General features: G+C 44.5%; 1 protein-coding gene across 2 annotated transcripts; it reads left to right on the forward strand.

Moving 5' to 3' along the window:
* The first annotated feature begins 31,507 nt into the window (after positions 1-31,507).
* Positions 31,508-41,693, forward strand: LOC123407259 (SPX and EXS domain-containing protein 1-like). 2 transcript variants are annotated; one of them, XM_045100355.1, is made up of 14 exons: positions 31,508-31,872; positions 32,026-32,152; positions 32,894-32,932; positions 33,018-33,110; positions 33,225-33,341; positions 33,959-34,054; positions 34,616-34,729; positions 39,887-39,940; positions 40,248-40,295; positions 40,449-40,599; positions 40,752-40,917; positions 41,004-41,073; positions 41,156-41,404; positions 41,516-41,693. In XM_045100355.1, the coding sequence occupies exons 2-14, from the start codon at positions 32,087-32,089 to the stop codon at positions 41,552-41,554; spliced, it is 1,302 nt and encodes a 433-aa protein (XP_044956290.1). In that variant the 5' UTR covers positions 31,508-31,872; positions 32,026-32,086; the 3' UTR covers positions 41,555-41,693. The 2 variants fall into 2 exon arrangements, with proteins under 2 accessions (XP_044956290.1, XP_044956291.1); XM_045100356.1 differs by having other exon boundaries at positions 31,509-31,872; positions 41,156-41,693.
* The last annotated feature ends 30,396 nt before the right edge of the window (positions 41,694-72,089 follow it).

Genomic DNA, 72,089 nt, shown 5'->3' on the forward strand with positions numbered 1-72,089 from the left:
GGATGTGATGCTTATGTCAAAAAGCTTCAGCCTAAAAAGCTGGAACCCAAAGAGGAAAAGTGCATCTTCATAGGTTACCCAAAAGAGACAGTTGGGTACACCTTCTATCTCAAATCCGAGGGCAAAGTGTTTGTTGCTAAAAACAGAGTTTTCTCGAGAAGGAGTTTCTCTCGAGAGAATTGAGTGGGAGGAAGATAGAACTTGATGAGGTTGTCGAACCTATCATCCCTCTGGATGGTGGCGCAGGGCAACGGGAAACCCCTGTAGTTGCGACGCCGATTGAGGAGGAAGTTAATGATGATGATCATGAAACTCCGGTTCAAGTTCCTATCGAACCATGCAGGTCGACGAGACCACGTGCTGCTCCAGAGTGGTACGGTAATCCCGTTTTGTCAATCATGTTGTTAGACAACAATGAACCTGCAAATTATGAAGAAGCAATGGTGGGCCCAGATTCCAACAAATGGTTGGAGGCCATGAAGTCCGAGATAGGATCCATGTATGAAAACAAAGTGTGGACTTTGGAAGTACTACCTGAGGGCCGCAAGGCTATTCAGAACAAATGGATCTTTAAGAAGAAGACGGACACTGATGGCAATGTGACCGTTTATAAAGCTCGACTTGTGGCAAAGGGTTTTTCACAAGTTCAAGGAGTTGACTACGATGAGACATTCTCACCCGTAGCGATGCTTAAGTCCGTCAGAATCATGTTAGCAATAGCTGCATTTTTCGATTATGAAATCTGGCAGATGGATGTCAAAACGGCGTTCCTTAACGGTTTCCTTAAGGAAGAGTTGTATATGATGCAACCCGAAGGTTTTGTCGATCCTAAAAATGCTAACAAGGTATGCAAGCTCCAGCGATCCATTTATGGACTGGTGCAAGCATCTCGGAGTTGGAACAAACGCTTTGATGAGGTGATCAAAGCATTTGGGTTTATACAAGTGGTTGGAGAATCTTGTATTTACAAGAAAGTGAGTGGGAGCTCTGTAGCGTTTCTAATATTATATGTGGATGACATATTGCTGATTGGAAACAACGTAGAGTTTTTGGAGAGCATAAAGTATTACTTGAATAAAAGTTTCTCTATGAAGGACCTAGTAGAAGCTTCTTACATTCTAGGCATTAAGATCTACAGGGATAGATCGAAACGCCTGATAGGACTTTCACAAAGCACATACCTTGATTAAGTTTTGAAGAGGTTCAAAATGGAACAGTCCAAGAAAGGGTTCTTGCCAGTTTTACAAGGTACGAGATTGAGTAAGACTCAGTGCCCAGCAACTGATAAAGATAGAGAGCATATGAGCACCGTCCCCTATGCTTCAGCCATAGGATCTATCATGTATGCAATGTTGTGCACTAGACTGGACGTTAGCCTCGCCATAAGTATGGCAGGCAGGTTCCAGAGTAATCCAGGAGTGGATCACTGGACGGCGATCAAGAATATCCTGAAGTACCTGAAAAGGACTAAGGAGATGTTTCTCGTGTATGGAGGTGATGAAGAACTCGCCGTAAAGGGTTACGTCGATGCAAGCTTTGACACAGATCCGGACGACTCTAAGTCGCAGACCGAATATGTATTTATTCTTAATGGGGGTGCGATAAGCTAGTGCAGTTCCAAGCAAAGCGTCGTAGCTGATTCTACATGTGAAGCGGAGTACATGGCTGCCTTGGAGGCGGCTAAGGAGGGTGTCTGGATGAAGCAGTTCATGACGGATCTTGGAGTGGTGCCAAGCACACTGAATCCAATAACCTTGTTCTGTGACAACACGGGTGCCATTGCCTCAGCAAAGGAACCACGGTTTCACAAGAAGACCAGACACATCAAACGATGCTTCAACCTCATCCGCGACTACGTCGAAGGGGAGGACGTAAATATATGCAAAGTGCACACGGATCTGAATGTAGCAGACCCACTGACTAAACCTCTTCCACGGGCAAAGCATGATCAACACCAGAACTGTATGGGTGTTAGATTTATTACAATGTAATTCGCATGGTAATGTGAGCGCTAGATTATTGACTCTAGTGCAAGTGGGAGACTGTTGGAATTATGCCCTAGAGGCAATAATAAATGTAGTTATTATTATAATTCTTGTATCAATATAGTCGTTTATTATCCATGCTATAATTGTATTGAATGAAGACTTATATAAATGTGTGAATACATAGACAAAACATTGTCCCTAGCAAGCCTCTAGTTGGCTAGCCAGTTGATCAAAGATAGTCAAGGTCTTTTGACTATGTACAAGGTGTTGTTGCTTGATAACTGGATCACGTCATTAGGAGAATCACGTGATGGACTAGACCCAAACTAATAGACATAGCATGTTGATCATGTCATTTTGTTCCTACTGTTTTTCTGCGTGTCAAGTATTTGTTACTATGACCATGAGATCATATAACTCACTAACACCAGAGGAATGCTTTGTGTGTATCAAACGTTGCAACGTAACTGGGTGACTATAAAGATGCTCTACAGGTATCTCCGAAGGTGTTCGTTGAGTTAGTATGGATCGAGACTGGGATTTGTCACTCCATGTGACGGAGAGGTATCTTGGGGCCCACTCGGTAATACAACATCACACACAAGCCTTGCAAGCAATGTAACTTAGTGTAAGTTGCGGGATCTTGTATTGCGGGACGAGTGAAGAGACTTTCCGGTAAACGAGATTGAAATAGGTATGCGGATACTGACGATCGAATCTCGGGCAAGTAACATACCGAAGGACAAAGGGAATGACATACGGGATTATATGAATCCTTGGCACTGAGGTTCAAACGATAAGATCTTCGTAGAATATGTGGGATCCAATATGGGCATCCAGGTCCCGCTATTGGATATTGACCGAGGAGTCACTCGGGTCATGTCTACATAGTTCTCGAACCCGCAGGGTCTGCACACTTAAGGTTCGACATTGTTTTATGCGTATTTGAGTTATATGGTTGGTTACCGAATGTTGTTTGGAGTCCCGTATGAGATCACGGACGTCACGAGGGTTTCCGGAATGGTCCGGAAACGAAGATTGATATATAGGACGACCTCATTTGATTACCGGAAGGTTTTCAGAGTTACCGGGAATGTACCGGGAATGACGAATGGGTTCCGGATGTTCACCGGGGGGGCAGCCCACCCTGGGGAAGCCCATAGGCCTTGGGGTGGCGCACCAGCCCTTGGTGTGCTGGTGGGACAGCCCAAGAAGGCCCTATGCGCCATAGATAGAAAATCAAAGAGAAAAGAAAAAAAAGAGGTGGGAAGGAAGAGAAGGACTCCACCATCTAATCCTAGTTGGACTAGGATTGGAGGAGGACTCCTCCTCCCCTTGGTGCGCAGCCCTTGGGGCTCCTTGAGCCTCAAGGCAAGCCTCCCCTCCCTCCTCCTATATATGGAGCTATTAGGGCTGATTTGAGACAACTTTTTCAAGGCAGCCCGACCACATACCTCCACGGTTTTACCTCTAGATCGCGTTTCTGCGGAGCTCGGGCGGAGCCTTGCTGAGATTAGATCACCACCAACCTCCGGGGTGTCGTCACGCTGCTGGAGAACTCATCTACCTCTCTGTCTCTCTTGCTGGATCAAGAAGGCCGAGATCATCGTCGAGCTATACGTGTGCTGAACGCGGAGGTGCCGTCCGTTCGGCACTAGATCGTGGGACGGATCGCAGGACGGTTCATGGGACGGTTCGCGGGGCGGATCGAGGGACGTGAGGATGTTCCACTACATCAACCGCGTTCACTAACGCTTCTGTTGTGCGATCTACAAGGGTACATAGATCAGAAATCCCCTCTCGTAGATGGACATCACCATGATAGGTCTTTGTGCGCGTAGGAAAATTTTTGTTTCCCATGCGACGTTCTCCAATAGTATTGCAATCAGGTTTCTATTGGCCCACTCTCTTCAAGGATGCCCGTAAGTTTGTCTTGTCTTGTGACGAATGTCAAAGAATAGGTAATATTAGCAAACGTCAGGAAATGCCTATGAACTATTCACTTGGCATTGAACCATTTGATGTCTGGGGCTTTGATTGTATGGGACCTTTTCCAAAATCCAATGGGTATACTCACATCTTAGTTGTTGTTGATTACGTCACTAAGTGGGTAGAAGCTATCCCCACTAGTAGTGTTGATCACAACACCTCTATCAAGATGCTGAAAGAAGTTATCTTCACTAGATTTGGAGTCCCTAGATATCTAATGACCGACGGTGGTTCACACTTCATTCATGGTGCTTTCCGTAAAATGCTTGCCAAGTACGATGTCAACCATAGAATTGCGTCTCCCTACCACCCTCAGTCCAGTGGTCAAGTAGAGCTAAGTAATAGAGAGATTAAACTGATTCTGCAAAAGACTGTCAACAGGTCTAGAAAGAATTGGTCTAAGAAGCTCGATGATGCAGTGTGGGCTTATAAAACTGCCTATAAGAATCCCATGGGCATGTCTCCGTACAAAATGGTGTATGGGAAAGCATGTCACTTACCTCTTGAGCTAGAGCATAAATCTTATTGGGCAATCAAAGAGCTCAACTTTGATTTCAAACTTGCCGGTGAGAAGAGGTTATTTGACATTAGCTCGCTTGATGAGTGGATAACTCAAGCATACGACAATGCCAAGCTCTTCAAAGAGAAGGTTAAGAGGTGGCATGATAAGAGGATACAAAAGCGTGAGTTCAACGTAGGTGATTATGTCTTGTTATATAACTCTCGTTTAAGATTCTTTGCAGGCAAGCTTCTCTCTAAATGGGAAGGTCCCTATGTTGTTGAGGAAGTATATCGTTCCGGTGCTATCAAAATCAACAACAAGGAAGGTAATTGTCCCAGAGTGGTAAATGGACAAAGAATCAAGCATTATATCTCAGGTACTCCCATAAATGTTGAAAGCAATATCATCAATACCATAACTCCGGAAGAATACCTAAGGGACATTTTTCAGCCTGTTTCAGACTCCGAAAACGAAGAGGTATGAGATTCGTAAGAAAACAGAGTCCAAAACTTTTCCAATAGGAAATTTTCTCCGTTTTGGAATATTTGAAAAAATACAAAAATTGAAAGTAGTCCGGAAAGTGCGCGAGGAGGCGACAAGCCTGCACGGCACGGGCCCACCCCCTGGCCGCGCCGTGAGGGCTTGTGGCCACCTCGTGCGCCTCCCGGACTCCGTTTTCATGCAGGGTACTCCTTCTGGTCTGGAAAAATCATTATATATACTTCCGTTTGGTCTGACCCCTGCATCACGCAGATTTTCTCTGTTTTTCGTTTCGAGCCTGTTTTCTGCCGCATATCTAGGTCAAGATGTCTTCTCAAGAGTCTATGGGGGAGAACAACCTCCGTCAAATCTATGGAGAAGTTCATGCTGATATGAAAAGGATGGAGGTCATGGAGGCTAAGGAGAGGCTACCTAAAGAAACCAAGGGCAAAGCTAAGGAGAAGGATCAGGCATGGGACGAAGTGCGATCTGTGCTCAACAAGGAAGAAGTTGAAGAAGTGGATTTCCTCCAACCTTACCTCCACCTACTGTCTCCATCTTTGATTGAACTCTTGAGGTTTTGTGAAACAACTCGTGCTCGTAATACTTGTCTCACTCGTGAGTTGATTTGCTGGAGAAACATATCACGGATCTCCAAGGCATAAATCAAAGACTGATGGCCCTCTTGGAGTCAAAGATTGCAACAACTCCACCATCACCACCAAAGGAAGACAACTGAGCATTGGTATGGGCAATCCCCTTGGCTTGTGCCAAGCTTGGGGGAATTGCCCCGGTATCGTATCACCATCACATCTTTTGCCTTTACCTTTGTTTTAGTTTTCCTTTTCAGTTTTCTTTTTTTTCTAGTAGAGTAAAGTCTTAGTGTTTTAGTCTTGAGTTTTGCTTTGTGTCACCCCCGATGTATTCTTGCTCGTGAGCCATATAATAAAGAGTGTCTTAGTTGAAGGGCTTTGCCTCTGGCCATGATCAAAGTGTGAGAATAGAACAAAAGCATGAAAGGTCATGTAGTGATCTTATGGGAAGTGATGGCTTCACATATAAAAGGGATGATGATTGAAACTTGTTGAGGGTAGGCAAACGTAGACCTTGGTCATTGTTGCAATTAATAGGAAGTCATAAGGAAGGAGAAGTTCACATATAAATATATCATCTCTGACACCATCTACGATTGTGAACACTCACCAAACTATTGCATGCCTAGAAGTAGATGTTGGACAAGGAAGACAATGTAATGAATTGTGTTTGCTTGGCTGTGAACAATGTTATATGATTAGAGATCCCTTAGCATGTGACTATTGCTTCCACCTCACATTAGCCAAAACTCCCGCACTAAGTAGAGATACTACTGGTGCATCCATAAACCTTCAAACCAGTTTTGCCATGAGTGTCCACCATACCTACCTATGGATTGAATAAGATCCCTCAAGTAAGTTGTCATCGGTGCAAGCAATAAAAATTTCTCTCTAATATGTATGATCTATTAGTGTGTGGAAAATAAGCTTTATACGAACATGTGATGAGGAAGACATAAAAGCGACAGACTCTATAATAAAGTTCATTATCACAGAGGGCAATATAAAGTGACGTTCCTCCGCACTAAGAGGACACGCATCCAAACCTCAAAAGCGCATGACAACCTCTGTTTCCCTCTACGAAGGGCCTATCTTGTACCTTTACTTTTTTCACTTGAAAGAGTCATGGTGATCTTCACCAATTCCCTATTTTGCCTTTGTCTTGGCTACCGTCACATGCTTGGGAAAGATCTATATTCATATGTCAACTTGGAGGTAAGTATTCATGAATTGTTATTGTTGACATTACCCTTGAGGTAAGCAGTTGGGAGGCAAGTATAAGCCCCTATCTTTCTCTGTGTCCAGCTGAAACTTTGATCTCATGAGTACCACGTGAGTTGTAGCAATTGTAGAGAACAAAAGAATGATTGAGTATGTGGATTTGCTTTACAAGTTCTTATTTGACTCTTTCTGATGTTGTCATAAATTGCAATTGCTTCAATGACTAAAGGCTATCGGTTCTTACTTCTCGGTAAGGTTCTTGATCCATGCTTTACATTGTGAAGGAATTATCACTTTAGCATGAGAGATTATATGTTGGTATTGTTGTTCTGATCATGATCATGTTGCATGCATGTTCGTATCTTGTTTTGTCGACACCTCTCTCCCTAAACATGTGGACATATTTAGTGAGCTAGTCTTTCGCTTGAGGACAAGCGAGGTCTAAGCTTGCGGGAGTTGATACGTCCATTTTGCATCATGTTTTCATGTTGATATTTATCGCTTTTTGGGCTGTTATTTCACTTCACGGTACTATTCTTATGCCTTTTCTCTCTTATTTTGCAAGGTTTACATGAAGAGGGAGAATACCGGCAACTGGAATTCTGGCCTGAAAGTGGAGCAAAGTTAAGATACCTATTCTGCGCAACTCCAAATGTCGTGAAAATCAACGGGGATTTTTTTCCCAATATATAAAAAAATATTGGGCCGAAGAAGTACCGGAGGAGGGCCAGGGGGTGGCCACAAGCCTGCATGGCGCGGCCACCCCCCCAGGTCGCGCCATGGGGGCTTGTGGGCACCCTGCTGGCCCACTTGCCCCCCTCTTTTGCTATATGTAGGGTTTGGTCCAGGAAAAAAATCAGAAGGGGGCTTTTTCGTGGTTTCGCCGCCACCACGAGGCGGAACTTGAACAAAACCAATCTAGATCTCCGGCAGGACGATCCTGCCGGGGAAACTTCCCTCCCGAAGGGGGAAATCGTCGCCATCGTCATCACCAACACTCCTCTCATCGGAGGGGACTCGTCACCATCAACATCTTCATCAGCACCATCTCATCTCCAAACCCTAGTTCATCTCTTGTAACCAATCTCCATCTCGTGACTCCGATTGGTACTTGTAAGGTTGCTAGTAGTGTTGATTACTCTTTGTAGTTGAAGCTAGTTGGATTACTTGGTGGAAGAGTTTATGTTCAGATCCATGATGCTACTCATTACACCTCTGATCATGATTATGATTATGCTTTGTGAGTAGTTACTTTTTTTCCTGAGGACATGGACAAGTCATGCTATAAGTAGTCATGTGAATTTGGTATTTGTTCGGTATTTTGATATGTTGTATGCTGTTTTTCCTCTAGTGGTGTTATGTGAACGTCGACTACATAACACTTCACCATTATTTGGGCCTAGAGGAAGGCATTGGGAAGTAGTAAGTAGATGATGGGTTGCTAGAGTGACAGAAGCTTAAACCCTAGTTTATGCGTTACTTCGTAAGGGGCTGATTTGGATCCACTAGTTTAATGCTATCGTTAGACTTTGTCTTAATTCTTCTTTCATAGTTGCGGATGCTTGCGAGAGGCGGTAATCATAAGTGGGAGGTTTTTCCAAGTAAGGGTAGCACCCAAGCACCGGTCCACACACATATCAAACTATCAAAGTAGCGAACGTGAATCATATGAACATGATGAAAACTAGCTTGACAGAAATTCCCATGTGTCCTCGGGGGCGCTTTACCTCCTATAAGAGTTTGTCAAGGCTTGTCCCTTGCTACAAAAGGGATTGGGCCACTTTGCTGCACCATTGCTACTTTTGTTACTTGTTGCTTGCTACGAATCATCTCACCACACAATCACTTGTTACCGACAATTTCAGTGCTTGCAGATTTTTCCTTGCTGAAAACCACTTGTCAGATCCTTCCGCTCCTCGTTGGGTTTGACACTCTTACTTATCAAAAGGACTACGATTTATCCCCTATACTTGTGGGTCATCAGATGGCAGCAACATGATGTGTGCCTTGCTACCCTTCTGTCACTAGGTGGGGACACCGGACGGTATGAACCCAAAACCAAGCACTTCTCCCATTGCAAGAATTATATATCAAGTTGGCCAAACGAAACCCACAACTCGAAGAGAATTACAAGGATACGAAATCATGCATATAAGAGATCAGAGGAGACTCAAATAATATTCATAGATAATCTGATCATAAATCCACAATTCATCGGATCTCGACAAACACACCGCAAAAGAAAGTTACATCGGATAGATCTCCATGAAGATCATGGAGAACTTTGTATTGAAGATCCAAGAGAGAGAAGAAGCCATCTAGCTACTACTTATGGACCCGAAGGTCTACGGTGAACTACTCACGCATCATCGGAGAGGCAATGGTGTTGATGAACAAGCCCTCCGTGTCCGAATCCCCCCACCGGCAGGGCACCACAATGGTCCCCAGATGGGATCTTGCGGAGACAGAAGCTTGCGGCGGCAAAAAAGTATTTTCGTGGATCTCTCTGGTGGTTTTGGATTTTTAGAGAATTTATAGGCGGAAGAGGTAGTGCAGAGGAGTCACGGGGGCCCACAAGCCTGCTAGGCCCCCCAGGCCGCGGCTAGGAGGCTTGTGACCTCCCCCAAGGTCCCCTGCCTTGGTTCTCAAGTCTCGTGCGTATCTTCTGTTATGGAAAAAATCATTCCGCAGGTTTTATTCCGTTTGGACTCCGTTTAATATTCTCCTCTAAAAAAGGTCAAAAGCACGGAAAAAACAGATACTGGCACTTGGCACTGAGTTAATAGGTTAGTCCCAAAAAAGATATAAAATAGCATATTCATGCATACGAAACATCCAAAGTTGACAAGATAATAGCATGGAACCATAAAAAAATATAGATACGTTGGAGACGTATCAAGCATCCCCAAGCTTAACTCCTGCTCGTCCTCGAGTAGGGAAGTGATAAAGACTGATTTTTGATGTGGAATGCTACCTAACATATTTGTCCTTTGTAACTTCTTTCTTGTTGCGTGAATGTTCATATCCGTAAGATTCAAAACAATAGTTTACTATTGACATGAAAACAATATTATTTCATGCAAACTAGCAAATTAATCATGAACTTTTAAAATAACAAGGCCAAAGAAAGTTATCCCTACAAAATCATATAGTCTGGCTATGCTCCATCATCCCCACACAACGAATTTAAATCATGCACAACCCCGGTATTGGCCAAGTAATTGTTTTCGCACTCTTACTTTCTCAAACTTTTTCAACTCTCACGCAATACATGAGCGTGAGCCATGGATATAGCACTATAGGTGGAATAGAGTGTGGTGGAGGTTGTGAGGCAAAAAGGAGGAGATGGTCGCATTGACTTGGCGTATTAATGGGCTATGGAGATGCCCATCAATAGATATCAATGTGAATGAGTAGGGATTGCCATGCAATGGATGCACGAGAGTTGTAAGTGTGTGAAAGCTCAAAAGGAAAACTAGTGGGTGTGCACCCAACTTGCTTGTTCACGAAGACCTAGAGCAATTTTGGGGAATCCCATCATTGGAATATACAAGCCAAGTTATATAATGAAAATTCCCACTCGTATATGGAAGTGTGAAAACAAGAGACTTACAACTCTCGTCATGAAGAACATGGTGCTATTTTGAAGCACAAGTGTGGAAAAACATAGTAGCATTGTCCCTTCTCTCTTTTTCTCCTTTTTTGTTTGGGCTCTTTGGCCTCTTTTCATATATATTTTTTGGTGGGCATCTTTGGCCTCTTTTTTTATTTCCTCACATGGGACAATGCTCTAATAATGATGATCATCACACTTTTATTTACTCGCAACTCAATACTTAGAACAATGATGACTCTATAGGAAATGCCTCCGGCAGTGTACCGAGATGTGTGATATCTCTTGAGCTTGCGTTGGTTTTTCCCTTGAAGAGGAAAGGGTGATGCAGCACAGTTGCAGTAAGTATTTCCCTAAGTTTGAGAACCAAGGTATCAATCCAGTAGGAGTATCAAGGCAAGTCACCAAAGTACCTGCGCAAAAACAAACAAACTTGCACCCAATGCTATAAAGGGGTTGCCAATCCCTTCACGATTAATTGCAATGTGAGATATGAAGGTGGAAAGTGCAACAAAGTAAAAGTATAGAGCTGAAAATATGATGTGAAGTAGACCCGGGGGCCATAGTGTTCACTAGAGGCTTCTCTCATGATAGCAAGTATTATGGTGGGTGAACGAATTACTATTGAGAAATTGAAAGAACCACGCAAAGTCATGATGATATCTAAGGCAATGATCATACATATAGGCATCACGTCCGAGACAAGTAGACCGATACTGTTTGCATCTACTACTATTACTCCACACATCGACCACTATCCAGCATGCATCTAGTGTATTGAGTTCATAATGAACAGAGTAATGATACGTCCATTTTGCATCATGCTTTCATGTTGATATTTATCGCTTTTTGGGCTGTTATTACACTTCACTGTACAATACTTATGCCTTTTCTCTCTTATTTTATAAGGTTTACATGAAGAGGGAGAATGCCGGCAGCTGGAATTTTGGTCTGAAAAGGGAGCAAGTTTGAGACACCTATTTTGCGCAACTCCAAAAGTTGTAAAAACAACGAGGAATTATTTTGGATTTTATGAAAAATATTGGGCGGAAGAAGTACCGGAGGGGAGCCACCAGGAGGCCACAAGCCTGGCAGGCCCGGCCTACCCCCTGGCCGGGCCTGGGTGGCTTGTGGGCCCCCTATTGCCCCTCCGACGCTCATCTTTTGCTATATGGAGGGTTACGTCCCAGAAAAAATCATAAGGAATCTTTCGGGAGGAGCCGCCGCTGCCACGAGGCGGAACTTGAGCAGAACTAATCTAGAGTTCCGGCAGAGCCGTCCTGCCGGGGAAATTTCCCTCCCGGAGGGGAAATCGCCGCCATCGTCATCCCAACACTCCTCTCATCGGAGGGGAATCATCTCCATCAACATCTTCATTAGCACCATCTCCTCTCCAAACCCTAGTTCATCTCTTGTAACCAATCTCCATCTCACGACTCCGATTGGTACTTGTAAGGTTGCTAGTAGTGTTAATTACTCTTTGTAGTTGATGCTAGTTGGATTACTCGGTGGAAGATGATATGTTCAGATCTTTGATGCTATTCATTACCTCTCTAGTCATGAATACAATTATTCTTTGTGAGTAGTCACTTTTGTTCCCGAGGACATGGGATAAGTCTTGCTATAAGTAGTCATGTGAATTTGGTATTCGTTTGATATTTTGATGTGTTGTATGTTGTTTTTCCTCTAGTGGTGTTATGTGAACATCGACTACATAACACTTCACCATTATTTGGGCCTAGAGGAAGGCATTGGGAAGTAATAAGTATATGATGGGTTGCTAGAGTGACAGAATCTTAAACCCTAGTTTATGCGTTGCTTCGTAAGGGGCTGATTTGGATCCACTCGTTTAATGCTATGGTTAGACTTGTCTTAATTCTTCTTTCGTAGTTGTGGATGCTTGCGAGAGGGGTTAATCATAAGTGGGATGTTTGTCCAAGTAAGGGCAGCACCCAAGCACTGGCCCACCCACATATCAAACTATCAAAGTAGCGAATGCGAATCATATGAGCATGATGAAAACTAGCTTGACAGAAATTCCCATGTGTCCTCGGGAGCGCTTTACCTCCTATAAGAGTTTGTCCAGGCTTGTACCTTGCTGCAAAAGGGATTGGGCCATCTTTCTGCACCTTGTTACTATTGTTACTTGCTACTCGCTACGAATCATCTTATCACACTACTATCTCTTACCGATAATTTCAGTGCTTGCAGAGAATACCTTGCTAAAAACCACTTGTTAGTTCCTTCTCCTCCTCGTTGGGTTCGACACTCTTAATCATCGAAAGGACTACGATAGATCCCCTGCACTTGTGGGTCATCAAGACTCTTTTCTGGCATCGTTGCCGGGGAGTGAAGCGCCTTTGGTAAGTGGAATTTGGTAAGGAAACATCTAGATAGTGTGCAGAAATTTATTGTCACTTGTCACTATGGAAACTAATCCTTTGAGGAGCTTGTTCGGGGTATCTTCACCTCGAACAGAAGCACAAGGAGTTGCTCCTCAACCTGCTGCACCTACTGAAAATATTTGTTATGAAATTCCTTCGGGTATGCTAGAGAAACTGTTGGCTAATCCTTTTACAGGAGATGGAACATCACATCTCGACTTGAATCTAATCTATGTAGATGAAGTTTGTGGTTTATTTAAGCTTGCAGGTTTTCCCGAGGATGACGTCAAGAAGAAGATCTTTCCCTTATCTTTGGGGGATAAGGCATTGACATGGTATAGGCTATGTGATGATACTGGATCATGGAACTACAACCGGTTGAAATTGGAATTTCATCAAAAGTTTTATCCTATGCATCTAGTACATCGTAATCGGAATTATATTTACAATTTTTGGCCTCGTGACAGAGAAAGCATCGCTCAAGCTTGGTGGAGGCTTAAGTTAATGTTATATTCATGCCCCAACCATGAGCTCTCGAGAGAAATTATTATTCAAAACTTCTATGCTCGACTTTCTCATGATAATCGCACCATGCTGGACACTTCTTGTACCGGTTCTTTTATGAAGAGAGATATTGACTTCAAATGGAATTTATTGGAAAGAATTAAACGCAACTCTGAAGATTGGGAGTTTCATGAAGGTAAGGATTCAGGTATGAATCTCAAGTTTGATTGCGTTAAATCCTTTGTTGAAACAAATACTTTTTGTGATTTTAGCGCCAAATACGGACTTGACTCTGAGATAGTAGCTTCATTTTGTGAATCATTTGCTGCTCATATTGATCTCCCTAAAGAGAAGTGGTTCAAATATCATCGTCCCTTAGAAGTCAATGTAGTTAAACCCAATCCAGTTGAAGAGAAAGTCATTGCTTATAATGATCCTATTGTTCCTAGTGCTTACATTGAGAGAACACCTTTCCCTGTTAGAATAAAGGATCATTCTAAAGCTTCAACTATGATACGTAGGGGCTACATTAGAACACCTACACCCCCTGAGAAAATTAGAGTTGAACCTAGCATTGCTATTATCAAAGATCTCCTGTCCGACAATGTTGATGGGCATGATATTCACTTCTGTGAAGATGCTGCTAGAATTGCTAAACCTCGTACTAGAGACAAACATATGCATGTTGTTGGCATCCATGTTGTTTCTGTTAAGATAGAAGATAATTGTTATCATGGTTTATGTGATGTGGGTGCTAGTGTTAGTGCAATACCTCAATATTTATATGAAGAAATTAAAGACGAGATTGCACCTGTCGAGATGGAACCTATTGATGTCACTATTCAGCTGGCCAATAGAGATACTATCTGCCCTGTGGGAATTGTTAGAGACGTTGAAGTCTTGTGTGGTAAAACTAAGTATCCTGCTGATTTCCTCGTCCTTGCTACCACACAAGATAGCTTTTGTCCCATCATATTTGGCAGACCTTTCCTCAACACTGTCAATGCTCATATTGACTGTGAGAAGCAAACTGTCACTGTTGGCTTTGAAGGTGTGTCATATGAGTTCAACTTCTCCAAGTTTGGTAGACAACCTCATGAAAAATAATCGTCTAGTAAGGATGAAACTATTACCTTAGCTTCTATTGATGTGCCTCCTATTGATCCTTTAGGGCAATACTTGCTTGAGCATCAAAATGATATGCATATGGATGAAAGGAATGGGATAGATAGAGTTATCTCTGAACAACATCCTATCCTTAAGAATAATTTGCCTGTTGAACTGCTTGGATATCCACCCCCACCAAAGGATGATCATGTGTTCGAGCTTAAACAGTTAACTGATACTCTTAAGTATGCTTATCTCGATGAAAAAGAGATATATCATGTTATTATTAGTGCTAGCCTTTCAGAGCATGAAGAAAAGAAATTATTGAAAACTCTGAGGACGCACCGTGCTGCTATTGGATATACTCTTGACGACCTTAAGGGCATTAGTCCCACTCTATGCCAGCACAAAATTAAAACAGATCCTGATTCCAAACTAGTTGTTGATCATCAACGGAGATTAAATCCTAAGATGAGAGAGGTAGTAAGAAAAGAGATACTAAATCTCCTGGTAGCAGGTATTATCTATCCAGTTGCTCATAGTGATTGGGTAAGTCCGGTGCATTATGTCCCTAAGAAGGGAGGTATTACCGTTGTCCCTAATGATAAAGATGAATTGATCCCACACAGGATTATGACTAGCCACAGGATGGTAATTGATTTTAGGAAATTGAATAAGGCCACTAGGAAAGATCATTACCCTTTGCCTTTTATTAACCAAATGCTAGAAAGATTGTCCAAACACACACACTTCTGCTTTCTAGACAGTTATTCTAGTTTCTCCCAAATACCTGTTGCACAATCTGATCAGGAGAAAACCACTTTTACCTGCCCTTTCGGTACCTTTGCTTACAAATGTATGCCTTTTGGCTTATGTAATGCACCTCCTACCTTCCAAAGATGTATGATGGCTATATTCTCTGACTTTTGCGAAAAGATTGTTGAGGTTTTCATGGATGACTTCTCCATTTATGGGTCTTCTTTTGATGATTGCCTCGGCAACCTTGATCGAGTTTTGCAGAGATGTAAAGATACCAACCTTGTCTTGAATTGGGAGAAGTGCCACTTTATGGTTAATGAAGGCATCATCTTAGGACATAAAATTTCTTAAAGAGGTATTGAAGTCGATAAGGCTAAGGTTGATGCGATCGAGAAAATGCCATGTCCCACAGAAATTAAAGGTATAAGAAGTTTCCTTGGTCATGCTGGTTTCTATAGAAGGTTCATTAAAGACTTCTCTAAGATTTATAGGCCTCTTACCAATCTCTTGCAAAAGGATATTCTTTTTTTTTGACAGTGATTGTGAGGAAGCCTCCGAAATACTTAAGAAGGCCTTGATAACTGCACCTATCGTTCAACCACCTGATTGGAACTTACCTTTTGAAATTATGTGTGATGCTAGTGATTATGTTGGTGGTGTTGTTCTAGGACAAAGAGTTGATAAGAAGTTGAATGTTATTCACTATTCTAGTAAAACTCTAGACACTGCCCAAGGAAGCTATGCTACTACTGAAAATGAATTTTTAGCAGTCGTGTTTGCATGTGAAAAGTTCAGGTCTTATATTGTTGATTCCAAGGTGACTATTCACACTGATCATGTTGCTATTAAGTATCTTATGGAAAAGAAAGATGCTAAACCTAGACTTATCCGATGGGTTCTCCTGCTAAAAGAAATTGATTTGCATGTTGTTGATAGGAAGGGTGTTGAGAACTCCGTAGCAGATAACTTGGCTAGGTTGGAGAATGTTCTTGATGACCCACAACCTATTGATGATAGCTTTCCTAATGAGCAACTGAATTTCATCAATACTTCACGTAGTACACCGTGGTATGCTGATTATGCAAATTATATTGTTGCCAAATATATACCACCAAGTTTCACATACCAGCAAAAGAAGAAATTCTTCCTTGATTTGAGACATTACTTTTGGGATGATCCTCACCTTTATAAAGAAGGAGTAGATGGTGTTATTAGATGTTGGTTACCTGAGCATGAACAGGGACAGATCCTACAGAAGTGTCACTCCGAGGCTTACGGAGGACACCATGCGGGAGATATCACTGCACACAAGGTATTGCAATCAGGTTTCTATTGGCCCACTCTCTTCAAGGATGCCCGTAAGTTTGTCTTGTCTTGTGATGAATGTCAAAGAATAGGTAATATCAGTAAACGTCAGGAAATGCCTATGAATTACTCACTTGTCATTGAACCATTTGATGTTTGGTGTTTTGATTATATGGGACCTTTTCCAAAATCCAACGGGTATACTCATATCCTAGTTTTTGTTGATTACGTTACTAAGTGGGTAGAAGCTATCCTAACTAGTAGTGTTGATCACAACACCTCTATCGGGATGCTTAAAGAAGTTATTTTCCCTAGATTCGGAGTCCCTAGATATCTAATGACTGATTGTAGTTCACATTTCATTCATGGTGCTTTCCGTAAAATGCTTTCTAAGTATGATGTCAACCATAGAATTGTGTCGCCCTATCATCCTCAGTCAAGTGGTGAAGTAGAGCTAAGTAATAGAGAGATTAAACTAATTCTGCAAAAGACTGTTAATAGGTCTAGAAAGAATTGGTCTAAGAAGCTTGATGATGCACTGTGGGCTTATAGAACTGCTTATAAGAATCCCATGGCCATGTCTCCGTACAAAATGGTTTACGGTAAAGCATGTCATTTACCTCTTGCGCTAGAGCATAAGGCTTATTGGGCAATCAAAGAGCTCAACTTTGATTTCAAACTTGGTGGTGAGAAGAGATTATTTGACATTAGCTCTCTCGATGAATGGAGAACTCACACATATGAAAATGCCAAGTTGTTCAAAGAAAAGGTTAAGAGGTGGCATGATAAAAGGATACAGAAACGTGAGTTCAACGTAGGTGATTATGTCTTGCTATACAATTCTCGTTTAAGATTTTTTGCACGCAAGCTTCTCTCTAAATGGGAAGGTCCTTACATTCTTGAGGAAGTATATCGTTTTGGTGCCATCAAGATCAACAACATGGAAGGTAATTTTCCGAGTGTTGTAATTGGGCAAAGAATCAAGCATTATATCTCAAGTACTCCCATAAATGTTGAAAGCAATATCATTAATACCATAACTCCGGAGGAGTACATAAGGGATATTTATCAGCCTGTTTCACACTCCAAAAACGAAGAGGTATGTGATTCGGTAAGTAAACCGACTCCAAAACTTTTCCCGTAGCAACTTTCCTCCGTTTTGGATTTTTTAGAAAAATAGAAAAATTTAAAGTAGTCCAGAAAGCGCACGAGGAGGCGACAAGCCTGCCAGGCCCGGTCTACCCCCCTGGTCGGGCGTGGGTGGCTTCTGGGCACCTAGTGTGCCGCCCAGACTCTCTTTTCTTGCGGAGTACTCCTTTTGGTCGGGAAAAATTCATTATATATTCTCCAGAAAGGTCTCACCCTCGTATCATGCAAATCTCCTCTGTTTTCGTTTCGAGCTTCTGCGCAGACAGATCTAGATCGCTATGACATCCCCGAAGTTCCGAAGGACAAGTTCTTCGAGAAGGTCATCAATCCCTACCTCGCGGGAGTGTTGCAACACCCTCAATCTATCGAGATGCATGAGGGGGTGTTGCACATCCGTGATGTTGAGGGGCCCAAGAAAACTGGAAGCGTGGAGGCGAGGCTCAAAGCAATGGATCAGCAAGTCTTCAAGTGCCAAGGGATGGTGGAACTCGGACTCAATGCCAACCACATGATGATCACGAAGTTCACCAACAAGCACAAGATCGATGCCAATGACATCGGGAAGCACCTCTCCAGGCTCTATGACAGAATTGATCACCTTCAAGCCAGATCTATGACCTGCAGAACCAAAACTCTGAGTATGAGTATAGATTTAAATCAATACGGTTGGCTGCAGATTTGAGGATTTCGGAGACTCGGTCATCTTTCCATGATGGAGCACCTATGCCTTGGAAGACGGAGAATCAAACCCAGGTTGCAACAACTCCACCACCATCACCTTCGAAGGAAGACAACTGAGCACGGGTATGGGCAATCCCCTTGGCTTGTGACAAGCTTGGGGGAGTTGCCCCGGTATCGTATCACCATCACATCTTTTACTTTTACCTTTTTATTAGTTCGATCCTTTTTGGTTTTATCTTTTTCTAGTAGAATAAAGTTCTTAGTGTTCTAGGCTTGAGTTTTGCTTTGTGTCACTGTTGACGTGCAATTATTCCTGTCTTGATGCCTCCACGACAATGGAGCCAGAAAAGAGCTACTTTCAGTTGATCAACAATTAGTAATTGTCTTGCAATAGCCCACCAGCGCGTGGGATCGCGTCAGTTTTCGAGGGTAGAGTATTCAACCCAAATTTTTTGGTTCGACACGATGGGAGTGAAAGAATATTCTCCAGTATTAGCAGTTGAATCATCAGCTCAACCACACCTGAAAGATTAGTATCTGCAAGCAGGATATAAGCAGCAAAAGTAGTATGATAGCAACGGTGCCAGAAACAATCTGTTGACAAGGCAGACTATTCCTAACTGTTGTATCAATGGCGCCAGAAAAGTATTGAAGCAGGCAGTAGCAGTGTAACGAGTAACGGAAGTGGCAAGGAACAGCAGTAGTGACAGCAGTAGCAAGTAGCAAAAGTAGCAAGTAACAGCAACAGTGAGTGGCAGCAGCAGCAGGACAAAGCAAGTAACAGTAGCAGAGCAAGTAACAGTAGCAGGGCAAAGCAAGTAATAGCACCAGAGCAAGTAACAATAGCAGCAACAGTGGTAACAGCAGCAGCAAGTAACAATAGCAGCAACAGTAGTAACAGCAGCAGAGCAAAGCAAGTAATAGCAGTAGTGGGACAAACTCGTAGGCAATGGATCGGCGATTCGTTGGATGACATTCATCATGCAACAGTTATAACACGGAGAGATATGTGACTAGCTCCCGTTCGTCAATGTGATGTAGGCATGCATTCCGTGTGTAGTCATACGTGCTTAGGGAAAAGAACTTGCATGACATCTATTGTCCATCCCTCCCGTGGCAGCGGGGTCCAAATGGATACTACGGGATATTAAGGTTCTCCTTTTAATAAAGAACCGGACCAACGCATTAGCACTTGGTGAACACATGAACTCCTCAAACTATGGTCATCACTGGGAGTGGTTCCGGTTATTGTCACTCCGGGGTTGCTGGATCATAACACATAGTAGGTAACTACAACTTGCAAGATCGGATCTAAAACACACATATATTGGTGACAACATAATAATTTCATATCTGAAATCATGGCACTCGGGCCCTAGTGACAAGCATTAAGCATGGCAAAGTAGTAGCAACATCAATATCAGAACATAGTGGATACTAGGGATCAATCCCCAAACTAACTCGATTACATGATAGATCTCATCCAACTCATCACCGCCCAGCGAGCCTACGAATAGATTACTCACGAACGATGAAGAGCTTCATGGAATTGGAGAGGGAAGAAGGTTGATGATGACGATGGCGACGATCTCCTTGATCCGGAGCCCAAAACGGACTCCAGATCTGCCCTCCAGGGCAAGAACGGGATGTGGCGGCGCCTCTGGATCGTGAAACGCGATGAAATCTTCTCTCTTGATTTTTTTCGGGACGAAAGGGAATATATAGAGCTGAGTTTGGAGGCGGCGGAGTCTCATGGGCTCCACAAGCCCTGACGACGCGGCCTGGGGGGTGGCCGCGGCCACAGGTCTTGTGGCCCCTGGCTCACCCCCTCTGGTGGATCTTTGCGCAGGTATTTTTCATATTTTCCAGAAATATTCTCCGTAATTTTCAGGACATTCTAAGAACTTTCATTTCTGCACAAAAACAACACCATGGGAATTCTGCTGAAAATAACGTCAGTTCGGGTTAGTTCCATTCAAATCATGCAAATTAGAGTCCAAAACAAGGGCAAAAGAGTTTGGAAAAGTAGATACGATGGAGACGTATCAACTCCCCCAAGCTTAAAACCTTGCTTGTCCTCAAGCAACTCAGTTGAGAAACTAAAAGAGAAAGAAAAACTTTGACAAAGTCTGTTTGATCTTGTTGTTGCAACTATGTCTAACTCATAACCAGAATTTCAACAAGATCACAAGTTAACCACATAAGCAAGTGACACAAAGGTCTCACGGTAAACTAATATCAATGGCATAAACAGCTAGCGAGCAAATAATAATGTGTTTCAGATACCAACAATTCAATCAAAACAAGCATGAAGCAATATGAATAGGTGGTATCTCGCTAGCTCTTTCTGAGACCGTAAAACATAAATGCACAGCACTTTCAAAGCTCAAGGGCTGACTAAACATTGTAATTCATAGCAACGAAGATCCAGTCATAGTCATACTCAATATCAATCAAAAGCAAAGCATAAAAAATGACAGAGGTGCTCTCTAATTGGTGCTTATATAAGAAGAGGACGGCTCAATAGGAAAATAAATAGACAGGCCCTTCACAGAGGGAAGCATTGATTTGCAGAGGTGCGAGAGCTCAAGCTTTGAAAACAGAGATAATAATTTTGTGTGGCATGCTTTCATTGTCAACGCAATGACCAAGAGTTCTCAATATCTTCCATGCTATTCATGCTATAGGCGGTTCCCAAACAGAAAAGTAAAGTTTTAACTCCCCCACCACCAATCAATCACACTCCACGGCTAGCCGAATCCTCGGGTACCGTCCATACTAACATCAATCCGGGGGAGTCTTGTTTTACAGTTATGTTTTCGATTTAAGCGTGGAACTGGGCATTCCAATTACCAGCCCCTTTCTCGTGAATGACAGTGAATAAACACATGTCGAGGATAACATGCCTAACATGGAAGATACCAATAGCCCCCTGTCACCACATGAGTGGTTCGGGCATGCAAAACAGATTATTTCTTGAAGGTTTAGAGAGTGGCACATGCAAATTTACTTGGAACGGCAGGTAGATACCGCAAATAGGTAGGTATGGTGTACTCTCATGGAAAAACTTTTGGGTTTATGGAAGTGGATGCACAAGCAGTATTCCGCTTAGTACAAGTGAAGGCTAGCAAAAGACTGGGAAGCGACCAACTAGAGAGCGACAACAGTCATCAAGATGCAATGAGTTTGACTAACATTGAGTGCAAGCATGAGCAGGATATAAATCACCATGAACACGAACATCATAGAGGCTATGTTGATTTGTTTCAACTACATGTGTGAACATGCGCCAAGTCAAGCCACTTGAATTATTCAAAGGAGAATACCATCCTATCATACTACATCATAGTCATCTCAAAATCTATGTTGGCATTCAAGACAAACCATTATAAGCTCCTAGCTAATTAAGCATGGCATGAGAAACTATGATCTCTAAGTTGTCATTGCAAACATGGTTCTCTCTCTCAACAAAGCTGAATCTGGGATGACAAGCTAGTCATATTTACAAAAACAAAATAGATAGAGTTCATACCAGCTTTTCCGGTCTCAGTCACTTCATCATATATCATCAATATTGCCTTTCACTTGCACGATCGAACGATGTGAACAATAATAAGAGTGCTTGTGCATTGGACTAAGCTGAATCTGCAGGCAAACACAAAGGAGAAGACAAAGTAATATAGCTCTTTGAAAGCTAAACAGGTATGCATGCAAGAGCCACTAAACATTGTAACCAATATCTTCTACCTTGACCCAAAGAAAAAGAAAACTATTTACACGGGAAATCTCCCAACAAGCAAAAGAAGAAAGGAAAATATTTTTGGGTTTTCTCAAAAGGACACAAAACAAGAAAACAAGAAAACGAAAATAAACTAGCATGGATAATACAGTGGCTAAGTGTAAACACCGACTAACAAACTGAAAGCATAAGCATGAATGTAAAGTTGGTGCAAACACGTACTCCCCCAAGCTTAGGTTTTTGGCCTAGCTTGGTCTACTCCCAAGGCGGAAATCACCAGCTCCGGGATACTCCGGAGCGGACTGTGGATGCCACTGCTGTGTGAGCTCCTCTGGCTCCCACTAATAAACTGGCGTCTGGTACTCGACTGGCGGCTCGGGCACAGGCACCTGTGGTTGGGCCAAGCCCCAATACGCGTAGATGTCCGAGGGCATAATAATGTACCTGCCTGCATAAAGGTTGAACAAAGAAGGAGCAGGCAAAGTAATAGTCTCTCGAGTACCCTGACTAAATACCAGGTTATAAATCATCCGTCTACTAGCATCTCTATCCAGAAAATCATGGCGAACCATGCTGTCATAATGCAGATATTTCTCAGGAAGAAGCATTTCTTCTTCCTGGCGAAGTCTAATAGGTATCTCAAAGTGTCTAGCAAGATGAGTAGCATAGATACCTCCATAGACGACATCTTTGGAACGGTTTGTGTTCAACCACTGAGCTACTATAGCACCTAGGCTATAAGTCTTATTGTTATAAAGGCCTTCGCGCAAAACCGCAAGGTCTGGAGAGCTAAGTGATCCAGCCTCCCCATAGCCAATCAAAAAATTTCCCACAAATAATGAGAAGTACCGAAGCACAGGAAAATGTATGCTAGCAATTCTAGTGGGAGACACTCCTCTCTCCTCTCCAACATAAATAGTACATATGAAATCCTCCAAGTCCCGTGGACGAGGATCATGAATATCCCCAACATAAGGTAATTTGCATACATTGCAAAAATCTTGTAGTGTCATGCACCAGGGGATATCGTATAACATGAACTCAACCATAGGAGGATTCTTCCTCGGATAAAAGTTGAAGCTTTGAACGAAAATATTGGTGAGGAGGAGGTATTGTGGGCACTTATCTTCAACGAACGCGGTAAGATCTGCGTTCCCCACCAAGTAATAAAAGTCTACATAAATCCCAGCGGCGTGCAAGAATTCATCACTTGGCCACTCGCACGCTCGAACTTCGGTGACTCGAGGAACCACGTACTTGGGGTGGTTCTTCTCATCCTCCTTGGGGTTACGGCTTGAAGAGCCTCTCAAGAACCTCCTCATCTTTTTCTTTTTCTAACTCTGAAAAATTCTGAAATTTTTAGAGACTTAGAAAGAAAAGTGAGTAAGGATTAACCCAACTCGTAGAAACTACTCCTACTAGTGCCTAGAGACCGTATTATGCGTTAAAACTACTTGGGACCAGCTAAAATCAACATTTCAAGCTCAAGAACAGGGTCACCAAGGTAGCAAGAATACACGAAGGATAAAGCACTAGAGTAGAAACTAATTGGACCAATGGAGGAGTCACTTACCAAGGAATAATTTCCCCAAAACGGTTCGGAGAATGGTGCTTTGAGCAAGGAGATCGAAAATCACAGCCAAATGAGCAAGAACACGGGTTTGAGCTGCGAAACGATTTTTTCTGGAGGTAGAAGAAGAGGATGGGAGCTAGAATGAGTGGAGGGAGTCCCTCTGGGCCCCACAAGCTTGATGGCCGCGGCCAGGAGGGAGGCCGCGGCGTCAGGGCTTGTGGCCCAGTGGTATGGCCCCCATGCCAGCTCTCAGTCCCGGTATTTTTCAAAAAATCCAGAAAAAATCATATTTGATTTTCAGGACCATCGGAGAACTTTTATTTTCGGGGTACTTTTCTCCGAGGCGCTAAAACAGAAAACAGGAAAAACTAAACTAAATCTATCATTTTTCTTCTAAGCAACAGAAAGTGAAAGCTTAAAACAGAGATATGTGACTCTTTGATTCATCCATTTCATGGTCATTGAAAGAAATCTGTCAATGGGGTTGATCAAATCCTCATGACAAAACTTTTTCGAATCGCAAAAGAGAACGGAGAATTTTCGAATAGCCACTAAGTCACCTCAATGGGGATATGAATGTCCCTAACAAGCAAATCATACTTCATCTTGACACGGGGAATAGGGCATTCAAAGCTCCCAATAAGAATCGATGAAGTGTTTCCGATAGCATTGATGCAATGTACTTGATATCGTTTCTTCGGAAAGTGCACTGTATGCTTGACATGGAAAGTGACATTGCCTTTGTTGCAATCTATAGCAGCCCCTGCAGTGTTTAAAAAGGGTCTTCCGAGGATGACTGCCATGGCATCATCCTCGGGAATATCCAAGATAACAAAGTCTGTTAAGATAGTGGTGTTAGCAACCACAACAGGCACATCCTCGCAAATGCCGACAGGGAAAGCAGTTGATTTATCGGCCATTTGCAGAGAAATTTCAGTGGGTGTCAACTTATCCAGTTCAAGTCTACGATAAAGAGAGAGAGGCATAACACTAACTCCGGCTCCAAGGTCACATAAGGTAGTTCTTACGTAGTTTCCTTTAATGGAGCAAGGTATAGTGGGCACTCCGGGATCACCAAGTTTCTTAGGAGTTCCACCTTTGAAAGTGTAATTGGCAAGCATGGTGGAGATCTCAAGATCTGGTATCTTCCGTTTATTGGTCACGATATCTTTCATGTACTTGGCATATGGAGACATTTTGAGCATATCAATTAACCGCATCTGCAGAAAGACGGGTCTCAACATTTCAATAAAGCGCTCAAAATCCTCATCATCCTTTTTCTTGAATGGCTTAGGAGGAAAGGGCATAGGTCTTTGAACCCATGGCTCCCTTTCTTTACCATGCTTTCTAGCAGTGAAGTCATTCTTATCGTATTTCTTAGGTTGTGGGTTATCAGGATTAACCGTAGGTTCAATCTCCACATCCTTATCATTGCTAGGTTGAGCATTATTATGAACATCACTATCCATATTGTCACCAGGTTCATGTTCATCACCAGATTGTGTTTCTACATCAGACGTAGAAATATCATTTGGTTCTTCAGGTGTGACAGTATTTGGTGAACTGACATGTAGGTTTCTATCATCCTTCTTCTTCTTCTTAGGATGACTGGGTATATCAGCATTAATTCCTTGAGAATCTTTATCAATTCTCGTAGGATGGCCTTCAGGATACAAAGGTTCCTGGGTCATTTTGCCTCCTCTAGTAATGACTCTGACAGAGTTGTCATTTAATTCATTGAGCAAGTCATTCTGAGCTTTAAGTACTTGTTCTACCTGAGTAGTAATCATAGAGTCATGTTTACTCAGAAGCTTCAGATCATTGACATTTCTGTCTACACAAGCACTTAAATGATTAAGCATACGAGTACTTTGTTCCAATTGTCTGCTAACATAATCATTGAAACTCTGTTGTTTGGCAACAAAGTTGTCAAATTCATCAAAGCATAAGCTAGCAGGTTTATCAAAAGGAACATCACTCTCATTGAATCTATGCAGATAATTTACTTCTACTACCTGTATCGGGTTATCGAGACCATGGATCTCTTCGATAGGCGGTAGATTTTTGACATCTTCATATCTAATGCCTTTCTCTTGCATAGATTTCTTGGCTTCTTGCATATCGTTGGGACTGAGGAATAGAATACCTCTTTTCTTAGGAGTTGGCTTAGGAGGTGGTTCGGGAATAGTCCAAGCATTATCGTTGATCAAGATGTTATTCAGTAGGATCTCAGCTTGTTCTATAGTTCGTTCCCTAAAAACACAACCGACACAAGTATCTAGGTGGTCTCTAGAAGCATCGGTACGTCCATTATAGAAGATATCAAGTATCTCGTTCTTCTTAAGAGGGTGATCAGGCAAAGCATTCTGTAGCTGGATGAGCCTCCCCCAAGCTTGTGGGAGACTCTCTTCTTTGAGTTGAGCAAAGTTGTATATTTCCTGCAAGGCAGCTTGCTTCTTATGGGCAGGGAAATATTCCTCACAGAAGTAATAGACCATATCCTGGGGACTACTCACACATCCAGGAGCAAGAGAAGTGAACCAGGCTTTAGCGTCATCCTTTAGAGAGAAAGGAAACAACTTAAGGATATAGTAGTAGCGGATCTTCTCCTCACTAGTGAAAAGGGTGGCTATATCGTGTAGTTTGGTAAGATGGGCTACGACCGTCTCAGACTCATAACCATGCAAAGGATCAGATTCGACTAGAGAGATTATCTCAGGGTCGACAAGGAATTCATAATCCTCATCGGTGATAAAGATAGGTGAAGCGGCAAACTTCGGGTCGTATTTCATCCTAGCTTTCAGAGATTTTTCCTTCCACTTGAGAAGTAATTTCTCAGCTTCATAGGCATCCTTACACGCAAGAAAATCCTCAGCTATATCTCCCTCCATAACATAACCCTTAGGTATATCAGACAATTCATAACTTGCACCCAACGCTATAAAGGGGTTGTCAATCCCTTCACGATTAATTGCAAGGTGAGACCTGAAGGTAGAAAGTGCAACAAAGTAAAAGTGTAGAGCTGAAAATATGATGTGAAGTAGACCCGGGGGCCATAGTGTTCACTAGAGGCTTCTCTCATGATAGCAAGTATTACGGTGGGTGAACGAATTACCGTCGAGCAATTGATAGAACCGCGCAAAGTCATGATGATATCTAAGGCAATGATCATACATATAGGCATCACATCCGAGACAAGTAGACCGATACTGTCTGCATCTACTACTACTACTCCACACATCGACCGCTATCCAGCATGCATCTAGTGTATTGAGTTTCATAACGAAGAGAGTAATGCCTTAAGCAAGATGACATGATGTAGAGGGATAAATTCATGCAATAGATATAAACCCCAGAAAACATGATGCGTGCCTCGCTACCCCTTCTGTCACTAGGTGAGGACACCGCACGGTATGAACCCAAAACCAAGCACTTCTCCCATTGCAAGAATTATAGGTCAAGTTGGCCAAACGAAACCCACAACTCGAAGAGAATTACAAGGATACGAAATCATGCATATAAGAGATCAGAGGAGACTCAAATAATATTCACAGATAATCTAATCATAAATCCACAATTCATCGGATCTCGACAAATAGACCGCAAAAGAAAGTTACATCGGATAGATCTCCATGAAGATCATGGAGAACTTTGTATTGAAGATCCAAGAGAGAGAAGAAGCCATCTAGCTACTAGTTATGGACCCGAAGGTGTGTGGTGAACTACTCATGCATCATCAGAGAATTTTTTTTATGAAGAAGCCCTCCGTGTCTGAATCCCCCCTCCGGCAGGGTACCAGAACGGTCCCCAGATGGGATCTTGCAGAGACAGAAGCTTGCGGCGGCGGAAAAGTATTTTCGTGGCTCTCTCTGGTGGTTTTGGATTTTTAGAGAATTTATAGGTGGAAGAGGTAGGGCACAGGAGCCACGGGGGGCCCACAAGCCTGCTAGGCCCGCCCCCCAGGCCGCGGCTAGGGGGCTTGTGACCTCCCCCGAGGTCCCTTGCCTTGGTTCTCAAGTCTCCTGCGTATCTTCTCTTATGGAAAAAATCATTCCACAGGTTTTATTCCGTTTGGACTCCGTTTAATATTCTCCTCTAAAAAAGGTCAAAAACACGGAAAAAACAGAAATTGACACTTGGCACTGAGTTAGTAGGTTAGTCCCAAAAAAGATATAAAATAGCATATTCATGCATACAAAACATCCAAAGTCGACAAGATAATAGCATGGAACCATCAAAAATTATAGATACGTTGGAGACGTATCAGTGAGCAGGTTGCATGCGTCCTCCCCGGACGAGGAACCTCATACATCGAGTCACTCTCATCTTCTCCATGACGCCGGCTCGAAGTCGGCTCGCTCTGGCACTAAGAATGCCTGTCGTGGCTGCCCTCGCCCTTCCGGCCGGAAGTGCGATGCGAGGATGATCCCTCGGCTTGATGATGACTGCTGGGGTTATGGCGCGCTCCGGGATTGGGTCCCGGAGACTCCGACTATGCTTGACCAGGGTCAATCCGTGTCTGCTGCTCGTTGGCGGCGTCAAGGAGGTTCTTGACCCGCTTCTCCGGAAGGACGCGCTCCTCGCCCTCCAGGCCTGGCATTTCCGCCATGGCCGCCTACGCAGCCCGTAAGTTGGCCGTAGGAGTCTCGTAGATGGGCTGCTTGCCGCCTAGGATCTCGGAAATGACCCGACCGCGACCGCGGACCGAGCCAAGCCGGCTAGGACCCTCAGAAACTGGAGTGAGGCCATAATTGGAGTTATACTCACGCTGCGTGGCCTCCATCCGGCGTTTAGCCGCGGCGATGGCAATGCCCTCCTCCAAGATCTGCTTGCGCGCCTCCTCCAGCGAGGGCCCGCGCGTCGGTGGGTTTTGTGGAGGTGGTGATGGGCGTCTTCAAGCCGTCAAGGGCGGCATGAAGCGTGTCGGCGGAGACAGCAACAGGCTCACCAGCGTTAGCCGACGCCTTGCCATGAGCCTTGCTGTTGCCAGCGCCAATGACCATCACCCCCACGACGTTGGAGACGACGGCGACGTGATACGGGGCAAGGCGCCCCGCAGATGACGGTGGACCGTCGAAGACGAGCATGTCACTAGGGTACGTGTCGAATGCAGGCGTCTCCGCGAGGGAGAGCCTACTAAAGTTGGCGCTTGATGCCTCGACGTCGAAGTCCTCGCCAGGGTAGCGAGGGCCATCGTCGAGACGTAGGTCGCTGAAGAGAATCCTGAGGTTCTCAACAACAGCGATGACGACGCTGGGGAGCGACTCGTCGTCGGACTCCCCATCGGAATCCGAATGACGGACTGGGACGTCGATCAACATGGGCGAAGCCTCATCAATAGCAGGCTCCACGGGCATGCTGATCGGTCCGGACGCGATGCATCCGGCGGTGCAAGTGCAGGGCCCCGCCCAGCGCGTAAATCCGAGCGATGCCGCGGACGACCCCACGGTGGGCGCCAAATGTTCGTGTTTACTCACAACATAAGCCATGGGTAGGCTAAAGATGGTGGGAACCGAAGTGGCACCGGAGGGCGCTGGGAACGAGGATGGTACAAGCATGGAACGCACGATGTACCGAGGTTCAGGGCTCTCCATAGAGATAATACCACTAATCATGCCGGAGTGTATGATGTATGAATGTGACTACAAGTGCTCCTGGAGCTGTATTGCGGAGGAGGAAGAAGGAGCTGCCGGCTCGCGTCTGCCTCTCCTATGTGGTGTGTGTGTATGCTGAATTGACCGACCCTCTGCATGGAGGGGGCCCGAGGGGTTTTATAGACGAACCCACCGACCTACAATATGGATAAAAGTACAAGAGTGGGACCCGGCTGGCCAGGGGGCCCACGGGGGTCTTGTCTTGTCGTTGGAGGGGCCCGCCGGCTGCGAGGTCTCGTCTGGCTGTGGGACCCGCCGGCTAGCCAGTAAGGATCTCGCGTGAGGTTGATGCAGGACACATGTGGGTTCGGCGTCGTCTAGCGAGAATCGTCATGGGCAGACAGTACACCCGTCTCCACTGTTCCCGCGCCGAGTGCAGTAATGGAGTGGGAGTTTGACGGGCCGACACTATGCACAGTGATCGATCGGAGCCGGAGGAGGTCAGCGGCGTGGACGCTGATGCTGTACCTGCCGTGCATCCCGATCCAATAGCCACCTTTAACCGTAGGGTCTCGTCATGACCTACGGTCTGATGTGACTTGAGCTCCCTAGCCAGCTAGTCGCTTGACTAGCCGGCCGTGGTACGGCCGCCTCGCCTCTAGCCGGCCAGCTTGGCCTAGACGGCCAGAGGGAGGTAACTGTCTCGTCTCTAGCCGGCAGGTGCTTCCTGGCCGGCCAGAGAGTTGGCCGTCTCGCCCCTAGCCGGCAGGTACTTCCTAGCCGGCCAGGGGGACTTGGGCTTTGCATAATGGTTCTTGCTATTCCTTCTTGGTTGAAGGCAAAGGAGTAGGCCTGATGAGCCTACCCCGGGGTTATCCCCCCGACAGAACTTGTAATCTAAACAAAACCCAAGTCTAAGCGGTGCCCTAAGGGTTGTATATATGAGGGAATAGAGAGGGTTTTTCGTGACCCTTGGAGGAGGGATCCGAAAACGACCCTAAACTTGGTTTCCCCACACATACGGTCTATAAAAACAGCCTATGTGGTAGTATTTCAAAATTGCATGGGCCTGTCTCAAAAATAAGGTGACGCCACACCTATAATAGCCTATGGACGAATTTTATGAAGTGTCATCTTGTATATTTCGTCCAAGCCTTCATGCTTTCCTTATGGTGGCTTCAAAGTCCGAAAATCACCACTAGAAGCTCCCTTATTCTTTCCCGCGTATGCACCTCCCCCTCCATGCTTGATCCCACTCCAATGGCCATCCTCCTTGTCCATGCTAGGTCCTTCATTCGTGAGCAAAACAAAAGTATCCAATTTAGGCGGAATCATATGTTCAGGAACATTAGAAAGATTCCCAAAAAATGAAAGTATGTGGTAATTCAATCGGCGTGCGCGAGCTCTAGTAACTCGTCCAGTAGGCATAGCCGGTGTAACAATGGTATCAATGTCCTCATCATTTCCTCTTGCATGCTCATGAGTATGATCATGCCCACTTCTTCGCCCGGATCCAACGAATCAAAGAACTCAGCTTCAATCGTTTTATCAAGCCCCGTTGGTCCATACTCCTTGTTGGGCGAAGCATCGGAATTCATGATTTTTCTATAAATAAATAAAAAAGGGGTTAGACATTTTGTCGAACACACAAAGGGCAAGGAGCAGCCCGAGAGTTGCCGGACGTATCACGACGACGTCCGGCAGCCGATGATATCTGCGCCTCCGCGGGGACGAGCACATGGGAGAGGATTATTGTGCCGGCCGTGGCGGTACCAAGGCTCGGAACGAACGTAGAGCAAGGGTGGCGGTAGAGCTGCAAGACGTCTGACGTGGAGAAGGAAGAAGAGAGGAGAGAGCACATGGATCCGGTAATCGAGGGGGTGAATTTGTTGTGGGGTATGCATGCCGGGTCCAACACGACAAACACATCCATACCAGCCTGACCATCCCTATATCCACCTCATATTTGGACTGGATATGGACGGTGCCGGTTAGCCCGAAAATTTGAAGCTCGTTTGAGGCGTCCATCTAGATCACTCTTTTGTACCCGTCACTATTGAGTCGTCCGCCGAGGTATTTGAATGAGTTTGGGACGTCCGATTATAGATGCTTTTATATGGTTTAGTGTGAAAGCACATGAAAATACTCATCGAACAAACTGATAAGCACATCATGTAAATGCAAAGTTGCGAGCATGATTGATTTGACGACAACATTTGGCAAAAATCAAAACTTACCAGAAGTTAGTAACTTTTTGTCAAACTGGCATGCCAATCATGCTCGTAAGTCGCTTATAGGAAAGGGGTGCATGCTTTAAGATGCGTGCTTGTCATGTGTTCTCATCTCTGCGGGTCTCCTCCCCGCTGTTGCTAGTTGCACGGTCGAAGGCGACCGGCGACCTCCCGGATCTCTTCCTCCGTTGCTGGGGCGGCTGGCTGAAGGGCAACGAGGGGTCAGGGGAGCTCCGGAGCAACCGCTTCAGATCCGGCAGATCCTTGCCAGAACCCAGCCAAATCATTCGTCAGGTTTTCAATCCGATCCAGTTCTGACGATTCTGCTCGCCATTCCCCTAGCCGGCGGCAGGTGCGCTCGTCGGCGAGACCCCAGACGTTTGGCTTGCCTAGTGCCTTTCTTTCACCCCGTGGGCGGTTTCTCCCCTGTTCAGGTGGAGATCCGGGCTGTTGCTTCCCGGTAAGCCACCGCGGCACCGGCTCTGGCTGGGCCTGATTCGTGGGAGAGCGGCGAGATCCCGCTCCGCTCTAACCTGTGCTCGTCCGTTTCTGGATTGCTCGCGGATTTCGTTGCATGTTGCTGATCCGGTGCGATTAATCTATCCGTGCGCAGGGTTCCTGCGGAGGCGCAGGCACCGCGCCTGCGCGCGCAGAGGCCCGGGATCGGCGGCGAGATGAAGGGCGCGTCCGTCCCCGCGGTTGTGGGCATGCCTTCGCCGCTTTTTCTTTGGCGGTTTAAGGTAGGTTAGCCTTTCGACAACTGGTTTTCCCCTACCGTGCTGTGGAATGTATTAAGTTGTAAGCCTAAGTTTCACACACTTGAGCTCTGATTTCAGATGGTCTGTGCTTGCTATACCCATTGCATACATTTGTCTGCAAATACTGTAGTAGCGTAATGTACCCGCTCCCGAAAATGGGTCAATTAATACCCTCTCTTTTCATGAGCAAAGTTGAAAAAACAGAAGGGATTAGAGCTCTGGATCGTAAGACGTCTCTCTCTTTTCACTGCCTGAACAGTGAAAAGAGAAGGGATTAGAGCTCTGGATCGTAAGACGTCCCTCTCTTTTCACACCTGACGCTTCTCTCTTTTCACTGCCTTAAATATGCAAGCTTTGTAAAATGGGGCTCAGACTCATGCCATGCCTAGCTCTCTGCTAGTCTAAGATGCGCGTTTGTTCGTTACAGAACAATCACGCTATGATGATACAGCTATTAGAGCTCTGGATCGTGCCTTGTAAATGGCCATTCAGGATCGCCATTGTCCTGTCGGAGCTGCTGCTTATTTTCCTCAATGACTTATTATCGAATATCCTCTTAGAGGCTCAAATACATTTACACGTCCTTGTAGAATTATATGTATATATATTAACCTGCTCCACTGTATAAACTGACTAAATGTATCCAAAATATCCTGTTTTATTGATTTCACATCTGCCTGGACTTTATCCGTCAAATTGCTTATCAACCTGTCTTTTTTCCAGGCTATATTGTTTCTCCTGTGGGGTTTATGCTGTTGCAAGGTCAGTCTTTCTACGATAGTTTCATAACCTTATTTTCATGCATGAATCGATCGTGTGGTAATTGGTAATACTCTTGGGATTACAGATAGGGTGGGACTCGGTTATGAGGATGAGTGCTGATCTTCGAGATTTATTTCTGTATGAGGTTTTCTTATACTATAACCCTCTCTTCCTTGTGGTGAGTTTTTTTATTACTGTATTTGTGTTATGCTCAAGGGAAATACATGTTAAGACAGAAAATCAAACACCTACCTGTGCATCTATGTAACTGTGCTTAGTGTTCTTATTGTAGGCACTTATGATTTGGTTATGGGGAGTGAATCTGTGGGTCTTTGCACAATCATCAGTGAATTATGTAAAAGTGTTTGATCTCGCGCAAACACACTTATCACACCGAGAAATTTGGAGGGTATGCCTATTGATCTCTCTTGATTGCATTTGCATTTTAAAATGTTGCTGTAGTCTGGACTTGCTGAAGTTAATATTCATGTTTGGTGCGTTTGAACTGACATAGCTATCCATAGGCAACATGTTCTACTCATTCCATAGGATATTTGCTGTATACATTTCTTAAATAATTTATGTGCCTTACAGTTATTGTGACTTGTGACAGCGTCTTGAGTTTGCAAAATGTTTCCTTACCACGTTTGTGCTGATGTTAACTTCCAAGACCACAGCATTTCACCTTAGTTGCCAATCCATTTTTTTGGCAGTGCAACTACACTCATAGATAATACCTACTGTAGTTTCTCAAAGAACATGCCTCATTCGGATAATTATTCTTGAGAATGACATGTGCGTATTGCATTTTCTAATGTGAGTGTTGAGTGCCCCTCTTTTTGAACCTGGCTCTCTTTTCTTTAACCTGTATCTGTATCATGACCATTTCTATTATATGTGTTTTATGTTGTTGTTTCTGCATTCATCCATGTTCTTTATGTTAATACTGTGATGTACAAATTCTCATATTACTTCTGTCTGACGTATTATTCTGCCAAAGTAACCTTTTTTTTGTCTTATTGACAGTGTGCTACTTGGCTTACTTTAATTGTTCCCACAAGTATGACAGCTTACCTATATCTGTACTCACATGGGGAAGTGTCACTTGCTGCTTCTCAACCAGTGTAATATCCAGCCCGTTGTATCTTTTCATGTCATGCTTTCTTCTTCTGTGCCGGAGTTCATGAGATATTTTGGCCTCTACAGTGTGCAGAAATATGATCCGCAGAGCTATAGTATTATTGAGATTGAGATACTAAAATTAGTCTCCCACTGAGTATGTCCGACTGGATATGCAGTGCTAATTGATAAATTGGAACTTACATCCTGTCATAATAGAAGATCTGAGTGGTAGTTTGTCCATTGTATGTTTCTTTAGCACAGCACTTCACTGCACATAGCCTACTTTTCTTAAAAATAGAAGCCATTTTCCTGAATCATATCAAGCAAAAGGTCCATTTAGTACGGTTTAAGTGCAAGAACAGAAATTGATGTATATCTACCCTCGAAAACAATTGATATACATGCACACATATTGCTGCCTGCTTGCTGCGAGGTCTACTTGTTCCTCCCTCAACTTGGAAACGGGAAAAACCTCGCGGTGCATTCTTCGCATTCTTTAGCAATGTGTTACTTTTCAAATCTGGGGTGATTAAACTGACGTATCTTTCTGTTTCTTTGCAGGTTCTTTTGTATGCTATCCTTTTGATAATCCTCCTCTCCCCGTTTGATATGTTTTACTTATCATCGCGCTTTTACTTCCTGAGGACAATGTTGCGTATAATACTTCCATTGCAAGTAAGTGGTTCAAAATGTTAGTAATGCTTAGGTTTTGCCTTGAGCCATCCTAGAAACAGACCATTATGTTATGGTCCATCGTGGCATTAATCTATCTGATTGTGCTTGTGGAATCAACAACTATTTTTTTTAAATATTGCCTTTTTTTATTTAATTAGAAAAATAACGTGTTGGATAAAAAAAATGCAAAAATGTGATCCTGTCGGCCTAGCCAAGGCCAATTAGCTCTTATCGTCTACGGCTAGGCCGACGGGCCTGTCAGCCTTCCACTTACGTACTAGTCGGCCTTGGCGATTAGTACTAATCGGCCTAGCCGTGACCGATTAGTACTAATCGGCCTAGCCGTGACCGATTAGTACTAATCGGCCTAGCCGTGACCAATTAGTACTAATTGGTGTTGGCAAAGCCAATAAGTGCATGGATTTTTTTTCCCGCGTATTGATTTTTTTTTATGTCCACGATAGCAAAATAGCCCCTCTATAATTTTCCTGCCAATTTTTCCTGCCTTTTTTCCCGCCTCACTTTCGCGCCATTTCTTTCCCGCCTCGCTTTCCTGCCATTTCTTTCCCACCTCGTTTTCCCGCCATTGCACTTGTCATATGAGTCTATAAAACGAGACATTGGAACTGTCTTCCTCCATCGTCCAGCCACACTTGAAAACACAAACACTCTAGTTGTTATGAGTTTGCCTTGCTCGGATCAAAGCATTTTGGCCATCTTGACCAATGGCTGCGAGGATCTGACCCTTGTACTTACGAGTGAGAAAAGTGCCATCTATACATATCACCGGTCGACAATGTCTGAAAGCTTCGATGGAGACACCGAAAGAGAAGAACAATCGATGCAACATCCTCACAGTTGGGAACTCTGGCATGAACAAGTTTTGGATGTCGACATAGGTGTCAGGATTCCGGTTCTGCAGTGTGTGGAGGAGCCGGACAAGAGAGTCATATGCATCGAAATACGAACCAAATCTGGTCTCAAGTGCCCTCTGCTTAGCTCTCCAAGCCTTGCCATAAAAATTTTTGTACTTGAACCTGACGAAGACTTTTGTTTGGATAGCCTTAACTTCCATCACTTTGCTAACCACTATCTCGCTGTAAAGCAACTGAGCAATGACCATGGAAGTAAGGTTAGTATGATCTTGCCGGATACATAGAATAACACAAGTATGATGAACTATGTCACTTATGACCCAGCTTGTGCCATACTTAGGGAGATAGCCATGCACCCTTGTGGGACAACCCTGGTTTCTGCATATCATTGTCAAGTTTTTCGGACTTGAAACATTAGCTACAAAAACCCTTTGCGTGGACATTGCCCAATCAATGTTTGCATCCTTCAGAGCTTTTTGATTGGGTACAGGGCACCGTCGCAATGTTGTTCTCATGATATCGGCAGGCAGAATCATGAACATCGTTCACGATCATTGCAGATGAGAAGTCCTCATTCCATAATGCAGGAATAGGCGCTTCATGTGTGTTCTCTTCTTCGTCTGACTCGACGGAATCATCGGCAATATCACCTTCTCTATCTTCTTCCTGCATTTGGTTTTGCATGTGCCTGTCTACCTCGTTAGCGTCCGCCTCGCCACTGACATAATCATCTGCATTTCCTCCTTCTGCCTGACTGCTTTGCCCTGCTTTGTAAACATCATCTCCAGCATGGGACGCATAATTTGGCTATGAATCATGCATCGATTCATTGCTCTGGTCATAATCGTAACTATATTCGGCTTCAGGTGCACTAACGGCTTCAGCACGGGGAGCAGTAAGGCGATAAGATTACATCCCCTACGGTCGCAAGCTTTTAACCAGTGCATCCACTGGTTGTCCCGCTCTAAATGCTTCAAATAAAAGTAAATATTTAACTGGACCGGGTTCATAATGCATGAACACCGATGGTGTGTATTTCAATATTAAACCCTAAACATCCGGCCAGCCATTCTGTCAACTCACTAACAGGCCATGTTTCAGGAGAAGTCACTGGCACCTCAATGTACTGAAATTCACTCAGATCAGCTCCCATCTCATTGTTTGAACAGTACCAGGACCGTAGTGAAAACCTAACTTCACTAAATCAGACATCTCTCCTAACCTAAAAAATTATTCAACATTGACAAATTTTATAAGAAGGACAAACCTAAATATATTACACAAAGCTACGGGAACGAATGCTGATTTTTACCCTTGAAGTGTGCGAAGAAACAACGAACGGCGAGAAAAAATGACGAACGCAACAACCTCCACCACCACCACCTCCAACTCCACCACAACACCACCTCCACCTACAACTCCACCACCACCACCACCTCCACCTCAACCTCCACCACCACCTCCACAAAAATGTTCAACACCACCACCACGAACTACCCCATCGCGAGATCGACAGATGCCTTGACTCCCCTAACATTCTATAGTCTAACTACGATGGAAAATAGGGAAAAAATGGCTCAGATTTAGTGTAGAAATGAGAGTTTTCGGATGGGGAGAGAAGGAAAGAGGAGGAGAGAAAGAAAGAAGATGAGGAGGAAGAGGGGGGGGGGAGCTGGGTGATTGAGGCCAAGCAGCCTTCTGTCGGCTGCGCCAAGGCCGAGTGCCTCCCCTCCAGGTCGAGTGGCTGGGCACGACGTGGCTGAGCCAATCGTCGGCTACCACGTGGCCGACTGGCCACTAATCGGCCGCAGCAAGCCTACAAGATCCCATCGGCCACGGCAAGGCCGACTGAAGCCAGTCGGCTTCGGTGCGGCCGAGGCCGTGTTATTTTTGAATTTTTTTTTCAAAATAATGTACTAGTTTTCAAATTAAATAAAAAACAATATTTTTTAAAAATAGCCTTCTTCCTCCTCCTTATCTTCTTTGTTTCTCTCCTTCTCTTTCCTTCTCTCCTCACCCGAAAACTCTCTCATTTCTACACTAAATCTGAGCCTTTTTTCCTCATTTTCCACCGTAGTTGGACTATAGAGGTTAGGGGAGTCAAGGCATCCGTCGATCTCGCGATGGGGTAGTTCGTGGTGGTGGTGTTGAACATTTTTGTGGTGGTGGTGATGGAGGTTGAGGTGGTGGTGGAGTTGTAGGTGGTGGTTGTGGTGGAGTTGGAGGTGGTGATGGTGGTCGTGGTGGAGGCTGCTGCATTCGTTGTTTTTTCTCGGTGTTCATTGTGCGGCGTTTCTTCGCACGCTTCAAGGATAAAATTCAACATTCGTTCCCATAGCTTTGTGTAATATATTTAGGTCTGTGAATTATTGTGTTTAAATATATTTTGGTGCTCATGTAGATTTGGATATATTTAGGTCTGTGAATTAAGGTGTTTAATATTTTTAGGTGCTCCAGTAGCTTTGGGAAATATATTTAGGTCTTCGAATTTTTAGTTGATTCGAAAATAATTTAGGTTTGTCCTTCTAAAATTTGTCAATGTTGAATAATTTTTTAGGTCAACAAAGATGTCTGATTTAGGGAAGTTAGGTTTTCACTACGGTCCAGGTACTGTTCAAACAAATGAGATGAGAGCTGATCTGAGTGAATTTCAGTACATTGAGGTGCCAGCGACTTCTCCTGAAACATGGTCTATCAATCAGTTGACAGAATGGCTGACCGTATGTTTAGGGTTTAATATTGAAACACACACCATTGGTATTCATGCATTATGGACCCGGTCCAGTTCAAATATTTACTTTTATTTGAAGCATATAGAGTTGGACGACCAGTGGGTGCATTGGTTAAAAGCTTGCGAGCGTAGGGGATGTAATCCTGTCGCCTTACTGCTTCCCGTGCTGTGCGTCCCATGCTGGAGATGATGTTTACGAAGCAGGGCAGAGTAGTCAGGCAGAAGGAGGAAATGCAGATGATTATGTTAGTGGCGAGGCTGACGCTGACGAGGTAGACGGGTACATGCAAAACCAGATGCAGGAAGAAGATAGAGAAGTTGATATTGCCGATGATTCCGCCGAGTCAGACAAAGAACAGAACGCACATGAAACACCTATTCTTGCATCATGGAATGAAGACTTCTCATTTGTAATGATCGTGAACGATGGTCATGATTCTGCCTGGCAATATCACCAGAACAACATTGCGACAGGTGCCTTGTACCCAAACAAACAAGCTCTGAAGGATGCAATCATTGATTGGGAAATTTCCATGCAAAGGGTTTTTGTAGCTGATGTTTCAAGTCTGAAAAACTTGACAATAGTATGCAGAAACTAGGGTTGTCCCGCAAGGGTGCATGGCTATCTCCCTAAGTATGGCACAAGCTGGTTCATAAGTGACATAGTTCATCATACTTGTGTTATTTCATGTATCCCTCAAGATCATCCTAACCTTACTTTCACAATCATTGCTCAGTTGCTTTACAACGAGATAGTGGAGAGCAAAGTGATGGAAGTTAAGGCTATCTAGACAAAAGTCTTCGTCAGGTTCACGTACAAAATTTCTTATGGCAAGGCAGAGGGCACTTGAGACCAGATTTGGTTCGTATTTCGATGAATATGACTCTGTTGTCCGGCTCCTCCACACACTGCAGAGCCGGAATCCTGGCACCTATGTTGACATCCAAGACTTGTTCATGCCAGAGTTACTAACTGTGAGGGTGTTGCATCGATTGTTCTTGTCTTTCGGTGTCTCATTGAAGCTTTTAGATATTGTCGACCGGTGATATGTGTAGATGACACTTTTCTCACTCGTAACTACGAGGGTCAGATCCTCACAACCATTGGTCAAGATGGCTAAAATGCTTTGATCCGAGCAAGACAAACTCATAATGACTAGAGCGTTTGTGTTTTCAAATGTGGCTGGACGATGGAGGAAGACAGTTCCAATGCCTCGTTTTATAGACTCAGATGACAAGTGCAATGGCGGGAAAACGAGGCGGGAAAGAAATGGCACGAAAGCGAGGCGGGAAAGAAATGTCGCGAAAGGGAGGCGGGAAAAATTATAGAGTACTAATTGGTCAGGGCTAGGCCCAAGGCCGACTAGTGCCTAGGTGGAAGGCTGACAGGCCTGTCGGCCTAGCTGTAGCCGATAGGATCACATTTTTGCAATTTTTTGATCCAACACATTATTTTTCTAATTAAATAAAAATAGCAATATTAAAAAAAAAATAGCGAATCAGCAGCCGTAAAAAAGAAATTTAATTATTCCCCATGCCTTTATTTTGCAGGCAATTACATTTCCCGACTTCTTTTTGGCTGATATTTTTACATCCATGTCAAAGGTATTCACTTATTTATATGAAATACTAATTGTGGATTATTTTGTGTAGCTTATCAATGTTGGAGATACTCTGACAAAAATGTCACTGTTGGATAGTACCACATAAGTTTAGTTTATATTATACTACATGATTATCTGTTTCTTGTATTGGCTATAATGTAGTATTATGTTTCGGGAGAAAATGCTATCTACGTGAAATTTGGTGCGAGCCATTGCTAAGTTTTGTAGAGAATTATTTGTTTATGGCTTCTCGTTGTCCCATGTTGACATTTCTAGCATTTTTTCTTAATTCTTGCATTTCTTGGCAGGTGTTCTCAGATTTGGAACGTTCAGTTTGTCGCATGGTCAATCGTCAGGTTAATTTCTTTATTTCCCTATTGTTATCCTCATAGTGCTGTTACTCATTAGCATTCTCCATATTATTGGCAAATGATATGCTAATGCAGTAATGATTTGTTTGATAAGTCATGGTTACTCCTCTTTAATGCCTGTTATTTGGTAATTTACAGGTGGCGACAATTGCTTGGTTTGAAGCTGATTCAATTTGTGGTAGCCACTCTATAGCTATTCCTCTAGTTCTTGTGCTCCCTTATTTGTGTCGTTTCTTCCAATGCCTTCGACAGTACAAGGATACAAAGGAGAAGAGTTGTCTTCTGAACGGTATTTACTCAGCATACAGCAGATTTGATTGTTCGTTTATTTCATTTTAGTAGATGAACTTGGATGTTTAAAATGTAATATAAAGATTTGGGATTGTATGTGTTTATACTTGTTTGTGGAATTATTTATCAGTAATTTTGTCCCAAATCCAGCACTGAAGTACTCGACAGCATTCCCGGTGATTTTTTTATCGGCACTCAAGTATCATGTATTCCCTGATCAGTGGGTTAGCTTTTACCGGCCCCTCTGGCTTATTTCGGGTGTTATAAATTCGCTCTATTCCTTCTACTGGGATATAAAGCGTGATTGGGATTTGAGGTGCCTGCCTTTATAGATTTGTTCTTACTCCTTGAACATGCAAGTTTGCACTGCTGCTAATGAGTTTTTTTTCTCTATCCCTGCAGCATTTTAACCAGGATTTTCATGTTCAAAAGCCCAAGCACATGGACAAGTCTTCTTTATGGGCGGAACTGGGTATAGTCTTGAATATATGTAAATGGTCTAAACTACCCTACCTTGGTGTTTTTTCATCAGTGCTGCTGTGATTGCTGTACAGGTGTATTACTGGGTGTTAGGCAGCAACCTCATTCTTCGCTGCACATGGACGTACAAGCTGTCGGCGCATCTTCGGCACAACTACCTCACAGTGTTTGCGATAACAGCTTTGGAAATGCTGAGGCGGTTTCAGTGGGTTTTCTTCCGCGTTGAGAATGAGTGGAACAAGATGACAACCAAGCAAAATTTCGAAATGTCATCCGACATGCCCTCAGAATCAGACAGGCTACTGGAGTCTAGTAGTCATACAGTATGAATCCCACAACATCGCGTTTTGTGACTCATTCATCACATTCTTTTCATATGACCCTTTACAGGCTTGTAGCCGGCTTTAGGTCATACGGTTCCGTTTTGTTTGTAGGGCTTAGAAGGTCAGGGATACACAATAGTAGGTTTGTAGAAGAAGCTGAAATTGTTGGCGCGGAGCATGTAATCCTCTTGAGAGGTGTCTGTTGACACATGAAATAATAAACAGCAATGCTGGAATTTTTAAGTTTTTTATTGAACACAATACATATGCATCATATTTTCCTTTTGAAGATTTTGCATCATTATTTGTGTGCATCTGTTTGTCGCGACACCATGAATTTGCTGCTGTTTACAGGTGTTCTTGTTCTCCCTGCATCGCAACTATGCAACAGAACTGCAATATGATTTCCTTCCTTTTGTAGTTAGCAATTTTTTCAACTACTCATTCTAATGTACTCCCCCCGTCTCAAAATAAGTGACTCAACTTTCCTTCCTTTTGTAGTTAGCAATTTTTTCAACTACTCATTCTAATGTACTCCCCCCGTCTCAAAATAAGTGACTCAATTTTATACTAACTCTAGTACAAATTTATACTAAGCTTGAGTCACTTATTTTAGGACGGAGGCAGTAGGTATCCTAGTGAAATCTTTAAAAAAAATATATTTAGGAATGAAGGGAGTAATTCTTTTACAATTTCACTATCCAGATCCAAGAATTGTGCCATTTGCACAATGCACAAGATGATCAAGTTGCGCTGTCAAAATAAAAAATACAAGATGATCAAGTTTCACCGAATCAATCCATGGCTCCTGGGTTGAAAAGTTGGGAATATGTCACTAAGAGACGCATTGGCATTTCCCTGAACTGTGAAAATTCCCCCAAAGTGGAAGGCACCCCTACGGTTGGACTGGACAACAATTCGGCAATGCCTAGTAATATGAGTCCAAGTCACAAAGGTGAAGACGAAATACTCGTCAAACGATTCTTAACCTAGCGTAAACGCTTAACCAGAGCGCTGCTGGAGTGATAAGGGATCAACAATCATCAATCGCCCTAGTGGTACCAGTCCGTCCAATGAGCTGCGTCGATCTGGAAGACTTTCTGACCCGCCGGTCGGACGCGATACTATTTCATTCTTCTAGAGTTCCGGTCGCTCTCGTCAGTCAGCAACGGCGGCCAGTGCCAGCCTGCATGCAACTTGCCCGCTGCGGTCCGCGGATCCTGCCACGCTACCGGTCGCGTCGATAGCGAAGGTAATATTTCCCGACGGTGAACAATATATTTTCAGGATTTTCTCCGGCGCGTGCTGGTGCACCACCTGCCTACATCATCCACGCAGGAGCTAGCTAGAGAACGAGTGCTAGGGAATGCATGCTTATTCGAAGGAGGAGCGTGCACTTCAAGTGTGGAATTGTTACCAGGCTGGCACCTTTCTCCTACTTGGAGGTTGGTATCTTAAGGTACACGTACAAGTAATCAAGTGTTCAACCTTTCTTTCTTTTCTAGGGAGGGAGCTAGGGTTGGAAACTAAGCTTTGTTATAAGAAAAGCTGGCTTATAATATTTGAAAGCCCCCACTAGAATATTTAGCATGCCTTCCTTTTGTGGGTGAATGTGGAAGAAATTAACCTGATCAGCTCGAACCACCACACCACTTTATCCTCAATTAGAGCATCTACAACCACACATATCAAATCTTTGGCTGGAATCTCTCTCCACCGTCGTCAACAAACGGTGGTAGACATCCACGAGGAGCTGCACCTCCTCATCGGGGACCGCCGGCAACCCCCGGGTGGCGGCGGGAGGACTGCACGGCTGCCTTCGATGCTGCCGCCCTCTCCCTAGCCCACCGCCTCTCATGTTGGGTGGCGCACGCCTTCGATTCGGGTGTGCGCGTCCGTGGTGCCGACAGAGCAGGCACTAACACCCACCGCTGTCCTTGAGGAGTAACAACGTGCGAGTGGGGAGGGTGATGGGATATCAACACAGTGAGGGCCGACCACATGGAGCTGTGCATGATGCAGGACGGGGCCGCTCCGGCGTCAGCTTGCGTCGACGAGCGATAAGTTACGGAGCAGAGCCGGAGCTGCCGTTCATGTCCACCCGCAAGCGCTGCAACGCGATGCCAAGGGCCAGCTTTTCCATGCCGCCCTCCGCCTTGCGGAGGAAGGCATCTCACTCGCCACCGTATCCGCTGGAGTAGCTACCTGTGCTGGACATGGTGGACGAAGATCGAGAGGGCAACATATTGGGGAGTGGGGGAGAAGAGACAAAGAGGGGAGCGATAGTGAAGTGACATAGGGTTTGCTTCGGGTGGGGTTTATAGTGGGGACGTAGTGGGGTTGGTGGTGGGCTAGCATAGGCGGGGATGACGTGGCGGACACGCCTGTGCGTGCACATGCTTCCCCATATCCCCCTACATCTGGGTTGGATATGAGGGGTGCGAGATAGCCCGAGCGTTTGAGGCCAGTTTGAGGATCCAACAATAATATCAACATATATTTGGCACACAAACAATTCTCCTTTTACCCTCTTCATGAAGAGAGTGGAATCTATCAACCTGATTTGAAACCCCTTCTCGCCTAGGAATGTTGTAAGGTGATCATACCAAGCACAAGGTGCCTGTTTAAGTCCATAGAGCGCCTTATGGATCTCATAGACGTGAGTGAGGTGATCGGGGTTTTCAAAATCGGGAGGGTTCTTGACATACACCAACTCCTCAAGAGGGCCATTAATAAATGCACTCTTCACATTCATTTGATCTAACTTGAAATTATGATGAGATGCATATGCACGCAAGATATTAATGGACTCAAGACGGGCAACAGGGACAGAAGTTTCACCAAGATTGAAACCTTCAATCTTGGTGAATCCTTCTGCCAATAACCTTACCTTGTTCCTTGTGACTTGTCCATGTTCATCTTTCTTATTCTTAAAGATCCATTTGGTTCCAATGACATTATGATGTTCTTTGGGTCTCTTCACAAGATTTCATACTTTGTTGCGGGTGAAGTTGTTGAGTTCTTCATGCATATCATCTACCCAATCTGGGTCGTCAAGAGCATCTTCCACCTTAAGGGTCTCAACATAAGAGACAAACGAGTGATGTTCACAAAAGTTTGCCAAACGTCTACGAGTAGTTACCCCCTTTTGATGCTTCCATAAATGTTTCCGGTGAGATGTCGAAGATGATTTAACTTTGCAGCCACCTTTTGCTCCTTTCGTTCAAGCTCTTCATCATTTGGTTTTGAACTCGAAGAAGATGCTTGACCTTGAGCGCATTTGAGTCTTGAGAACACTCTTCTCTTCACAACCTCAAGTTCTTGTACACAAGGATGTGGTATGAGGGTAGACACTTGAGGTTGGGCTTGATCTTGATCTTGGACTTGAGCTTGATCTTGATCTTGGACTTGAGCTTGATCTTGGACCTCAATATTTGGTTCAACATCACTTGGTTGAGCTTGTCGTAGATCTTGCTTGGGAATATGAGGGGCTTGATCTTGTTCTTGGATAAGTTCATGATTTCTCAAAGCATCTTGCACTTGAAGTGGAGGTGACGACTTCCCTTGTGAGGATTCCACAAGAGGGGCTCTTACTATTGGAAATATGCCATAGAGGCAATAATAAAATAGTTATTGTTATATTTCCTTGTTCAAGATAATCATTTATTATCCATGCTGAAATTGTATTGAATGGAAACTCAGATACATGTGTGGATACATAGACAACACACTGTCCCTAGTAAGACTCTAGTTCACTAGCTCGTTGATCAAAGATGGTTAAGGTTTCCTGACCATAGACAAGTGTTTTCACTTGATAACGGGATCACATCATTAGGAGAATGATGTGATGGACAAGACCCAAAATATGAACGTAGCATGTGATCGTGTTATTTTATTGCTACTATTTTCTGCATGTCAAGTATATATTTGCATGACCATGAGATCATGTAACTCACTAACACCGGAGGAATGCCTTGTGTGTATCAAACGTCGCAACGTAATTGGGTGACTATAAAGGTGCTCTACAGGTATCTTCGAAGGTGTCCGTTGAGTTAGCATGGATCAAGACTGGGATTTGTCACTCCGTATGACAGAGGGGTATCTCGGGGCCCACTCGGTAATACAACATCACAACAAGCCTTGCAAGCAATGGGACTAAAGAGTTAGTCATGGGATTTTGTATTACGGAACAAGGAAGAGACTTGCCAGTAACGATATTCAAATAGGTATAGAGATACCGACGATCAAATCTCGGGCAAGTAACATACCGAAGGACAAAGGGAATGTTATATGGGATTAACTGATTCCTTAAAATAGAGGTTCAACTGATAAAGATCTTCGTAGAATATGTAGGACACAATATGGACATCCAGGTCCCGCTATTGGTTATTGACCGGAGGGTATCTCAGGTCATGTGTGCATAGTTCTCGAACCAACAGGGTGTGCACACTTAAGGTTCGGTGACGTTTCGGTATTATTGAGTTATGTGTGTTGCTAACCGAAATTTGTTCGGAGTCCAGGATGAGATCACAGACATCATGAGGAGCTCCATAATGGTCCATAGGTAAAGATTGATATATAGGAAGTCCCATTTTGGCCATCGAAAAAGTTTTGGGTATTTTCGGTAGTGTACCAGGAATGCCGGGAGGGCTGCTGCTAGCAGTCCCGGCAACGACACTAAAAGAATGTTGTTGACGTGTTCCTGACTTGATGCCTCCGCGACAATAGAGCTAGAACTGCTCCCAGTTGCTCAACAATTAGCAATTGTCTTGTAATGGCCCACCAGCGTGTGGGTTCGCGACAATTTTCGAGGATAGAGTATTCAACCCAAATTTGTTGGTTCGCCAGACGGGAAGTGAAAGGATACTCTCAAGTATTAACAGCTGAATGTGTCAGATTCAACCGCACTTGAAAGATTAGTATCTGCAAGCAAGGTATCAATAGCAAAGTATTATGATAGCAACAGTGTCAGAAACGATCTGTTGACAAGGCAGACTATTCCTAACTGTCGTATCAATGGCGCCAGAAGTTGCCCGTGGACGGGAAATATTCTTTCCCGTCAACGTTGAGCGAAAAAGTATTGTAGCAGGTAGCAGCAGTGTAACGAGTAACATCAGTGGCAAAGAACAGCAATAGTGACAGCAGTAGCAAGTAGCAACAGTAGTAACAGCAGCAGAGCAAAGCAAGTAACAACAGCAGCAAGGCAAAACAAGTAACAACAGCAGTGGGACAAACTCGTAGGCAATGGGTCGGTGATTTGTTTGGATGATATTCATCATGCAACAGTTATAACACGGAGAGATATGTGGCTAGCTCCCGTTCGTCAATGTGATGTAGGCATGCATTCCGTGTGTCGTCATACGTGCTTAGGGAAAAGAACTTGCATGACATCTATTGTCCATCCCTCCCGTGGCAGCGGGGTCCAAAAGGAAACTACGTGATATTAAGGTTCTCCTTTTAATAAAGAACCGGACCAACACATTAGCACTTGGTGAACACATGAACTCCTCAAACTATGGTCATCACCGGGAGTGGTTCCGGTTATTGTCACTCCGGGGTTGCCAGATCATAACACATAGTAGGTAACTACAACTTGCAAGATCGGATCTAAAACACACATATATTGGTGACAACATAATAATTTCAGATCTGAAATCATGGCACTCGGGCCCTAGTGACAAGCATTAAGCATGGAAAAGTAGTAGCAACATCAATCTCAGAACATAGTGGATACTAGGGATCAATCCCCGTCAAAACTAACTCGATTACATGATAGATCTCATCCTACTCATCACCGCCCAGCGAGCCTATGAATAGATTACTCACGAACGATGAAGAGCTTCATGGAATTGGAGAGGGAAGAAGGTTGATGATGACGATGGCGACGATTTCCCCTCTCCGGAGCCCAAAACGGACTCCAGATCTCCCTCCAGATGAAGAACATGATGTGGCGGCGCCTCCGTATCGCAAACGCGATGAAATCTTCTCTCTTGATTTTTTCTGGGACGAAAGTGAATTTATAGTGCTGAGTTTGGGGGCGGCAGAGCCACGTGGGCCCCACAAGCTTGCTAGCCGCCACAAGGGGGGCGGCTACAGGGCTTGCGGCCCACTAGCCCATCCCCTCCGGTGGATCTTTGCGCAGGTATTTTTCATATTTTCCAGAAATATTCTCCGTAAATTTTCAGGACATTCCGAGAACTTTCATTTCTGCACAAAAACAACACCAAGGCAATTCTGCTGAAAACAACGTCAGTCCAGGTTAGTTCCATTCAAATCATGCAAATTAGAGTCCAAAACAAGGGCAAAAGAGTTTGGAAAAGTAGATACGATGGAGACGTATCAACTCCCCCAAGCTTAAAACCTTGCTTGTCCTCAAGCAACTCAGTTGACCAACTAAAAGAGAAAGAAAAACTTTGACAAACTCTGTTTGATCTTGTTGTTGCAACTATGTCTAACTCATAACCAGAATTTCAGCAAGATCACAAGTTAACCACATAAGCAAGTGACACAAAGGTCTCACGGTAAACTAATATCAATGGCATAATCAGCTAGCGAGCAAATAATAATGAGTTTCAGATACCAACAATTCAATCAAAACAAGCAAGAAGCAATATGAATAGGTGGTATCTCGCTAGCTCTTTCTGAGACCGCAAAACATAAATGAAGAGCACTTTCAAAGATCAAGGGCTGACTATACATTATAATTCATAGCAACGAAGATCCAGTCATAGTCATACTCAATACCAATCAAAAGCAAAGCATAAAAATGTCAGAGGTGCTCTCTAATTGGTGCTTATATAAGAAGAGGATGACTCAACAGGAAAATAAATAGACAGGCCCTTCGCAGAGGGAAGCATTGATTTGCAGATGTGCCAGAGCTCAAGCTTTGAAAACAGAGATAATAATTTTGGGTGGCATGCTTTCATTGTCAACGCAATGACCAAGAGTTCTCAATATCTTCCACACTACTCATGCTATAGGCGGTTCCCAAATAGAAAAGTAAAATTTTAACTCCCCCACTACCAATCAATCACACTCCACGGCGAGCCGAATCCTCGGGTACCGTCCATACTAACATCAATCCGAGGGGAGTCTTGTTTTACAACTATGTTTTCGATTTAAGCGTGGAACTGTGCATTCCAATTAACGACCCCTTTCTTGTGAATGACAGTGAATAAACACATGTCGAGGATAACACGCCTAACATGGAAGATATCAATAGCCCCCTGTCACCACATGAGCGGTTCGGGCATGCAAAACATATTATTTCTTGAAGGTTTAGAGAATGGCACATGCAAATTTACTTGGAACGGCAGGTAGATACCGCAAATAGGTAGGTATGGTGGACTCTCATGGAAAAACTTTTGGGTTTATGGAAGTGGATGCACAAGCAGTATTCCGCTTAGTACAAGTGAAGGCTAGCAAAAGACTGGGAAGCGACCAACTAGAGAGCGACAACAGTCATCAAGATGCAATGAGTTTGACTAACATGGAGTGCAAGCATGAACAGGATATAAATCACCATGAAAACGAACATCATAGAGGCTATGTTGATTTTGTTTCAACTACATGCATGAACATGCGCCAAGTCAAGCCACTTGAATCATTCAAAGGAGAATACCATCCCATCATACTACATCATAGTCATCTCAAAATCTATGTTGGCATTCAAGACAAACCATTATAAGCTCTCAGCTAATTAAGCATGGCATCAGAAACTATGATCTCTAAGTTGTCATTGCAAACATGGTTCTCTCACAACAAAGCTGAATCTGGGACGACAAGCTAGTCATATTTACAAAAACAAAATAGATAGAGTTCATACCAGCTTTTCCAGTCTCAGTCACTTCATCATATATCATCATTATTGCCTTTCACTTGCACGATCGAATGATGTGAACAATAATAAGAGTGCTCGTGCATTGGACTAAGCTAGATCTACAGGCAAACACAAAGGAGAAGACAAAGTAATGTGGCTCTTTGAAAGCTAAACAGGTATGCATGCAAGAGCAACTAAACATTGTAACCAATATCTTCTACCTTGACCCAAAGAAAAAGAAAACTATTTACACGGGAAAACTCCCAACAAGCAAAAGAAGAAAGGAAAATCTTTTTGGGTTTTCTCAAAAGGACACAAAACAAGAAAACAAGAAAACGAAAACAAACTAGCATGGATAATACAGTGGCAAAGTGTAAACACCGGCTAACAAAGTGAAAGCATAAGCCTGAATGTAAGGTCGGTGAGAACACATACTCCCCAAGCTTAGGCTTTTGGCCTAGCTTGGTCTACTCCCATGGATGGTCCTGGCGAAACCCAAAATCATAATGGGTGTTATACGGGAGTGCTGCAGCCACTGCCTGAATAGTTGTCTCACGAAGACGAGCAGCCGTCGCCTCCCTCTCATACTCCTCTGCCTCTCCTATGGTTATGTAGTATCTCCGTTTTACCTGAAAGTCAAAGAAGGGAGGAGCAGGAAGGGTAATATGGAAAACACGCTGCCAGTTAAATATCAAACGGTATAGGAGGGATTCATCATCCTTCTCAAGGAACTGGTAGCGTGTTAGAGCGACACGATCAAGGTAGGCTGTACGGAGAGGGGGATCTCCTGAACGGATGGATACTCCAAGAAAATTTGCTAAGCGCGTAGCATTAATTCCACCAAAGAAATCCCCATCAATGGCATTGTTATTCAGCCTCCTTGCTATTATAGCTCCCATGTTGAAGCTCATGTCACCTGTTACTGCGCTCTTAAGGATACTAAGGTCGGATGCGCATAGGTGACAATGCGCACCCTTGCCGTTAATGCATCTACCTATGAAGAGGGCAAAGTAGTGCAAGGCAGGGAAATGAATGCTTCCTATGGTAGCTTGCGTGATATCTCTAGTTTCTCCAACAATGATACTGGAGACAAAATCTCTAACCGAAGACTTAGCAGGATCATTAAGACTACCCCCATCAGGTATCTTGCAAATCCTATTGAAATCCTCCAAATCCATGGTGTAGGATTTATCATACAGATCAAACAGTATGGATGAGTCACGGCCAACTGAAAATTTAAATCTACGCACGAAAGAGGTAGTGAACATAGCATAGTGTTCACATTTATCTGAGAGGAATTCTTCTAACCCGACATTGCGGACAAGTGTATCAAACTCATCCTTGAAGCCTGCTTCGATCATGAACTCATCGGAAGGCCATTCACATGGTTGTACCGGTGCGTCCCTTAGTTGATAAGGTTCGGGCTCCCGAAAAGAATGACGGGGACCCTTCTTACTTGAGGAACCACCATGAAACTTCCTCCTGAACATAATTTCCTTTTGCTGAAATGTTTAGAAGTTCAAGGGGAAAGTGAATAAATACCAACCACACCTTGTAGCAACTACTCCTACTAGTGCCTAGAGACTGTATCACGCGCTAAAACTACTTGGGACCAGCTAAAATCAACATTTCTAGCTCAAGAACAGGGTCACCAAGGTAGCAAGAATACGCGAAGTATAAAGCACTAGAGCAAAAACTAATTGGACCAATGGAGGAGTCACTTACCAAGGAGTAATTTCCCCAAAACGGTTCGGAGAATGGTGCTTTGAGCAACAAGATCGAAAATCACAGCCAAATGAGCAAAAACACGGGTTTGAGCTGCGAAACGATTTTTTCTGGAGGAAGAAGAAGAGGATGGGAGCTGGAATGAGTGGAGGGGGTCCCTGTGGGCCCCACAAGCTTGGTAGCCGCCACCAGGCGGGCGACGGCTACATGGCTTGTGGCCCACTGGCCCATCCCCTCCGGTGGATCTTTGCGCAGGTATTTTTGATATTTTCGAGAAATATTCTCCGTAAATTTTCAGGACGTTCCAAGAACTTCAGGAGTAAGAGAAGTGGCTATATCGCGAAGTTTGGTAAGATGGGCTACGACCGTCTCAGACTCATAACCATGGAAAGGATCAGATTCGACTAGAGAGATTATCTGAGGGTCGACAGAGAATTCATAATCCTTATCGGTGATAAAGATAGGTGAAGTGGCAAACTTCGGGTCGTATTTCATCCTAGCTTTCAGAGATTTTTCCTTCCACTTGAGAAGTAATTTCTCAGCGTCATAGGCATCCTTACACGCAAGAAAATCCTCAGCTATCTCTTCCTCCATAACATAACCCTCAGGTATATCAGGAAATTCATATCTAGGAGAGCTAGATCTAGCAGGAGCAAAAGCAGGTTCTATCTCAATAGTATCGACAGTTTCAGAAGCATCACGAGCATTGGCAGTAACTCTAGCAATATGAGCATCAAGGAATACCCCTAGTGGCATATCAGGCAAAGTAGTATCTCTAGCAGTATCAAGCATAGCATCATCAGGCAAAATAGCATCTCTAGCATCATCAGGCAAAGCAGTATCAAGCATAGCAGTATCAGGCATAACATCTCTAGCAGTATCAAGCATAGCATCTCTAGCAGTATCAGGCATAGCATCTTTAGCAGTATCAAGCATAGCATCTCTAGCATCATCAAGCACAGGCGACATATCAAGATTTCTAGCAGGAGGTGGTGTCGCAAACTTACTCATAACTGAAGGTGAATCAAGTGCAGAGCTAGATGGCAGTTCCTTACCTCCCCTCGTAGTTGAGGGCAAGACTTTGGTTTTTGGATCTTTCAGATTCTTCATAGTGATCAGCAGATATAAATCCCAAGTGACTCAGAGAATATAGAAATCCCTTCCCCGGCAACAGCGCCAGCAAAAGCTGCTGCTAGCAGTCCCCGGCAACGACACTAGAAGGATGTTGTTGACGTGTTCCTGACTTGATACCTCCGCGGCAACAGTGCCAGAACTGCTCCCAGTTGCTCAACAATTAGCAATTGTCTTGCAATGGCCCACTAGCGTGTGGGTTCGCGGCAGTTTTCGAGGGTAGAGTATTCAACCCAAATTTGTTGGTTCGCCAGAGGGGAAGTGAAAGGATACTCTCAAGTATTAGCAACTGAATGTGTCAGATTCAACCACACCTGAAAGATTAGTATCTGCAAGCAAGGTATCAGTAGCAAAGTATTATGATAGCAACGGTGTCAGAAACGATCTGTTGACAAGGCAGACTATTCCTAACTGTCGTATCAATGGCGCCAGAAGTTGCCCGTGGACGGGAAATATTCTTTCCCGTCAACGTCGAGTGAAAAAGTATTGTAGCAGGTAGCAGCAGTGTAACGAGTAACAGCAGTGGCAAAGAACAATAGTAGTGACAGCAGTAGCAAGTAGCAACAGTAGTAACAGCAGCAGAGCAAAGCAAGTAACAGCAACAGCAAGGCAAAACAAGTAACAACAGCAGTGGGACAAACTCGTAGGCAATGGGTCGGTGATTTATTTGGATGATATTCATCATGCAACAGTTATAACACGGAGAGATATGTGGCTAGCTCCCGTTCGTCAATGTGATGTAGGCATGGATTCCGTATGTCGTCATACGTGCTTAGGGAAAAGAACTTGCATGACATCTATTGTCCATCCCTCTCGTGGCAGCAGGGTCCAAAAGGAAACTACGGGATATTAAGGTTCTCCTTTTAATAAAGAACCGGACCAACGCATTAGCACTTGGTGAACACATGAACTCCTCAAACTATGGTCATCACTGGGAGTGGTTCCGGTTATTGTCACTCCGGGGTTGCCGGATCATAACACATAGTAGGTAACTACAACTTGCAAGATCGGATCTAAAACACACATATATTGGTGACAACATAATAATTTCAGATCTGAAATCATGGCACTCGGGCCCTAGTGACAAGCATTAAGCATGGCAAAGTAGTAGCAACATCAATCTCAGAACATAGTGGATACTAGGGATCAATCCCCGTCAAAACTAACTCGATTACATGATAGATCTCATCCTACTCATCACCGCCCAACGAGCCTATGAATAGATTACTCACGAACGATGAAGATCTTCATGGAACTAGAGAGGGAAGAAGGTTGATGATGACGATGGCGACGATTTCCCCTCTCCGGAGCCCAAAACGGACTCCAGATCTGCCCTCCAGATGAAGAACAGGATGTGGCGGCACCTCCGTATCGCAAACGCGACGAAATCTTCTCTCTTGATTTTTTCTGGGACGAAAGTGAATTTATAGAGCTGAGTTTGGGGGCGGCAGAGCCACGTGGGCCCCACAAGCTTGCTAGCCGCCACCAAGGGGGCGGCTACAGGGCTTGTGGCCCACTGGCCCATCCCCTCCGGTGGATCTTTGCGCAGGTATATTTCATATTTTCCAGAAATATTCTTCGTAAATTTTCAGGACGTTCCGAGAACTTTCATTTCTGCACAAAAACAACACCAAGGCAATTCTGCTGAAAACAACGTCAGTCCAGGTTAGTTCCATTCAAATCATGCAAATTAGAGTCCAAAACAAGGGCAAAAGAGTTTGGAAAAGTAGATACAATGGAGACGTATCAAGGGCCATCGGGAGGGGTCACCCACGCCGGGATTCTACATGGGCTTTTAGGGTGGCGGACCAGCCCTTAGTGGGATGGTCGAGCCAGCTCCAAGGAGCCCATGCGGCCAAGAGGTGGGGTAAGGAAAAAAAACCAAAGGAGGGGAGGTTTCCAAGTAGGAGACGAATCCTACTTGGAGTTGGACTCTTCCACCTCCACCTACTCGGCCGAACGCTTGGAGGGTTTTTTGGCTGCCTGCTCCACTCCCTCCCTCTATATATACTAGAGGATTTGAGGGTAGCCCTAACCCTAATAATCCACAAGCTTCCCTCTTTCTCTCTAGATTGTTTTCTCCTCTAGATCAGTTTAGTAAAGCTTGGTGAAGCCCTACTGAATTAGTTCACCACCACCACCACCACCATGCCATCATGCTGTCGGAGAACTCATCTACCTTTTCGCCCCTCTTGCTGGATCAAGAAGGTTGAGATCATCATCGAGCTGCACGTGTGGTGAACGTGGAGGTACCGTCCGTTCGGTGCTAGATTAGGATGGAGTTCGTGGGACAGATTGTGATTTTGATCACGAAGACGTTCGACTACATCAACCGCGTTTCTTAACGCTTCTCGATTAGCTATCTAGCTATCTACAAGGGTATGTGGATCCGATATCCCCCTTGTAGATGATCATTGCCATGGATAGGTCTTGCGTGTGCGTAGGAATTTTTTTGTTTCCCATGCAACGTTCCCTAACTCTTACTCCTTCCTCTTCTACTTGGACTTGGGGTGTTTCTTGTGGAAGAATGTGGCCTATCCCCATGATCCTTATAGAGTATGAAGGAGCCTCATCAACTACAAAACCAGGAACAATTTGCACTGCGCGGGAACCGTTATCTTCATCAAACTCCACATTCACCGTCTCCTCAATGCATGTGGTGGATTTATTGAGAACACGACAAGCGTGAGAGTTTGATGCATATCCAACAAATATGCCCTCATAAGTTTTAGGCTCAATCTTAGCTAAGCGGGTTTTATTGTTAAAATGAGACACTTACAATCGAATACCCAAAAGTATTTGACATTGGGTTTTATCACAATGAGGAGTTCATAGGAGGTCTTGTTCTTGAGCTTGCAGAGACAAAGCCGGTTTGATGCATGGCACATGGTGTTGATGGCTCAGGCCCAAAGCTTGTACGAAGATTTGTACTCATCAAGGATGGTTCTAACCATCTCGATAAGAGTTCATTTTTTCCTTTCCACAACACCATTTTGTTGATGAGTATAGTCCACGACATATTGGTACTTCATCCCCTCATCACTCAAGAACTCATCCATAGTGTAATTCTTGAACTGAGTGCAATTGTCACTTTGAATTGCCTTGGACTCATAATTATGTTGACGTCAAGCTTCTTTGGCAAAGTTGATGAAAGTTTCTTGGGTCTCATCTTTTGACTTGTGAAAGAATACCCAAGTGTGTGTTGTATAATCATTGACAATGACAAAGCAATGCATCCTCCCTCCCATGCTTGAAAGGATCGATATGGTTGACTAGAGGGGGGGGGGTGAATAGGCAACGACCACTTTTTAATTAATCTTAGCGAGTTAGGGTAAACAACATACGGGTTCACAAATATAACAACAATGGGGTGAACCGTAATGAAGCTAACAACAAGAGCTACTAAGACAAGTAAGAGATAGACAACAACATAAGCATTCACAAAGTAAAGGTTAGAGATAACCACAAGTGGAACCAATGAAGACGAGGATGTGTTACCGAAGTTCCTTCCCTTTGACAGGAAGTACGTCTCCGTTGGAGCGGTGTGGAGGCACAATGATCCCCAATAAGCCACTAAGGCCACCGTATTCTCCTCACGCCCTCGCACGATGCAAGGTACCGTGATTCCACTATAGGTGCCCATGAAGGCGGCGACCGAACCTTTACAAACAAGGTTGGGGCAAACTCCACACAAAGCTTGGAGGCTCCCAACAAGACCACGAAGCTTCACCACAATGGAATGTGGCTTCGAGGTGACCTCAACCGTCTAGGATGCTCAAACACCCAAGAGTAACAAGATCCGCAAGGGATTGGTGGGGGAATCAACTTTTCTCTTGGTGGAAGTGTAGATCTAGGCCTTCTCAACCAATCCCTAAAGAATCAACAAGTTTGATTGGCTAGGGAGAGAGATCGGGCACTTTTGAGCTTAGGGAGCAACAATGGAGCTTGGGAGGGTAAGAGATAAGGTTCCACAGCTAGAAGAACCCCTTATATAGTGGGGGGAAAATCCAACCGTTTTCCCACTCACAGCCCGTGCCTAGCGGTACTACCGCTGGATGCAGCGGTACTACCGCTCGCACTCCAGCGGTACTACCGCTGGCACTCTAGCGATACTACCGCTGGCTGCAGCGGTACTACCGTTGGGCCCATGGTAGTGCATAAGCACTACCGGGCCAACCACCGCCAAGAAAGTCTTCGCAAAAAGGTCCGTCCAAGTACAACCGCTAGGAAGGCGGTACTAAGCTCCTGGAGCGGTACTACCGCTGACCAGGGGCGGTACTACCGCCAGCTAGCGGTACTACCGCTGGCTGCAGCGGTACTACCGCTAGCACTCCAGCGGTACTACCGCTAGGCACAACGGTACTACCGCTGAGGGACCATTTGCAAAGAAGAGAGAAACACAAAGGCGGGAGCCACTCCAAAGTTGCCGACAAGGGGGAAAGGAGATGAAGTGTGCACGTGCAAAACTGATTCCACCCAAACCTTTCCACTACGGTTCCCCTCTTAATAGTACGGCGTTCCTATGACTCAAATAAAGAGAATCGTAGACTACACCGAGCTTCTGTTCCATGAAAGAGGGGGCGAGTCATCTTGTGCCGTTGACGTGTGTTATCTGAAATCTTAACACACACGGTTAGTCCTTTGCGGTACTGTCATCAATCATCAAAATTACTTAGGCATAAACTATGCCCTACAATCTCCCCCTTTTTGGTGGATTGATGACAATACCGGATTTGCACAGTGAATAACATGTGAACAAAAAGATAGAGATATATGAAAATAAGGAGCATATGACTCACAACATATGATGGAAATAAATCTCACACTAGTTCATGTCTCACGTCACACAAAGCAAAGATAGCAAAATAGAAGCAAACCAAGTTCAAAGCAAACACGAAAGATAAGCAAAGCTAAGGAAAGTTCAACTCTCAAATCAAATCCAGCTCCTAGACTCTCTCCCCCTTTGGCACAAGACACCAAAAAGGGGCACACCTAATGACACAGGTGGTCACTCCTCATCCTCGTCATCCCCAGACTCATCCGTAGCATCCGGATCGTCCTGCTCCTCCTCATTGTCCTCCTCCTCCTCGGCATTAGACCACTGATAACCTTGAGCCCGCATCCAAGCCGACTCTGGAGTGATGTCGTCCTCTGAGCCGCTAGAGATCTCAACATCAAGTGTCCTCAGGACACGCTTGTGCCTCTGACGGTTCTCCTTCTGGGCCACATGAGTCTGATACTGTCCCTTAGCCTGCATACAGAAGAGAGTCTTCATTTTATCCTATAGTTTCACTGCCCAAGATGGCATAGCAGAAGAGCGGGACTGGGAAGCGGTGCCTCTGTCAGCAGCAGTCTCTGTGTCAATGTCCATGTGCTGAGATGAAGTTGATGGGTTGGCCCATTTGTCCTTGATGCGGAGCTTGATAGGATCATGCACAAAGTAATCGGCCTGAAGGTGGAACTCCTCAAGCGGATAAGTGTCTTGCCACTTCTGGCGAATATAGGCAAACAAGTAGGGCCCGTAGATGGGAACCTTGCGCATCATGATGCAGTTACAGAGCTCAGTGAACATGACGTCAGAAATATCGAGAGGGGAAGACTCCTTAGTCATAGCCTCCTCACAAAGCAGAAGCATCTCAGCCAGAGAACCGTGTACCTCATCGAAGTTGCCAATGTGAGGGAAGAGGGTGTTTTGAAAGATCCAATGCATGATATCCAGATGCCTGGGGAGCACACCTTTCTTCACATAGAGTTGCTGCAACCTGTCCTTGGCGGGAGCCCTATCAGTGAAAGCTGCAGCATGAGGACGCGACCCAATTGGAGTGTCAGCTCCTTGAAAGTCAATGTTGAGAAATGCCATGAATTCACGCCAGGAACCTGTCATCTTCTGAGTCTCAGTCATCCAAACCAGGGAGCACTCGTCATCAGGCGAGAAGTGAACCGTGACATAGAACTGGGCAACAACATCTAGATCAAAGTCTTTCTTGAAGGAGATGATCTCCTTAATGCCCAGCTTGTCAATCAGAGAGAGAGCGTCACCAAAGTAATCCAGGTTCCGCTGAAGGTGAGCCAGGTCAATCCACTGAACTGGAAAAAAACTCTTCTTGAAATGCTTGATGATGTCACGATAGATCCTGCAGTGATCCTTTGCCCAAACATGCTCGACATCCCTCATTACAACCTTCTCTTGGAGATAGTGATTTTTGGTGCGGAACCGCAGAAAATCCTTAGGGGGCATAGTGCGAACGTTGACCCCCTTGTCCTTGTGAGCGGCCTTTTTGAAGGACTTCTTTTTGGGTTGCACACCAGAAGTGGCGGAGCCCTCTGGAGCCTCTGGATTGCGATAATGCTTCGACTGTGTGTCCCGTGGGGGGTTCGAGCGGCGAGCACCACCTGTGACACAAAACACACACCGAAAAAGAGCGACAGAAGGAGTCAAGGCAATGAACAAGAAGAGGCATAAAAGTAAACACACATTGCCAAGCAAATGAAACGAAGAGACAGAATATCCTCCTGGCGGTAGTACCGCTACCCCTGGCGGTAGTACCGCTGGGGTCCGAGAGGTAGTACCGCTACCCCTGGCGGTAGTACCGCTGGGGTCCTAGCGGTAGTACCGCTAGGGTTTGACTTTCAGATCTGAATATGAAAAGAACCCATAGAGACGGCTACATGGGATTTATGAGGGCCATGGGACTGTGCATAATCACTAAGAACTCCACCACAACCCTAACCACATGAGGATCACAAGTACCATCTAAATAAGGACATGCCTAGTCAAGAGAATGCAAGTTTTAGATCTAATCCAAAAATAGAAAAAGTGCTTGATCTAAAACATGAAAATCCTAGGGCATGGCAATATAAAGGCAAAGAATCATAGGACCTACACTCCCCTCGAATATCTCCTTCATGTCATCCAAGAACAAAGCACAATACCATAGACATGGATCCAAATCACCAATGCTCCTAACCCTAGAACAAGAAAACATCAACCAAGAGAAGAAAGGGAGGAGCTTTACCGGGGTCAATGGCACTTGGAGGAGGAAGGAGAAGTGGAGCAAACCCTCCAACTCAACGGAGAGAAGGGGCTCCACGGATAGAGATCCAAATAGGGGGAGTTCGGGGTTGGGGAGGGAGGAGCCACGAGGAAGAAGAAAGAGGCAGGAAAAAACGGGCTCCCCCTCCTTTATATAGCCCAAGGGGTACGGGCCAGCGGTAGTACCGCTGTGGTCCTGGCGGTAGTACCGCTGGCTGCAGCGGTAGTACCGCTGGGGTCCTGGCGGTAGTACCGCTCTCCCTTGAGACAGCCCTAAAGATGTCCTAGTTAGGTTGTGGTAGACTGGGGTCCTGGCGGTAGTACCGCTGCAAATGTCACAACGGGACCTAGGAGATGAGAAGGACGTGGACAAATGACAAGTAAGTGAAAATAAGAAGATAGCACCAGCAAGATATACTGACTTGTCATTTTGTATCCTTTCTTCCATATGAGAGAAAGGGGGGGGGGCGGTGGCCGAGGCCACCTATGTTTGAGACAAAGGTATGACACCGCGAAGAATTATCCTTGGGTTCATGACCAACGCTCATCTTTGAAGCACAAGTGCCATTTGGCAATGGCTAAAGTGAAAGACTAGATAGATTTATGCATAATGGGGGGAGGAAGAGTTCTTTGAGAGAACAACACTCCCCCTATGTCCATGCCTACATCTAGAACAAAATATAATGCATAGTAAGGTGCAACGTGCCTAGCTTCAATCCACATTACTTGAATCAATGATATTTAGCTCATGCCTTAACTCCCGGAACCTTGCTTCATCTAGGGGTTTAGTGAAAATATCTGCAAGTTGCTCTTCAGTGTGGATGAAGTGAACCTCAATATCACCTAGCTTGATATGTTCACGAATGAAGTGATGGCGAATATCAATATGGTTGGTTTTGCTATGTTGCACTGGGTTGAAGGAAATCTTGATAGCACTTTGATTGTCACATAGAAGAGGCACTTTGTCACAAGTGACACCGTAATCCTTTAAAATTTGCCTCATCCATAGCAATTGTGCACAACAACTTGCAGCTGCCACATACTCAGCTTCGGTGGATGATAGAGAGACACAATTCTGCTTCTTTGAAGACCAACTTACCAGTGAGCGACCAAGGAATTGGCATCCTCCAGAAGTTGACTTCCTCTCCACACAATCTCCTGCCCAATCTGAGTCAGAATAGCCTACTAGGTTGAAGTTTGCTCCTTTGGGATACCATAGGCCAAAGTTTGGGGTATGAGCCAAATATCGGAAGATTCGCTTAACAGCCATATAATGACTTCCTTTTGGTGCGGATTGAAACCGTGCACATATCCCTACACTCAACATAATATCTGGTCTAGATGCACAAAGGTAAAGGAGGGATCCAATCATGGAGCAATATACCTTTTGATCCACTGCTTTACCATTGGGATCACTGTCAAGCTTGCATCTTGTTGGCATGGGGAACTTGACCGGCTTGACATCTTCAAGCTCGAACCGTTTGAGCATGTCTTGAGTGTACTTGGCTTGTTTGATGAAGGTCCCTTCTAGGCCTTGTTTAATCTCGAAGCCGAGGAAGAACTTCAACTCTCCCATCATGGACATCTCAAATTTCCCAGTCATTAGTGCAGCAAATTCTTCATTGAAAGAAATGTTAGGAGAGCCAAAGATAATATCATCAAGATATAGTTGGCATATGAACAAATCCCCTTTAACCCTCTTAGTAAAAAGAGTGGGATCTATCTTCCCAATTTCAAACCCACGATCTTGTAACAACTCAGTAAAATACTCATACCACGCACGTGGGGCTTGTTTAAGGCCATAGAGTGCCTTATTAAGTTTGTACACATGATTGGGGAGCTTGGGATGTTCGAATCCCGGGGGTTGTTTGACATAGACCAACTCATTTAAAGGACCATTAAGAAAGGCACTTTTCACATCCATTTGTTGTAATTTGAAGTTATGATGAGAAGCAAATGCAAGCAGCATGCAAATAGATTCTAGACGAGCAACAAGGGCAAAGGTTTCACCGTAGTCGATACCCTCGACTTGGGAGTAGCCTTGAGCCACCAATCTTGCCTTGTTTCGAATCACAATCCCATTGGCATCTTTCTTGTTCTTGAATATCCATTTGGTCCCGATGACATTATGTTCCTCCGTTGGCCTTGGCACTAAATCCCAGACTTGGTTATGCTCGAAGTTGTTAAGTTCTTCATGCATGACCATAAGCAAATCCTCATCATCGAGCGCTTCCTGTACCTGTTGAGGTTCACAAAATGAAACAAACGCGTGATGCTCACAATAATTCCTAATCTGTTGACGGGTGGATACTCCCCTTTTTAAACTGCCAAGTACATTCTTCATAAGATGTGACTTGACTCTCAGCTTGTTCGCAATCTTGGCTGCTCGACGCTCCAAGAGTTCTTCATTGGATAACTGGGGAGCATCGACTTGTTTACTCTGCTTGCCCTTGCGTCTTGAGACTCCCTTGGCACCTGTTGTTGGTGCCGCAGAAGGGAATTGTGAGACAGTATCCTGACCATCTTGACTTTCGACTTGAGCAGGTTCACTTGTTTGTCCTTGTACTTGTGGTTGTTCTTGATCTTGATCTTGTGCTTCTACTTGGTCTGGATCTTGCGGTTGCACTTGATCTTGATCATGAGCAGGTTCAGAACCTTGGGTAAGTGCTTGAATATCATGGGACACATCATCATTGTTGGGCAATTTATCTTGACCTTGAGCTTGTTCATTTTGTTGAGAGTCTTCTCTTTGTTCATCGGAAGCGTGTGGGACTTGTGGGGGTGATGGCTCCATTTGAGTAGAGAATTGTCCTTCTCCTTCGGCCACAAGGGGTTCCTCAATGGGGAGTATTTGACCAATCCCCATTCTTCTTATGGCTTGGGGAGGAATTAAATCACCTATATCACAAAGACCACTTTGCTCCACTTGGGAGCCATTATTTTCATCAAACTCCACGTTACACGTCTCCTCAATGAGTCCAGTGGACTTGTTGAGGACACGGTAAGCATGAGAGTTTGTAGCATAACCAACAAAGATGCCCTCATGTGCTCTAGAATCAAATTTAGCTAAACGTGCACCTTTCTTGAGAATGAAATACTTACAACCGAATACCCGTAAGTATTTGAGATTGGGTTTGTTTCCAGTTAGAATCTCATATGGAGTCTTGTTTAGGCCTTTGCAGATATAGAGCCGATTGGACGCATGACATGCTGTGTTGATGGCCTCTGTGTTGGGGAACGCCGCATGGGAAACAAAAATTTTCCTACGCGCACGAAGACCTATCATGGTGATGTCCATCTACGAGAGGGGATGTGTGATCTATGTACCCTTGTAGACCGTACAGCAGAAGCGTTAGTGAACGCGGTTGATGTAGTGGAACATCCTCACGTCCCTCGATCCGCCCCGCGAACCGTCCCGCGATCAGTCCCACGATCTAGTGCCGAACGGACGGCACCTCCGCGTTCAGCACACATACAGCTCGACGATGATCTCGGCCTTCTTGATCCAGCAAGAGAGACAGAGAGGTAGAAGAGTTCTCCGGCAGCATGACGGCACTCCGGAGGTTGCTGATGATCTTGTCTCAGCAGGGCTCCGCCCGAGCTCCACAGAAACGCGATCTAGAGGAAAAACCGTGGAGGTATGTGGTCGGGTTGCCGTGGAAAAGTCGTCTCAAATAAGCCCTAAAACCTCTGTATATATAGGTGGGAGAGGGGGGGCCTTGCCTTGGGGCTCAAGGAGCCCCAAGGGGGTCGGCCGAGCCAAGGGGGGAAGGTCTCCTCCCCCCAAACCGAGTCCTACTTGGTTTGGTGGGTGGAGTCCTTCTTTCCTTTCCCACCTCCTCATTTTTTTCTTTTCTCTTTGATTTTTCTTCCAATGCGCATAGGGCTCTTTTGGGCTGTCCCACCAGCCCACTAAGGGCTGGTGCGCCACCCTCGATGCCTATGAGCTTCCCCGGGGTGGGTTGCCCCCCCGGTGAACTTCCGGAACCCATTCGTCATTCCTGGTACATTCCCGGTAACTCCGAAAACCTTCCGGTAATCAAATGAGGTCATCCTATATATCAATCTTCGTTTCCGGACCATTCCGGAAACCCTCGTGATGTCCGTGATCTCATCCGGGACTCTGAACAACATTCGGTAACCAACCATATAACTCAAATACGCATAAAACAACGTCGAACCTTAAGTGTGCACACCCTGTGGGTTCGAGAACTATGTAGACATGACCCGAGAGACTCCTCGGTCAATATCCAATAGCGGGACCTGGATGCCCATATTGGATCCTACATATTCTATGAAGATCTTATCGTTTGAACCTCAGTGCCAAGGATTCATATAACCCCGTATGTCATTCCCTTTGTCCTTCGGTATGTTACTTGCCCGAGATTCGATTGTCAGTATCCGCATACCTATTTCAATCTCGTTTACCGACAAGTCTGTTTACTCGTTCCGTAATACAAGATCCCGCAACTTACACTAAGTCACATTGCTTGCAAGGCTTGTGTGCGATGTTGTATTACCGAGTGGGCCCCAAGATACCTCTCCGTCACACGGAGTGACAAATCCCAGTCTTGATCCATACTAACTCAACGAACACCTTCGGAGATACCTGTAGAGCATCTTTATAGTCACCCAGTTACGTTGCGACGTTTGATACACACAAAGTATTCCTCCGGTGTTAGTGAATTATATGATCTCATGGTCATAGGAACAAATACTTGACACGCAGAAAACAGTAGCAATAAAATGACACGATCAACATGCTACGTCTATTAGTTTGGGTCTAGTCCATCACGTGATTCTCCATATGACGTGATCCAGTTATCAAGCAACAACACCTTGTTCATAATCAGAAGACACTGACTATCTTTGATCAACTGGCTAGCCAACTAGAGGCTTGCTAGGGACAGTGTTTTGTCTATGTATCCACACATGTAAGTGAGTCTTCATTCAATACAATTATAGCATGGATAATAAACGATTATCTTGATACAGGAATTATAATAATAACAATATTTATTATTGCCTCCAGGGCATAATTCCAACAGTCTCCCACTTGCACTAGAGTCAATAATCTAGCCCTCACATCATCATGCGAATTACATTGTAATAAATCTGACACCCATACAGTTCTGGTGTTGATCATGCTTTGGCCGTGGAAGAGGTTTAGTCAGCGGGTCTGCTACATTCAGATCCGTGTGCACTTTGCATATATTTACGTCCTCTCCTTCGACGTAGTGGCGGATGAGGTTGAAGCGTCGTTTGATGTGTCTGGACTTCTTGTGAAACCGTGGTTCCTTTGCTAAGGCAATGGCACCCGTGTTATCACAGAATAAGGTTATTGGATTCAGTGCGCTTGGCACCACTCCAAGATCCGTCATGAACTGCTTCATCCAGACACCCTCCTTAGCCGCCTCCGAGGCAGCCATGTACTCCGATTCGCATGTAGAATCTGCTACGACGCTTTGCTTGGAACTGCACCAGCTTACCGCACCCCCATTAAGGATAAATACGTATCCGGTTTGCGACTTAGAGTCGTCCGGATCTGTGTCAAAGCTTGCATCGACGTAACCTTTTACAGCGAGATCTTCGTCACCTCCATACACGAGAAACATCTCCTTAGTCCTTTTCAGGTACTTCAGGATATTCTTGACCGCTGTCCAGTGATCCACTCCTGGATTACTCTGGAACCTACCTGCGATACTTATGGCCAGGCTAACGTCCGGTCTAGTGCACAGCATTGCATACATGATAGAACCTATGGCTGAAGCATAGGGGACGGAGCGCATATGCTCTCTATCCTCATCAGTTGCTGGGCACCGAGTCTTACTCAATCTCGTACCTTGTAAAACTGGCAAGAACCCCTTCTTGGACTGTTCCATTTTGAACCTCTTCAAAACTTTATCAAGGTATGTGCTTTGTGAAAGTCCTATCAGGCGTTTTGATCTATCCCTATAGATCTTAATGCCTAGAATGTAAGCAGCTTCTCCTATGTCCTTCATAGAGAAACTTTTATTCAAGTAATCCTTTATGCTCTCCAAAAACTCTACGTTGTTTCCAATCAGCAATATGTCATCCACATATAATATTAGAGACGCCACAGAGCTCCCACTCACTTTCTTGTAAATACAAGATTCTCCAACCACTTGTATAAACCCAAATGCTTTGATCACCTCATCAAAGCGTTTGTTCCAACTCCGAGATGCTTGCACCAGTCCATAAATGGATCGCAGGAGCTTGCACACCTTGTTAGCATTCTTAGGATCGACAAAACCTTCGGGTTGCATCATATACAATTCTTCCTTAAGGAAACCGTTAAGGAACGCCGTTTTGACATCCATCTGCCAGATTTCATAATCGAAAAATGCAGCTATTGCTAACATGATTCTGACGGACTTAAGCATCGCTACGGGTGAGAATGTCTCATCGTAGTCAACTCCTTGAACTTGTGAAAAACCCTTTGCCACAAGTCGAGCTTTATAAACGGTCAGATTGCCGTCAGCGTCCGTCTTCCTCTTAAAGATCCATTTGTTCTGAATAGCCTTGCGGCCCTCAGGCAGTACTTCCAAAGTCCACACTTTGTTCTCATACATGGATCCTATCTCGGACTTCATGGCTTCTAGCCATTTGTTGGAATCTGGGCCCACCATTGCTTCTTCATAATTTGTAGGTTCATTGTTGTCCAACAACATGATTGATAAGACGGGATTACCATACCACTCTGGAGTAGCACGTGGTCTCGTCGACCTGTGTGGTTCGACAGAAACTTGAACCGGAGTTTCATGATCATCATCATTAACTTCCTCCTCAACCGGCGTCGCAACGACAGAGGTTTCCCCTTGCCCTGCGCCACCATCCAGAGGGATGAGAGGTTCGACAACCTCGTCAAGTTCTATCTTCCTCCCACTCAATTCTCTCGAGAGAAACTCCTTCTCGAGAAAAGCTCCGTTTTTAGCAACAAACACTTTGCCCTCGGATTTGAGATAGAAGGTGTACCCAACTGTCGCTTTTGGGTAACCTATGAAGATGCACTTTTCCGCTTTGGGTTCCAGCTTTTCAGGCTGAAGCTTTTTGACATAAGCATCACATCCCCAAACTTTAAGAAACGACAACTTTGGCCTTTTGCCATACCACAGTTCGTATGGTGTCGTCTCAACGGATTTTGATGGTGCCCTACTTAAAGTGAATGCAGCTGTTTCTAATGCATAACCCCAAAACGATAATGGCAAATCAGTAAGAGACATCATAGATCGCACCATCTCTAATAAAGTACGATTACGATGTTCGGACACACCATTACGCTGTGGTGTTCCAGGCGGTGTCAACTGTGAAACAATTCCACATTGTCTTAAGTGAGCACCAAACTCGAAACTCAGATATTCACCCCCACGATCAGACCGTAGGAACTTGATCTTGTTGTTACGATGATTTTCAACTTCACTCTGAATTTGCTTGAACTTTTCAAATGTTTCAGACTTGTGCTTCATTAAGTAGACATAACCATATCTACTCAAATCGTCAGTGAAAGTGAGAAAATAACAATATCCGCCGCGTGCCTCTACGCTCATCGGACCACACACATCGGTATGTATGATTTCCAACAAGTCACTTGCACGCTCCATTGTTCCGAAGAACGGAGTTTTAGTCATCTTGCCCATGAGGCATGGTTCGCACGTGTCAAGTGAATCAAAGTCAAGTGACTCCAAAAGTCCATCGGTATGGAGTTTCTTCATGCGCTTTACACCAATATGACCTAAGCGGCAGTGCCACAAAAATATGGCGCTATTATTGTTAACTCTAACTCTTTTGGTCTCAATGTTATGTATGTGTGTATCACTATCAAGATTCAATATGAACAATCCTCTCACATTGGGTGCATGACCATAAAAGATGTTACTCATAGAAATAGAACAACAATTATTCTCTGACTTAAAAGAGTAACCGTCTCGCAATAAACAAGATCCAGATATAATGTTCATGCTCAACGTAGGCACTAAATAACAATGATTCAAGTTCATAACTAATCCTGATGGTAACTGAAGTGAAACTGTGCCGACGGCGATTGCATCAACCTTGGAACCATTTCCTACGCGCATCATCACTTCATCTTTCGCCAGCCTTCGTCTATTCCGTAGTTCCTGTTTCGAGTTGCAAATATGAGCAACAGAACCGGTATCGAATACCCAGGCACTACTACGAGAGCCGGTTAAGTACACATCAATAACATGTATATCAAATATACCTGATTTTTTTTGGCCGCCTTCTTATTTGCCAGATACTTGGGGCAATTGCGCTTCCAGTGACCCATACCCTTGCAATAGTAACACTCTGTTTCAGGCTTAGGTCCAGCTTTGGGTTTCTTCGTCGGATTGGCAACAGGCTTGCCGCTCTTCTTTGAATTTCCCTTCTTGCCTTTGCCGTTTCTCTTGAAACTAGTGGTCTTATTCACCATCAACACTTGATGCTCTTTACGGAGTTCAGACTCTGCGACTTTCAGCATCGCAAACAACTCGCCCGGTGACTTGTTCACCCCTTGCATGTTGTAGTTCAACACAAAGCCTTTATAGCTTGGCGGAAGTGATTGAAGGATTCTGTCAGTGATAGCCTCTTGCGGGAGTTCAATCCCCAGTTCAGCTAGACGGTTTGAGTACCCAAACATTTTGAGCACATGTTCACTGACAGACGAGTTCTCCTCCATCTTGCAAGCATAGAATTTATCAGAGGTCTCATACCTCTCGATCCGGGCGTTCTTCTGAAAGATAAACTTCAACTCCTGGAACATCTCAAATGCTCCATGATGCTCAAAGCGACGTTGAAGTCCCGGTTCTAAGCCATACAAGACTGCACATTGAACTACTGAGTAGTCCTCCTTACGTGCTAACCAAGCGTTCTTAACATCCTGATCAGCCGTAGCGGGTGGTTCATCTCCTAGCGCAGCATTAAGGACATAATCCTTCTTCCCAGCTTGTAAGATTAGCTTAAGATTACGAGCCCAGTCTACAAAGTTGCTTCCATCATCTTTCAACTTAGCTTTCTCTAGGAATGTATTAAAATTCAGGGTGACTGTCGCGTGAGCCATGATCTACAACACAAATATATTCAAAGTGGACTTAGACTATGTTCAAGATAATTAGAGTTTAACTTAATCAAATTAATCGCTAAACTCCCACTCAAAAAGTACATCTCTCTAGTCATTTGAGTGGTTCATGATCCACTTACACTAGCTCAAGTCCGATCATCACATGAGTTGAGTATAGTTTCAGTGGTAAGCATCCCTATGCTAATCATATCATCTATATGATTCATGATCGACCTTTTGGTCTCATGTGTTCTGAGGCCATGTCTGCACATGCTAGGCTCGTCAAGCTTAACTCGAGTGTTCCGCGTGCGCAACTGTTTTGCACCCGTTGTATGTGAACGTTGAGTCTATCACACCCGATCATCACGTGGTGTCTCGAAACGACGAACTGTAGCAACGGTGCACAGTCGGGGAGAACACAATTTCGTCTTGAAATTTTAGTGAGAGATCACCTCATAATGCTACTGTCGTTCTAAGCAAAATAAGGTGCATAAAAGGATTAACATCACATGCAATTCATAAGTGACATGATATGGCCATCATCACGTGCTCCTTGATCTCCATCATCAAAGCACCGGCACGATCTTCTTATCACCGGCGCCACACCATGATCTCCATCAACGTGTCACCATCGGGGTTGGCGTGCTACTCATGCTATTACTACTAAAGCTACATCCTAGCAAAATAGTAAACGCATCTGCAAGCACAAACGTTAGTATAAAGACAACCCTATGGCTCCTGCCGGTTGCCGTACCATCGACGTGCAAGTCGATATTATCTATTACAACATGATCATCTCATACATCCAATATATCACATCACATCGTTGGCCATATCACATCACAAGCATACCCTGCAAAAACAAGTTAGACGTCCTCTAATTTTGTTGTTGCATGTTTTACGTGGTGACCATGGGCATCTAGTAGGATCGCATCTTACTCACGCAAACACCACAACGGAGATATATGAGTTGCTATTTAACCTCATCCAAGGACCTCCTCGGTCAAATCCGATTCAACTAAAGTTGGAGAAACTGACACTTGCCAGTCATCTTTGAGCAACGTGGTTACTCGTAGCGATGAAACCAGTCTCTCGTAAGTGTACGAGTAATGTCGGTCCAAGCCGCTTCAATCCAACAATACCGCAGAATCAAGAAAATACTAAGGAGGGCAGCAAAACGCACATCACCGCCCACAAAAACTTTTGTGTTCTACTCGAGAAGACATCTACGCATGAACCTAGCTCAAGATGCCACTGTTGGGGAACGCCGCATGGGAAACAAAAATTTTCCTACGTGCACGAAGACCTATCATGGTGATGTCCATCTACGAGAGGGGATGTGTGATCTACGTACCCTTGTAGACCGTACAGCAGAAGCGTTAGTGAACGCGGTTGATGTAGTGGAACGTCCTCACGTCCCTCGATCCGCCCCGCGAACCGTCCCGCGATCAGTCCCACGATCTAGTGCCGAACGGACGGCACCTCCGCGTTCAGCACACGTACAGCTCGACGATGATCTCGGCCTTCTTGATCCAGCAAGAGAGACGGAGAGGTAGAAGAGTTCCCCGGCAGCGTGACGGTGCTCTGGAGGTTGGTGATGATCTTGTCTCAGCAGGGCTCCGCCCGAGCTCCGCAGAAACGCGATCTAGAGGAAAAACCGTGGAGGTATGTGGTCGGGCTGCCGTGGAAAAGTCGTCTCAAATCAGCCCTAAAACCTCCGTATATATAGGTGGGAGAGGGGGGGCCTTGCCTTGGGGCTCAAGGAGCCCCAAGGGGGTCGGCCGAGCCAAGGGGGGAAGGTCTCCCCCCCAAACCGAGTCCTACTTGGTTTGGTGGGTGGAGTCCTTCTTTTCTTTCCCACCTCCTCCTTTTTTTTCTTTTCTCTTTGATTTTTCTTCCAATGCGCATAGGGCTCTTTTGGGCTGTCCCACCAGCCCACTAAGGGATGGTGCGCCACCCTCAATGCCTATGGGCTTCCCCGGGGTGGGTTGCCCCCCCCCGGTGAACTTCCGGAACCCATTCGTCATTCCCGGTACATTCCCGGTAACTCCGAAAATCTTCCCGTAATCAAATGAGGTCATCCTATATATCAATTTTCGTTTCCGGACCATTCCGGAAACCCTCTTGACGTCCGTGATCTCATCCGGGACTCCGAACAACATTCGGTAACCAACCATATAACTCAAATACGCATAAAACAACGTCGAACCTTAAGTGTGCAGACCCTGCGGGTTCGAGAACTATGTAGACATGACCCGAGAGATTCCTCGGTCAATATCCAATAGCGGGACCTGGATGCCCATATTGGATCCTACATATTCTATGAAGATCTTATCGTTTGAACCTCAGTGCCAAGGATTCATATAATCCCGTATGTCATTCCCTTTGTCCTTCGGTATGTTACTTGCCCGAGATTCGATCGTCAGTATCCGCATACCTATTTCAATCTCGTTTACCGGCAAGTCTCTTTACTCGTTCCGTAATACAAGATCCCGCAACTTACACTAAGTCACATTGCTTGCAAGGCTTGTGTGTGATGTTGTATTACCGAGTGGGCCCCGAGATACCTCTCCATCACACGGAGTGACAAGTCCCAGTCTTGATCCATACTAACTCAACGAACACCTTCGGAGATACCTGTAGAGAATATTTATAGTCACCCAGTTACGTTGCGACGTTTGATACACACAAAGTATTCCTCCGGTGTTAGTGAGTTATATGATCTCATGGTGATAGGAACAAATACTTGACACGCAGAAAACAGTAGCAACAAAATGACACGATCAACATGCTACGTCTATTAGTTTGGGTCTAGTCCATCACGTGATTCTCCTAATGACGTGATCCAGTTATCAAGCAACAACACCTTGTTCATAATCAGAAGACACTGACTATCTTTGATCAACTGGCTAGCCAACTAGAGGCTTGCTAGGGACAGTGTTTTGTCTATGTATCCACACATGTAAGTGAATCTTCATTCAATACAATTATAGCATGGATAATTAACGATTATCTTGATACAGGAATTATAATAATAACAATATTTATTATTGCCTCTAGGGCATAATTCCAACACTCTGCCCAAAAGTTATATGGAGATTTGAATTCCGCCATCATTCTTCTTGCAGCGTCTATCAAGGTCCGGTTCTTCCTTTCTGCCACGCCGTTTTGTTGAGGGGTATATGGTGCTGAATATTGATGTTTTATTCCCTCATCACCTATAAACTCATCCAAGGTGTAGTTCTTGAACTCGGTGCCGTTGTCACTTCTAATCATCAAGATCTTTGCTTCATGTTGACGTTGAGCTTCATTGGCAAAGTTGATGACAGTTTGTTGAGTTTCACTCTTCCTTTTGAAGAAATATACCCAGGTGTATCTTGAGTAGTCATCAACAATCACCAAGAAGTACTTTCTGCCTCCAAGACTGTCAAATGATGGAGGGCCGAAAAGATCCATATGGAGGAGCTCCAATGGCCTCTTAGTGTAAATGAGAGTCGTTGGACGATGAATAGTTTCATGAATCTTTCCTTCAATGCAGGCACTGCAAGCACGATCTTTAGCAAAACTCACATTTGTTAGTCCACGAATATGGTCCTCTGTTACAAGACTTTGCAAAGATCTCATATTGAGATGAGCTAATCGGCGATGCTAAAGCCAGCCCACATCAACTTTAGCCATTAAACACACCGCGGTCTTAGTGGGTCGCTTTGAGAAGTTCACCACATAAAGACCATTTTCGACATATCCAACATAGGCTACTTTAAGAGTCTTGCTCCACAGGAGGACCACAGTATCAAGATTAAAGAATGTGGAAAAACCCATAATTGCAAGTTGACGAACCGAAAGTAAATTGTAGGCAAGAGACTCAACAAGCATGACCTTCTTAATAGATAACTCT

Source organism: Hordeum vulgare, chromosome 7H (genome assembly GCF_904849725.1).
Source record: "Hordeum vulgare subsp. vulgare chromosome 7H, MorexV3_pseudomolecules_assembly, whole genome shotgun sequence".
In the NCBI taxonomy this organism is placed as follows: Eukaryota; Viridiplantae; Streptophyta; class Magnoliopsida; order Poales; family Poaceae; genus Hordeum; species Hordeum vulgare.

Excerpts from the sequence above, each read along its gene's own strand:
- LOC123407259 (XM_045100355.1), top strand. The coding sequence starts at position 32,087 with ATGAAGGGCGCGTCCGTCCCCGCGGTTGTGGGCATGCCTTCGCCGCTT. Across the intron at positions 34,730-39,886 it reads GTATAATACTTCCATTGCAA|GCAATTACATTTCCCGACTT; the intron begins GTAAGTGGTTCA and ends TTTATTTTGCAG. Across the intron at positions 40,296-40,448 it reads GTCGCATGGTCAATCGTCAG|GTGGCGACAATTGCTTGGTT; the intron begins GTTAATTTCTTT and ends GGTAATTTACAG.